This window comes from Hordeum vulgare, chromosome 4H (assembly GCF_904849725.1).
Source record: "Hordeum vulgare subsp. vulgare chromosome 4H, MorexV3_pseudomolecules_assembly, whole genome shotgun sequence".
In the NCBI taxonomy this organism is placed as follows: domain Eukaryota; kingdom Viridiplantae; phylum Streptophyta; class Magnoliopsida; order Poales; family Poaceae; genus Hordeum; species Hordeum vulgare.
The window spans coordinates 434,261,187-434,333,275 of NC_058521.1; positions in this window are offsets into that span (position 1 = coordinate 434,261,187).

Sequence of the window (72,089 nt, forward strand, 5' to 3'; positions counted from 1 at the left end):
ATATATTTATATGTGAACCTCTCTTTCTTTATTACTTCCATTTAATTGCAACAATGCCCAATAGTTTTGTTTGTCAACGCACAACAAATTTCAGTCAACATACTTTGTATATGTGAAGTCATCATTCCACATAAGATCATTATGCATGTTCTTTTGCTTTTATTCTATACTTCTTTCTATTTCTTATTCTCTAGATCATAGCAAGCAAGCAAATCTCTCAATTAAAAACTACTCTTTATTATATAACTCTCGGACTTCCTTACATAGGGGGAACAAAAAGAAAATTCAAAACATGATCACACTAAAAGTTTATTCTACTATATCAATATATAACTAAAAGGATCGAACAAAGAAAAACAAAAAAGTGAAAAGGTGTGATGGTGATATGATACCGGGGCACCTCCCCCAAGCTTGGCACATGCCAAGGGGAGTGCCCATACCCATGTGTTCAGTGGTCTTTCTTTGGAGGTGGTGATGTTTGAGTTGTTGGTGAGGTTGGAAGTTTGCCCTCTGTCTTCCAAGGCATGAGCTCACGATCGTGAAAAGATGAACTAGTCTCCGGAATCCTCAAGCATGCAGCCAAACTCATTTTCTTAAATCTGTATTCATACTCACAGTTTTAGTTTTGCACGTCATAGATCTGGGCTTGGAGGAGCTCGATTTTCTCGTAAATCTTGAAGACGTGATCCAGAGGTTCTTGGCATCCAGCTTGTGCTTATGGGTAAAATCTGCAATCATCAGGTGATTGGCATTAAGTCCTCGTTCCACCATCACTTGGCACTTGAAGACTTGTTGCTCCATTGCTTCGAGCTTTCCCTCCACGTTTCTGGTCTTCTTTGGTCCCTCAACATCACGAATGTGCAGCACCCCTCAAGCATCTCAATGGTTTGAGGGTGTTGCATCACCTCCGCAAGGTAGGGGTTGATGACCCTCTGAAAGAACTTGTCCTTCAGAGCACTTGAAGACATAATGTTGATCTAAATCTGTTACACAAACAGCTCAAAATGAAAACATGAGATATTGTTGAGATACGAAGGTCAAAACCTTCGGAAGATTGTATAATGAATTTTTGTTGACCCAAAGGAGTCTTCCACAAGAAAACGGAGTCCGGAGGGTGCACTGGGCAACCACAAGCCTGCACGGCGCGACCACGGGGGTAGGCCGCGCCCTGGCTTATCGCCTCCTCGTGCATGCTACGGACTCCTTCAAATTTTCCTAATTTTATAAATATTCCAAAATTGGTAAAAATTGCCATTGAAAACGTTCTAGAGTCGGGTTGCTTACCGTAGCACAAACCTATTCCTTTTCGAGGTCCGAGACGTTCTGATAGGTCTCCCTAATGTACTCTTGCGGAGTTATGGTATTGATAATATTAGTTTCAACATTTATGGGAGTACTTGAGATATAATGTTTGATTCTTTGCCCATTTACCACCTCGGATTTGTGCCTTCGACGTTGTTGATCTTGATGGCACCGGAACGATATACTTCCTCGATAATGTAAGGACGTTCCCATTTAGAGACAAGTTTTCCTGTAAAAAATACTAAACGAGAGTTGTATAGCAATACAAGATCACCTACATTGAATTCACGATTTTGTATCCTTCTATCGTGCCATCTTTTAACCTTTTGTTTAAACAACTTAGCATTCTCATAGGCCTGGGTTCTCCATTCATCAAGTATCTAATGTCAAATAACCTCTTCTCACCGACAAGTTTGAAACCATAGTTAAGCTCTTTAATTGCCCAATAAGCTTTATGTTCTAGCTCTATAGGTAAGTGACATGCTTTACCATAAACCATTTTGTAAGGAGACATACCCATAGGGTTCTTGTAAGCGGTTCTATAAGCCCATAATACATCGTCAAGTTTCTTAGACCAATTCTTTCTAGATCTTTTAACTGTCTTTTGCAAGATCAACTTAATTTCTCTATTGCTCAATTCTACTTGCCCACTAGATTGAGGACGATAATGAGATGCAACTCTATGATTAACATCATACCTAGCAAGAAATTTACGGAAAGCACCATCAGGAAAGTGTGAACCACCATTTGTCACTAAATATCTAGGGACTCCAAATCTAGGGAAAATAACTTCTTTCAGAATTTTAATAGAAGTGTTATGATCAACACTACTAGTTGGAATAGCTTCTACCAACTTAGTAACATAATAAATAACACCTGGAATATGAGTATACCCGTTAGATTTTGGAAAAGGTCCCATATAATCAAAACCCCAAACATCAAATGGTTCAATAACTAGAGAATAATTCACAGGCATTTCCCGATGTCTACTAATATTACCAATTTATTGATATTCATCACAAGACAATGCAAACTTACAAGCATCCTTGAAGAGAGTAGGCCAATAAAAACTAGATTGTAATACCTTGTATGCAGTTCTATCTCCAGCATGATGTCCCCCGTAGGCCTCGGAGTGACACTTGTATAGGATTTGTCCATTTTCGTGCTCATGTATAATAATACCATCTACTCCTCTACAAAGGTGTTTATCGTCCCAAAAGTAATGTCTTAAATCATAGAAGAACTTTTTCTTTTGTTGGTATGTGAATCTAGGCGATATAAATTTAGGAACGATGTAATTAGCATAATCAACATACCAAGGAGCATTGCGTGAAGTATTTATGACAACTAATTGTTCATCAGGAAAGCTATCATCAATAGGTAGTGGGTCATCAAGAACTTCTCTAACCTAGACAAGTTATCTGCTACGGGGTTATCACCGCCCTTTCTATCATTAATATGCAAATCAAATTCTTGTAGCAGAAGAACCCATTTGATAAGTCTAGGTTTAGCATCTTTCTTTTCCATAAGGTACTTAATAGCAGTGTGATCAGTGTGAATAGTTACTTTGGAATCAACAATATAAGGTCTAAACTTATCGCAAGCAAACACAACTGCTAAAAATTCCTTTTCAGTGATAGTGTAGTTTCTTTGAGCATTGTCTAGAGCTTTACTAGCGTAATGGATGAAATTTATTTTCTTATCAACTCTTTGTCCTAGAATAGCACCAACAACATAATCACTAGCATCACACATAATTTCAAAGGGTAGGTTCCAATCAGGTCGTTGAACAATAGGTGCAGTTATCAAGGCTTTCTTAAGAATTTCAAATGCTTCTACACAATCATCATAAAAAATGAATAGAACATCCTTTTGCAAAATATTAGTGAGAGGCTTAGAAATTTTAGAGAAGTCTTTAATAAATCTCCTATAAAAATCAGCATGACCAAGGAAATTTCTTATACCTTTAATATCTGCTGGACACGACATTTTTTCAACAACATCAACTTTAGCTTTATCAACTTCAATACCTCTTTTGGACATTTGTGTCCCATGGCAATGCCTTCATTAACCATAAAGTGACACTTCTCCCAATTCAAGACAAGATTAGTTTGTTCGCATCTCTGCAAAACTCGATTAAGGTTGCTCAAGCAATCATCAAAAGAGGTTCCGTAAATGGAAAAATCATCCATGAAAACCTCAATAATCTTTCCCCAAAGTCAGAGAATATAGCAATCATACATCTTTGAAAGGTAGCAGGTGCATTGCATAAACCAAAAGGCATACGTCTATAAGCAAAGGTACCGAAAGGGCAAGTAAAAGTGGTCTTCTCTTGATCCTCTTTTGATACAGGTATTTGAGAGAAGCGAGAATAACCATCTAGAAAGCAAAAATGTGTATGTTTGGATAGTCTTTCTAGTATTTGATCAATAAAGGTAGCGGGTGATGATCTTTCCTAGTAGCTTTAATTATTTCCTGAAATCAATTACCATTCTATATCCTCTAACAATTCTATGCGGGATCAATTCATTTCTATCATTAGGAAAAACGGTAATACGTCCCTTTTTAGGGACACAATGAACGGGACTAACCCATCCACTATCAGCAATAGGATAAATTATATTTGCCTCCAGAAGCTTTAGTATTTCATTTCTTTCCACTTCCTTCATTTTAGGATTTAATCGTCGTTGGCGATCTACAACTGGTTTACCATCAAGCTCCATATTGTTTTTGTGCTGGCATAGAGTGGGACTAATGCCCTTAAGATCATCAAGAGTATATCCAATAGCGGCACGATGCTTCCTTAGAATTTTCAATAATCTCTTTTCTTCATGCTCTGAAAGTTTAGCACTAATAATAACATGATATATCGCTTTTTCATCAAGATAAGCATACTTCAGAGTATCAGGTAATTATTTAAGCTCAAACATGGGATCACCCTTGGGTGGAGGAGGATCCCCAAGTATTTCAATAGGTAGGTTGTGTTTCAGAATAGGATGTTGATCAAATAAAATCTTACCAATTTCATTCCTTTCATTCATATGCATATAATTTTCATGGTCTAGCAAATATTGTTCTAATGGATAAGGTGGAGGCATAGAGATAGAAGCGAGACCAATAATTTCATCTTTACTAGGCAATTCTTTGTCATCGGGTTCTCCACGACATTTAGAGGAATTTAACTCATGAGATGCATCCCCAAAACTTACAGTAACCGTTTCTTTTTCACAAACAATCTTAGCATTAAGAGTTTTCAAAAAGGGTCTACCGTATATAATGGGACAAAAATCATCTTGTGGGGAACCAAGAACAAGAAAATTAGTAGGATACTTTATTTTCTCACACAAGACTTCAACATCTCTAACAATCCCAATTGGTGAAATATTATCTCTATTAGCAAGCTTGCTGGTAACATCAATTTCCACTAATTCGGCTCGTGCAATATCATTCATAATTCTTGGTATAAGGTAAAGGGAATTGCACTTACACTAGCACCCACATCACATAAGACATGATAACAATGATCTCCTATTTTAACAAAAACAACATGCACGCCAACAATAGGTCTATGTTTACCCTTAGTATCAGGTCTAGCAGTTCTAGCGGCTTCATCACAGAACTGAATGACATGCCCATCAATATTATCAACCAGGAGATACTTAACCATAGCAATGTTAGGTTCTACTTTAATTTGTTCAGGAGCTATAGGTGTTCTAGCACAACTCTTACGAACCACAGTTGAAGTTTTAGCATGTTCCTTTATCGTAACAGGAAATGGTGGTTTCTCGATATAAGCATTAGGAATAACAAGATCAACATTATAGATAGTAGTTTCTACTTTACCTTTAATAGGTTCTACCACTTTAACTTCAATGAGAGGATGATATTTAAACAACTTCTCCTTGGGGAGATCAACATGAGTAGCAAAAGATTCACAAAATTAAGCTACTACCTTAGAGTCAAGTCCATATTTAGTGCTAAAATCACGAAAAGCATCGGTGTCTATAAAGGATTTAATACAATCAAACTTAATGCTTATACCAGACTCGTTACCTTTGTCGAGTTCTCAATCTTCAGAGTTGCATTTAATTCTTTCCTATAAGTCCTCTTTGAATTCAATATCTTTCTTCATAAAGGAACCAGCACAAGAAGTGCACTACAAGAAATATGCTAACTTATGACCTTCAATATTTGTCACCGAATGGTCATTGGTTTTCATTTGCGACCTTTTTACGACCAAAAACAGAAGGTCAAACGCTGAGGATCTCTAATGAACTATAACGACCTTTCTGCTGGAATCGTCGTAGAATTTTACGACCAAACAAAATGTGGTTGGTTCTACGACTAATCATTTTGGTCGTTGTTTGTTTGCGCAGGCCACGTCGGATCCAACGTGGCAATCTGACGTGGCAAAATTTTGACCAAATGAATTGGTCGTAGATTAGAATCGGCCGAGTCCAGTTTGGTGTTTTAGATGGGCCGAGCCCATTAATTTAGCCTTTTCAGCCATTTTATTTTATAGGCATTTGGCCTTTTTACAGTCCATTTCTTCTTTGGGCCTGAGCCATTTTACATACCATATTGGAGTAGGTCCCGCTATTCAGGTCATCCAATTAGGTCCCACTTCTCAAAAAAAATTTGTTTCCACATGTCCATTCTCTATTTGAAATGAGTACCAAGTGATGTTTAGGTCCCACACGTGAGTTCGCTATTTGTTGAATAACCAATAACTTGATTCAAACAGAGCCAATGATACATAGTATTTCAGATGACAGCCTAAAAAGTATTTTACAATTATGGCAATACAAATCAGGTATTCAACTATAAAACATAGCTAAATATTAACTTGACCGACTCCAGTGAGCTAAAACACATCACACATCACTGGGTGCGAGTTTTCTTCAGGATTCTTCTCCTGGAGCTCTTATACATCAAATTTTGACGAATGAAGGCCAACACCTGCAAGTTATAAGTTAGAAAAGTTAGGAACATAATCAAGTGTAGTCGTGCATATAACATTCTCCTAGCAATGAAAAATAGCTGCAGAATTTGAGATCTAATAAGAAAAAATGCATATAACATTCTCATAAGAACAAAACTGGGGTATATTTGTAAAAGGGAAAATTATAAGTAGCAACCCAGTGTATTTTGTGAGAATATACCACCAGATTAAGAGCATATTGTTCAACATCACACAAATGGTAGCACAAACATGCAACTATTGGCATAAAGTAGAGATTTTATAGTACGTAGTTAGACATGAAGGACCAAACAAACTATTCAAAAATAGATAAATTACAGAACAAGCATGTATTGACCATCCTACTCATATCAACGACATAAAGATAATCACTTAACAAGCAGCACGAGCATGAATGAATCACATAACTAAGTGCAATCCAATATCCGAGCTGAAATTGAACATGTATTCGACATTTCTGGCATTCAATACATGCACGACAAAGAGCAAGGCTCTGTTCTTACCACAACACAAGCTACAGACGTCCCCCGATGATGTCCTGCATCTCCAGGTCGCACTCAAGCCCCAACCAACTCCATCTGTCTTGAATCTTCTTCAGAATGGAGCTCCTTCAATCCTGATCTAGCAATCACAAACTTTTCTGCTCCTCTCAAACTACTTTTGTATGGAGCTCATGTGAGAGGAAATAAACATTGTTAGTACTACTATCAATAAAAGAACAAAACACAGAACAAGTATACAAACAATTGGGTATAGATCACTTTGGAAAGCACAAAAGCTCATTTGATGGGCATGAAAAACATATTATTAACCATATTAACAGTCTTCTACCACAGGGTTACCAATGACATAGAAGCGTAGTTAAGAACTCTAAATCCAGAATTATAATTAATAGTCCATGAAAGGCACAGGTAATTGACAACAAGCACTGAAGCAACATATACATCCAACTATGCTGTTCTTCTAGAGACATGGTTGAATAATGGAAAAAACTGGCAGCAAAGTGCAGCCGTCAAAGGACCAACAACCTTCATTTTGTTACATTACACAAGTTTAAAGCCATGGTTCTCCATGGAAATATATTAAGAACATTATCAAATCAGAGTATTGTGTATTTATATCAACAAACAGGTTCACTTCACTTAATTAAGTAATGGAAAGATACAAAACTTCATCTTTTGTTTAATCACAAAACAAATAGACAGTTTGTTATCTACTTCATGTGAGCTCATATAGAAACATGAGGGGACCATTGGGGTATAGAAAAGATCTCTAAAAAATCAGTTTGTAGTTTTATGACATGAACAAATAGACAGTTTCAGTCAGAACACAAATAGCCAATTTTTTTAGGGATCACAACTTCCTAGATGTGAGCTTCATCTTCCTAGAGTAGTTCAGTCTCAGATACAAGATACTAAATTTTTTTTCAAATTCCTTATAAGCCCAATTGGGCATTGAGAACTTGCCCAAAAGAATCCTCCTGTGCTTTAGAATAATATGTATCGAGTGCTTCATAAATTTTCAATGTTCATTGTATTAAAACATATAAGTCTGTAGTTGCTATGTAGAAGATGAGTCAACTAGTTTCGGAGGGTAATTCTATTTTTCAGAGGATCGCCACATGATTTTCATTCTTTTAAAAATTTCTGCTCTGCGTGCCTAAACACATATCATCATTTATCGGAACATAAGCAAAGCATGATAGTAAGTAACACCCACCAGAACAACCATAATGAATCACCCCTCCATCTAGGATGAGAGCACACATGCCTGGCGAAAGTGAGACAACAAGCTTGTAGAACATATGCTACAAAGCAAGGTAAGTTCGTTGTGCTCGTCACTCAACCACCACCCACTAATATAAATATAGAAATCAAAGCTACCACTCTAACCAAACATCCAACGACAAAATAGCCTAACAACCACATTTAGGAGAATCATTCTACCCGATAATCAGATCTAGCAGGAAGGAATATTTATCAGAGCAATGTGCACTTAATGCTACTACTAAACAAATCCAGGACCGAGCAAGCGACACTACGACGAGTGCAGAATCTGAAAGAGGGACAGTAAACTATTCCGAACTGGAGCATCGACCATGTGCGGACCATGGAGCAGAGAGAGAGAAGGTATGAAGTGACGAGATTACCCCGGCCCCGCCGGCGAGACGACGGTGCCCTCAGAGATGAGCAGGCATCCCTGGGTGGCTCGCTGCGCGTAGTACTCCACCAACGTCGGCCCTGTCAGCCCGTCGATGGCCCTGCACCTCGTCATTGGCGCAAAAAGGTGGCACACATGCCTTGCTAGGGCTTCGGGGTGGCAGGTCAGGACGTCCCTTGTCGCTGGGCTCTAGACACTCTATGGCACCGAGGCAGAGGAGGAAGTTGCCATCGCATCCGATGCTCAAGCGAGTATGATATCCTAGATCTGGGAGGGAGAGACGACGCCTGGAAGAAGTTAGGAAAGGATGTGACGCGTAGACGTAGTAGAGGGACGCACCTGAGTCGCCGGAGCCACGCCGACCGAAACACTTGCGACGAGAGACGGTGGTGGATGACGCTGGAGGACGCGCGCGATGGATAGGAGGGAGGAGCGGAGCAAGAGGATCCCTATGATGTGCTTGGCATCGTCGATTCCCGCCGGAGGTCGTCGGGGTCGGGCGCCATTGGTGGTGGCGGCAGCAAGGAGTCATCGACGGGGAACGCTGGCCTTCCCAAGCTCCGCGTGCTCGATCTAGAGGGAGTGGGGGTGGCGGCGGAGGCACCTAATCGATCCAGAGGGAGGGAGTGGGGGTGGCGGCGGAGTGATGACCCACAAGTGTAGGGGATCTATCTTAGTCCTTTCAATAAGTAAGAGTGTGGACCCAACGAGGAGCAGAATGAACTGACAAGTGGTTTTCAGCAAGGTATTCTCTGCAAGCACTGAAATTGTCGGTAACAGATAGTTGTGTGATAAGATAATTCGTAGCGAGTAGCAAGTATTAATAGTAAGAAAGGTGTAGCAAGATGGCTCAATCCCTTTTGTAGCAAGGGACAAGCATGGACAGACTCTTATACGAGGTAAAGCAATCCCGAGGACACATCGGAATTTCTGTCAAGCTAGTTTTCATCATGTTCATATGATTCGCGTTCGCTACTTTGATAGTTTGATATGTGGGTGTGATATGTCTCCATAGTATCTACTTTTCCAAACTCTTTTGCCCTTGTTTTGGACTCTAATTTGCATGATTTGAATGGAAGTAACCCGGACTGACGCTGTTTTCAGCAGAATTGCCATGGTGTTGTTTTTGTGCAGAAATGAAACTTCTTGGAACGTCCTGAAAATTTACGGAGAATTTTTTTGGAAAATATGAAAAATACCTGCGCAAAGATCCACCGGAGGGGATGGGCCAGTGGGCCACAAGGCCTGTTCCCGCGGCCACCCCCCTGGCCGCGGCATCCAAGCTTGTGGGGCCCACGTGGCTCTGCCGCCCCCAAACTCAGCTCTATAAATTCACTTTCGCCCAGAAAAAGATCAGAAGAGAAGATTTCATCGCGTTTGCAATACGGAGGTGCCGCCACATCCTGTTCTTCATCTGGAGGACAGATCGGGAGTCCGTTTTGGGCTCCGGAGAGGGGAAATCGTCGCCATCTTCATCATCAACCTTCTTCCCTCTCCAATTCCATGAAGCTCTTCATCGTTCGTGAGTAATCTATTCGTAGGCTCGCTGGGCGGTGATGAGTAGGATGAGATCTATCATGTAATCGAGTTAGTTTTGACGGGGATTGATCCCTAGTATCCACTATGTTCTGAGATTGATGTTGCTACTACTTTGCCATGCTTAATGCTTGTCACTAGGGCCCGAGTGCCATGATTTCAGATCTGAAATTATTATGTTGTCACCAATATATGTGTGTCTTAGATCCGATCTTGCAAGTTGTAGTTACCTACTATGTGTTATGACCCGGCAACCCCGGAGTGACAATAACCGGAACCACTCCCAGTGATGACCGTAGTTTGAGGAGTTCATGTGTTCACCAAGTGCTAATGCGTTGTTCCGGTTCTTTATTAAAAGGAGAACCTTAATATTCCGTAGTATCCTTTTGGACCCCGCTGCCACGGGAGGGATGGACAATAGATGTCATGCAAGTTCTTTCCCTAAGCACGTATGACTACACATGGAATGCATGCCTACATCACATTGACGAACGAGAGCTACCCACATATCTCTCCGTGTTATAATGGTTGCATGATGAATGCCATCCAAACGAATCACCGACCCATTGCCTACGAGTTTGTCCCACTTCTGCTGTCACCTGTTTTGCTCTGCTGCTACTGCTGTTACTATGGTTGCTACTTGCTATTGCTGTTACTTGCTATTGTTGCTTGCTACTGTTGCTACTTGCTACTGCTGTCACTACTGCTGTTCCTTGCCACTGCTGTTACTCGTTACACTGCTGCTACCTGCTACAATACTGGTTCGCTCGGCGTTGACGGGAAAAGACTATTTCGGTCTACGGGCAACTTCTGGCGCCATTGATACGACAGTTAGGAATAGTATGCCGTCAACAGATCGTTTCTGACACTGTTGTTATCCTCCTACGTTGATGCTGATACTTTGCTTGCAAATACTAATCTTTCTGGTGTGGTTGAATCTGACACATTCAGCAGCTAATACTCGAGAGTATCCTCTCACTTCCTGTCTGGCGAATCAACAAATTTGGGTCGAATACTCTACCCTCGAAAACTACCGCGAACCCACGCGTTTGTGGGCCATTGCAAGACAATTGCTAATTGTTGAGCAACTGAGAGCAGTTCTGGCTCTGTTGTTGCGAAGGCATCAAGTCACGGACACGTCAACAACATTCTTCTAGTGTCGTTGCCGGGGACTATCGTTAGTAGCATTTTTCTAGCGCCGTTGCCGGGGAGGTATTGCTATATTCTCTTAGTCACTTGGGATTTATATCTGCTGATCACTATGAAGAATCTAAAAGATCCAAAAACCAAAGTCTTGCCCTCAACCACGAGGGGAGGTAAGGAACTGCCATCTAGCTCTGCACTTGATTCACCTTCAGTAATGAGTAAGTTTGCGACATCACCTCGTGCTAGAAATCTTGATATGTCGCCTGTGCTTGATGATGCTTATGATGCTACTATGCTTGATGCTATGCCTAATACTGCTTTCCCTGATACTGGTAGAGATGCTATGCCTGATACTGGTAGAGATGCTATGCCTGATACTGGTAGAGATGCTATGCCTGATACTGCGTTTCCTGATGATGCTAGAGATGCTATTTTGCCTGTTGATGCTATGCTTGATACTGCTAGAGATACTACTTTGCCTGATGTGCCACTAGGGGTGTTCCTTGATGCTCATATTGCTAGAGTTATGGCCAATGCTCGTGATGCTTTTGAAACTGCCGATACTATTGAGATAGAACCTGCTTTTGCTCCTACTAGATATAGCTCTCCTAGATATGAATTGCCTGATATACCTAACGGTTACGTTATGGAGGGAGAGATAGCTGAGGATTTTCTTGCGTGTAAGGATGCATATGACGCTGAGAAATTACTTCTCAAGTGGAAGGAAAAATCTCTGAAAGCTAGGATGAAATACGACCCGAAGTTTGCCACTTCACCTATCTTTATCACCGATAAGGATTATGAATTCTTTGTCGATCCTGAGATAATCTCTCTAGTCGAATCTGATCCTTTCCATGGTTATGAATCTGAGAAGGTCGTAGCCCATCTTACCAAACTACTTGATATAGCCACCCTCTTCACGAGTGAGGAGAAGATCCGCCACTACTATATCCCTAAGCTGTTTCCTTTCTTTCTGAAGGATGACGTTAAGCCTGGTTCACTTCTCTTGCTCCTGGATGTGTGAGTAGTCCCAAGGATATGGTCTATTACTTGTGTGAGAAATATTTCCCAGCCCATAAGAAGCAAGCTGCCTTGCAGGAAATATACAAATTTGCTCAACTCAAAGAAGAGAGTCTCCCACAAGCTTGGGGGAGGCTCGTCCAGCTACAGAATGCTTTGCCTGATCACCCTCTGAAGAAGAACGAGATACTTGATATCTTCTATAACGGACTTACCGATGCCTCTAAAGACCACCTAGATAGTTGTGTCGGTTGTGTTTTTAGGGAACGAACTATAGAACAAGCTGAGACTCTACTGAATAACATCTTGATCAATGATAATGCTTGGACTATTCTCGAACCACCTCCTAAGCCAACTCCGAAAAAAAGAGGTATTCCATTCCTCAGTCCCAAAGATATGCAAGAAGCCAAGAAATCTATGCAAGAGAAATGCATTAGATCTGAAGATGTCAAAAATCTACCACCTATCGAAGAGATCCATGGTCTCGGTAACCCGACACAGGTAGTAGAAGTAAATTCTCTGCGTAGGTTTGATGAGAGTGATATTCCTTTTGATAAACCTGCTAGCCTATGCTTTGATGAATTTGACAACTTTGTTGCCAAACAACAGAGTTTCAATGATTATGTTAGCAGACATTTGGAAAAAAGTACTTGTATGCTTAGTCATTTAATTGCTTGTGTAGACAAAAATGTCAATGATTACTACTCAGGTAGAACAAGTACTTAAAGCTCAGAATGACTTGCTCAATGAATTAAATGACAACTCTGTCTGAGTCGTTACTAGAGGGGGCAAAATGACTCAGGAACCTTTGTATCCTGAAGATCATCCAAAGAGAATTGATAAAGATTCTCAAGGAATTAATGCTGATACACCCGGTCATCCTAAGGAGAAGAAGAAGGATTATAGAAACATGCATGTTGGTTCACCAAATACTGTCACACCTAAAGAACCAAATGATATTTCTGCGTGTGATGCAAAAACACAATCTCGTGATGAACATGAACCTGGTGACAATATGGACAGTGATGTTCATAATGATGCTAGACCTAGCAATGATAAGTATGTGGAGATTGAACCTACGGTTAATCCTGATAACCCACAACTTAAGAGATACGATAAGAATGACTTCACTGCTAGGAAGCATGGTAAAGAAAGAGAGCCATGGGTTCAGAGACCTATGCCCTTTCCTCCTAAGCCATCCAAGAAAAAGGATGATGATGATTTTGAGCGCTTTATTGAAATTATAAGACCCGTCTTTCTGCACATGCGGTTAGTTGATATGCTCAAAATGTCTCCGTATGCCAATTACATGAAAGATATCGTGACCAATAAACGGAAGATACCAGATCTTGAGATCTCCACCATGCTTGCCAATTACACTTTCAAAGGTGGAACTCCTAAGAAACTTGGTGATCCCGGAGTGCCCACTATACCTTGCTCCATTAAAGGAAACTACGTAAGAACTGCCTTATGTGACCTTGGAGCCGGAGTTAGTGTTATGCCTCTCTCTCTTTATCATAGACTTGAACTGGATAAGTTGACACCCACTGAAATTTCTCTGCAAATGGCTGACAAATCAACTGCTTTCCCTGTTGGCATTTGCGAGGATGTGCCTGTTGTGGTTGCTAACACCACTATCTTAACAGACTTTGTTATCTTGGATATTCCTGAGGACGATGCTATGGCTGTCATCCTCGGAAGGCCCTTTTTAAACACTGCAGGGGCTGTTATAGGTTGCAACAATGGCAATGTCACTTTCCATGTCAACGGTAATGAGCATACCATGCACTTTCCGAAGAAACGATATCAAGTGCATTGCATCAATGCTATCGAAAAAAATTCATCGATTGTTATTGGGAGCTTTGAATGCCCTATTCCTCGTGTCAAGATGAAGTATGATTTGCTTGTTAGGGAGATTCATATCCCCATTGAGGTGACTTACTGGCTATTCGAAAATTCTCCGTTCTCCCTTGCGATTCGAGAAAGTTTTGTCATAAGGATTTGATCAACCCCCTTGACGGATTTCTTTCGATGACCATGAAATGGATGAATCAAAGAGTCACATACCTCTGTTTTAAGCTTTCACTTTCTGTTGCTTAGAAGAAAAATGATAGGTTTAGTTTAGTTCTTCCTGTTTTCTGTTTTAGCGTTCCGGAGAAAAATACCCCGAAAATAAAAGTTCTCCGATGGTCCTGAAAATCTAGTATGATTTTTTCTGGAATATTTGAAAAATACTGGGACTAAGAGCTGGCGTGGGGGCCACCCCAGTGGGCCACAAGCCGTGTCACCACGGCCACCCCCTTGCTGCAGCAAGCAAGCTTGTGGGGCACATAGGGGCCCCCTCCACTCACTCCAGCTCCCATCCTCTTCTTCTTCCTCCAGAAAAAATTGTTTGGCAGCTCAAACCTGTGTTCTTGCTCATTTGGCTGTGATTTTCAATCTCCTTGCTCAAAGCACCATTCTCCGAACCGTTTTGGGGAAATTACTCCTTGGTAAGTGACTCCTCCATTAGTCCAAATAGTTTTTACTCTAGTGCTTTATCCTTCGCGTATTCTTGCTACCTTGGTGACCCTATTCTTGAGCTTGAAATGTTGATTTTAGCTGGTCCCAAGTAGTTTTAGCGCGTGATACGATCTCTAGGCACTAGTAGGAGTAGTTGCTACAAGGTGTGGTTGGTCTTTATTCACTTTTCTCTTGAACTTCAAAATTTCAGCAAAGAGAAATTATGTTCAGGAGGAAGTTTCATGGTGGTTCCTCAAGTAAGAAGGGTCCCCGTATTTCTATTCGAGAGCCCGATCCTTACCAACTAAGGGACTCACCGGTACAACCATGTGAATGGCCTTCCGATGAGTTCATGATCGAAGCAGGCTTCAAGGATGAGTTTGATACACTTGTCCGCAATGCCGGGTTAGAAGAATTACTCTCAGATAAATGTGAACAGTATGCTATGCTCACTGCCTCTTTCGTGCGTAGATTTAAATTTTCAGTTGGCCGTGACTCATCCATACTATTTGATTTGTATGATAAATCCTATGCCATGGATTTGTAGGATTTCAATAGGATTTGCAAAATACCCGATGGGGGTAATCTTAAAGATCCTGCTAAATCTTCGGTTAGAGATTTTTTTTCTCTAGTATATCTGTTGGAGAAACTAGAGACATCACACAAGATACCATAGGAAGCATTCATTTCCCTGCCTTGCACTACTTTGCCCTCTTCATAGGTAGATGCATTAACGCTAAGGTTGAACATTGTCACCTATGCGCATCCGACCTTAGTATCCTTAAGAGCACAGTTACGGGTGACAAAAGCTTCAACATGGGAGCTATTATAACAAGGAGGCTGAATAAGAACGCTATTGAGGGAGATTTCTTTAGCAGCATCTATGCCACTCGCATAGCAAATTTTCTTGGAGTACCCATCCGCGCAGGAGATCCCCCGCTCCATACAGCTTTCCTTGACCGCGTCGCTTTGACACGCTCCCAGCTTCTTGAGAGGGATGATGAATCCCTCCTATACCGATTGATATTTAACCAGCAGCGTGTCTTCCATATTACCCTTCCTCCTCCTGCTTTCTTTGAATTTCAGCTAAAACGGGGATACTACATAACCTTAGGAGAGGCAGAGGAGTATGAGAGGGAGGCGACGACTCCTCGTCTGCGTGAGGCAGCTATTCAGGCAGTGGCTGCAGCGCTCCTGTATAACCCCGATTATGATTTTGGATTTCGCCAGGACCGTCCTTGGGAGTAGACCAAGCTAGGCCAAAATCCTAAGCTTGGGGGGGTACGTGTTCTCACCGACCTTACATTCATGCTTATGCTTTTACTTTGTTCGTCGGTGTTCACACTTTGCCATTGTATTATCCATGCTAGTTTATTTTCGTTTTCTTGTTTTGTGTCCTTTTGAGAAAACCCTAAAAGATTTTCCTTTCTTCTTTTTGCTTGTTGGGAGCTTTCCCGTGTAAATAGTTTTCTTTTTCTTTGGGTCAAGGTAGAAGATATTGGTTACAATGTTTAGTGGCTCTTGCATGCATACCTGTTTAGCTTTCAAGGAGCCATATTACTTTGTCTTCTCCTTTGTGTTTGCCTGCAGATTCAGCTTAGTCCAATGCACGAGCACTCTTATTATTGTTCACATCGTTCGATCGTGCAAATGAAAGGCAATAATGATGATATATGATGAAGTGACTCAGATTGGAAAAGCTGGTATGAACTCTATCTATTTTGTTTTTGTAAATATGACTAGCTTGTCGTTCCAGATTCAGCTTTGTTGTGAGAGAACCATGTTTGCAATGACAACTTAGAGATCATAGTTTCTGATGCCATGCTTATTTAGCTAGGAGCTTATAATGGTTTGTCTTGAATGCCAACATAGATTTTGAGATGACTATGATGTAGTATGATAGGATGGTATCCTCCTTTGAATGATTCAAGTGGCTTGACTTGGCGCATGTTCATGCATGTAGTTGAAACAAAATCAACATAGCCTCTATGACGTTCGTGTTCATGGTGATTTATATCCTGTTCATGCTTGCATTCCATGTTAGTCAAAATCATTGCATCTTGATGACTGTTGTCGCTCTCTAGTTGGTCGCTTCCCAGTCTTTTGCTAGCCTTCACTTGTACTAAGCGGAATACTGCTTGTGCATCCACTTCCATAAACCCAAAACTTTTTCCATGAGAGTCCACCATACCTACCTATGTGCGGTATTTACCTGCCGTTCCAAGTAAATTTGCATGTGCCATTCTCTAAACCTTCAAGAAATAATCTGTTTTGCATGCCCGAACCGCTCATGTGGTGACAGGGGGCTATTGGTATATTCCATGTTAGGCGTGTTATCCTCGACATGTGTTTATTCACTGTCATTCATGAGAAAGGGGCCAGTAATTGGAATGCCCAGTTCCACGCTTAAATCGATAACATAATTGTAAAACAAGACTCCCCCCGGATTGATATTAGTATGGACGGTACCCGAGGATTCGGCTAGCCGTGGAGTGTGATTGATTGGTGGTGGGGGAGTTAAAACTTTACTTTCTGTTTGGGAAATGCCTATAGCATGAGTAGCGTGGAAGATATTGAGAACTCTTGGTCATTGCGTTGACAATGAAAGCATGCCACCCAAAATTATTATCCCTGTTTTCAAAGCTTGAGCTCTGGCACCTCTGCAAATCAATGCTTCCCTCTGCGAAGGGCATGTCTATTTATTTTCCTGTTGAGTCATCCTCTTCTTATATAAGAACCAATTAGAGAGCACCTCTGTCATTTTTATGCTTTGCTTTTGATTTATATTAAGTATGACTATGACTGGATCTTCGTTGCTATGAATTACAATGTTTAGTCAGCCCTTGATCTTTGAAAGTGCTCTGCATTTATGTTTTGCGGTCTCAGAAAGAGCTAGCGAGATACCACCTACTCATATTGCTTCATGCTTGTTTTGATTGAATTATTGGTATCTGAAAATCATTATTATTTGCTCGCTAGCTGATTATGCCATTGATATTAGTTTACCGTGAGACCTTTGTGTCACTTGCTTATGTGGTTAACTTGTGATCTTGCTGAAATTCTGGTTATGAGTTAGACATAGTTGCAACAACAAGATCAAACAGAGTTTGTCAAAGTATTTATTTCTCTTTCAGTTTGTCAACTCAGTTGCTTAAGGACAAGCAAGGTTTTAAGCTTGGGGACTTTGATACGTCTCCATCGTATCTACTTTTCCAAACTCTTTTGCCCTTGTTTTGGACTCTAATTTGCATTACTTGAATGGAACTAACCCGGACTGACGCTGTTTTCACCAAAATACCTGCGCAAAGATCCTCCAGAGGGGATGGGCCAGTGGGCCACAAGCCATGTTGCCGCGGCCACCCCCCTCGCCACGGCAACCAAGCTTGTGGGTCCCACATGGCTCTGCCGCCCCCAAACTCAGCTCTATAAATTCACTTTCGCCTAGAAAAAAATCAGAAGAGAATATTTCGTCGGTTTGCGATACGGAGGCGCCGCCACATCTTGTTCTTCATCTGGAGGACAGATCTGGAGTCTGTGTTGGGCTTCGGAGAGGGGAAATCATCGCCATCGTCATCATCAACCTTCTTCCCTCTCCAATTCCATGAAGCTCTTCATCGTTCGTGAGTAATCTATTCGTAGGCTCGCTGGGCGGTGATGAGTAGGATGAGATCTACCATGTAATCGAGTTAGTTTTGACGGGGATTGATCCCTAGTATCCACTATGTTCTGAGATTGATGTTTCTATTACTTTGCCGTGCTTAATGCTTGTCACTAGGACCCAAGTGCCATGATTTCAAATCTGAAATTATTATGTTGTCACCAATATATGTGTGTTTTAGATCTGATCTTGCAAGTTGTAGTTACCTACTATGTGTTATGACCACGCAACCCCGGAGTGACAATAACCGGAACCACTCCCGGTGATGACCATAGTTTGAGGAGTTCATGTGTTCACCAAGTGCTAATGCGTTGTTCCGGTTCTTTATTAAATGGAGAACCTTAATATCCCATAGTAACCTTTTGGACCCCGCTGCCATGGGAGGGATGGACAATAGATGTCATGCAAGTTCTTTTCCCTAAGCATGTATGACTACACACGGAATGCATGCCTACATCACATTGACGAATTGGAGCTAGCCACATATCTCTCCGTGTTATAACTGTTGCATGATGAATGTCATCCAAACGAATCACCGACCCATTGCCTACGAGTTTGTCCCACTGCTGCTGTCACTTGTTTTGCTCTGTTGCTACTGTTGTTACTACTGTTGCTAGTTGCTACTGTTGTTACTTGCTACTGTTGCTTGCTATTGTTGCTACTTGCTACTGATGTCACTATTGTTGTTCCTTGCCACGGCTGTTACACGTTACACTGCTGCTACCTGCTACAATACTGGTTCGCTCGGCGTTGACGAGAAAAGACTATTTCCGTCTACGGGCAACTTCTGGCGCCATTGATACGACAGTTAGGAATAGTCTGCCGTCAACTGATCGTTTTTGACACCATTGTTATCATCCTACTTTGCTGCTGATACTTTGCTTGCAGATACTAATCTTTTAGGTGTGGTTGAATCTGACACATTCAGATACTAACCATAGCATAAAACTAGTGGATCCAAATCAGCCCCTTATGAAGCAACGCATAAACTAGGGTTTAAGCTTCTGTCACTCTAGCAACCCATCATCTACTTATTACTTCCCAATGCCTTCCTCTAGGCCCAAATAATGGTGAATTGTTATGTAGTTGACGTTCACATAACACCATTAGAGGAAAGACAACATACAACGCGTCAAAATATCGAACGAATACCAAATTCACATGACTACTTATAGCAAGACTTATCACATGTCCTCGGGAACAAAAGTGACTACTCACAATGCATAATTATGTCCATGATCAGAGAGGTATTGAATAGCATTAAGGATCTGAACATATGATTGATACATCCATTTTGCATCATGCTTTCATTTTGATATTTATTGCTTTATGGGCTGTTATATTACTTTGTGGTACCATATTTATTCCTTTTCTCTCTTATTTTGCAAGGTTTATTTGAAGAGAGAGAATTCAGGCAGCTGGAATTCTGGATTGGAAAGGAGCAAATCTTAGTCCACTATTCTGCACAACTCCAAATGCCCTGAAAATTTACATGGAATTTTTTGGGATTATATAAAAAATACTGGGCGAAAGAAGTACCAGAGGGGAGCTACCAGGGCGCCACAAGCCGTGCCACCGCCACCCCCTGGTGGCGGTTGGCAAGCTTGTGGGCTCCCTGACGGCCCGCTAGCCCCCCTCTTTTTCTATATGAAGGGTTTCGTTCCAAAAAATCAATCGGGAGCTTTTTCGTGGTTTCGCCGCCGCCACGAGGCAGAACTTGAGCAGATCCAATCTAGAGCTCCGGCAGGACGATCCTGCCGGGGAAACTTCCCTCCCGGAGGGGGAAATCGTCGCCATCGTCATCACCAACACACCTATAGTCGGAGGGGAGGCGTGTTCATCAACATCTTCATCAGCACCATCTCCTCTCCAATCCCTAGTTCATCTCTTGTAACCAATCTCCGTCTCACGGCTCGATTGGTACTTGTAAGGTTACTAGTAGTGTTGATTACTCTTTGTAGTTGATGCTAGTTGGATTACTTGGTGGAAGAGTTTATGTTCAGATCCTTGATGCTATTCATTATACCTCTGATCATGATTATTATTATACTTTGTGAGTAGTTACTTTTGTTCCTGAGGACATGGGATAAGTCATGTTAATAATAGTCATGTGAATTTGGTATTCGTTCGGTGTTTTGATATGTTGTATGTTGTTTTTCCTCTAGTGGTGTTATGTGAACGTCGACTACGTAACACTTCACCATATTTGGGCCTAGAGGAAGGCATTGGGGAGTAGTAAGTAGATGATGGGTTGCTAGAGTGACAGAAGCTTAAACCCCAGTCTATGCGTTGCTTCGTAAGGGGCTGATTTGGATCCACTAGTTTAATGTTATGGTTAGACGTTGTCTTAATTCTTCTTTCGTAGTTGCGGATGCTTGCGAGAGGGGTTAATCATAAGTGAGATGCTTGTCCAAGTAAGGGCAGTACCCAAGCGCCGGTCCACCCACATATCAAACTATCAAAGTAACGAACGCGAATCATATGAACATGATGAAACTGGCATGACAGAAATTCCCGTGTGTCCTCGGGAGCGTTTTTCCTCCTATAAGACTTTGTTCGGGCTTGTCCCTTGCTACAAAATGGATTGGGCCACTTGCTGCACCATTGCTACTACTTGTTACTTGTTACTTTTCGCTTGCTACGTTTCACCTCACTACACCATCACTTGGTACCCCGCTACTTTCAGTGGTTGCAGTTATTACCTTGCTGAAAATTGGTTACCAGAGCCTTCTACTCCTCGTCGGGTTCGACACTCTTACTTATTGAAAGGACTACGATTGATCCCCTATACTTGTGGGTCATCAAGACTCTTTTCTGGCGCCGTTGCCAGGGAGTGAAGCGCCTTTGGTAAGTGGAAATTGGTAAGGAAACATTTATATACTGTGCTGAAATTTATTGTCACTTGTCACTATGGAAACTGTTCCTTTGAGGAGTTTGTTCGGCGTATCTTCACCACGAACGGAAGCACGAGGAGTTGTCCCTCAACCTAAGGTACCTACTGAAAATATCTTTTATGAAATTCCTTCGGGTATGCTTGAGAAACTGTCGGCTAATCCTTTTACAGGAGATGGATCTTCACATCGAGACTTGCATCTCATCTATGTAGATGAAGTTTGTGGTTTATTTAAGCTTGCAGGTTTGCCCGAGGATGAGGTAAAGAAGAAAGTCTTTCCTTTATCTTTGAAGCATAAGGCGTTGACATGGTATAGGCTATGTGATGATACTGGATCATGGGACTACAATGGGTTGAAATTGGAATTTCATCAAAAGTTTTATCCTATGCATTTAGTACATCGTGATCGGAACTTTATTTATAACTTTTGGCCTCGTGACAGGGAAAGCATAGATCAATCTTGGGGGAGGCTTAAATCAATGCTATATTCATGCCCCAATCATGAGCTCTTGAGAGAAATTATCACTCAAAACTTTTATGCTCGGCTTTCTCATGAAGATCGTACCATGCTTGACACTTCTTGTACCGGTTCTTTTATGAAGAAGGATATTGACCACAAGTGGAATTTATTGGAAAGAATCAAACGTAACTCTGAAGATTGGGAGCTGGAGGAAGGTAAGGAGTTAGGTATGAATTTCCAGTTTGATTTTGTTAAATCTTTTGTTGAGACAAACACTTCTAGAGATTTTAGCGCTAAGTATGGACTTGACTCTCAGATAGTAGCTTCTCTATGTGAATCATTTGCTGCTCATGTTGATCTTCCCAAAGAGAAGTGTTTAAGTATCATCCTCCAGTAGAAAGCATCATAGTCAAAACCAATCTAGTTGAGGAGAAAGTCATTGCTTTTAGTGATCCTGGTGTTCCTTGTGCCTACGCTGAGAAACCACCATACCTTTCTAGGATAAAGGATTATTCTAAAGCTCCAACTCTGATACGTAGGGGTTACATTAGACCACTTGCACCCCCTGAGGAGATTAGAGTTTAACCTAGTGTTGCTATTATCAAAGATCTCTTAACCGAAGACGTAGACGGGCATGTTATAAAATTCTGTGAGGACTCCGCTAGAATTGCTAAACCTCACGCTAAAGACAAACACGGACCTGTAGTTGGTCTGCCCGTTGTTTCTGTCAAGATAGGAGACCACTGTTACCATGGTTTATGTGATATGGGAGCTAGTGTTAGTGCAATACCCCGTTCCTTATATGATGAAATCAAAGATGAGATTGCACCTGCTGAGCTAGAACCCATTGATGTCACTATTACGCTCGCTAATAGAGACACTATCTGCCCTCTGGGAATTGTGAGAGACGTAGAAGTCTTGTGTGGTAAGACGAAGTATCCTACTGATTTCCTCGTCCTTGGTACTGCACAAGATAGCTTTTGTCCCATCATATTTGGTAGACCCTTTCTCAACACTGTCAATGCTCACATTGATTGCATTAAGCAGACCGTCACTGTTAGTTTCGAGGGTGTGTCTCATGATTTTAACTTCGCCAAGTTTGGAAGACAACCCCATGAAAAAGAGTCGTCTGGTAGAGATGAAATCGTTGCTCTTGCCATACCTCCTACGGATCCTTCAGAGCAATATCTCCTTGAGGATGAAAATGATATGCATATGGAGGAAAGAGATGAGATAGATAAAATTGTCTTAGAACAATATCCTATTCTCAAGAATAATTTGCATGTTGAACTACTTGGGGATCCTCCCCCACCAAAGGGTGATCCTATGTTCGAGCTTAAAGAGTTGCCTGATACTCTTAAGTATTCCTATCTTGATGAGAAGGTGATATATCCTATTATTATTAGTGCTCTCCTCTCAGAGCACGAAGAGAAGAAGTTACTAAAAACTCTGAGGAAGCACCGTGCTGCTATTGGATATACTCTTGATGATCTTAAGGGTATTAGTCCCACTCTATGTCAGCACAAGATTAAAACCGATCCTGATTTTAAACCAGTTGTTGATCATCAAAGGGGATTAAATCCTAATATGAAAGAGGTCGTTAGAAAAGAAATATTAAAGCTTCTGGAAGCAGGAATCATTTATCCTGTTGCTCATAGGGATTGGGTAAGTCCAGTACATTGTGTACCTAAGAAGGGAGGTATCACCGTCGTTCCTAATGATAAGGATGAATTAATCCCACAAAGGATTATTACTGGCTATAGGATGGTGATAGAATTCCGGAAACTGAACAAGGCAACCAGGAAAGATCATTATCCTTTGTCGTTTATCGACCAAATGATAGAAAGGCTATCAAAACACACACACTTCTGCTTTCTAGACGGTTATCCAGGTTTCTCGCAAATACCTGTTGCACAATCTGATCAGGAGAAAACCACTTTCACCTGCCCCTTCGGTACCTTTGCTTATAGACGTACGTATGCCTTTTGGCTTATGCAATGCACCTGCCACCTTTCAAAGAGGTATGATGGCTATATTCTCTGACTTCTGTGAAAAGATTGTCGAGGTTTTCATGGATGACTTCTCCGTTTACGGGTCTTCCTTTGATGATTGCCTCAGCAACCTTGATCGAGTCTTACAGAGATGCGAAGATACCAACCTCATCTTGAATAGGGAGAAGTGCCACTTTATGGTTAACGAAGGTATCATCTTAGGACAGAAAATTTCTGAAAGAGGCATTGAAGTTAATAAGGCTAAGGTTGATGCAATTGAGAAAATGCCTTGCCCCACAGATACCAGAGATATACGAAGTTTCCTAGGTCATGCTGGTTTCTATAGAAGGTTCATTAAAGACTTCTCTAAGATTTCTAGGCCTCTTACCAACCTCTTGCAGAAAGATGTTCCTTTTGTTTTTGATGAGGATTGTGAGGAAGCTTTCGAAATACTTAAGAAGGCTTTGATTACCGCACCTATTATTCAACCACCTGACTGGAACTTGCCCTTTGAAATCATGTGCGACGCTAGTGATGTCCGCTATGCTAATGCACAAAAGTCCTTCCAATGGCGCCAGAAACAGGTGTGTCGACGGCACCACGAATCCTTCAGCTGCGGCTACACCTTAAGGGACTTCCTAGGCAAGTATGAAAAGGATTTACCCCGTGGCCTTGGAGCCTTACGTTGGTGTTCCCTTGACGCGGAAAGGGTGATGTAGCACAGCGACGGTAAGTATTTCCCTAAGTTTGAGAACCAAGGTATCAATCCAGTGGAGGAGTATCTCAAGATCCTGCACAAACACAAAAGCTTGCTCCCAACGCTATGAAGGGGTTGACAATCCCTTATAGATTGTTTGCCAAGTGAGAACCGAAAACAACAAAGTAACAAAGAAAAGTAAAAACGGAGGTGTAAACGATGGATGTGAATAGACCCGGGGGCCGTAGTGTTTACTAGTGGCTTCTCTCATGAAAGCAAGTAGACGGTGGGTGAACAAATTACTGTCGAGAAATTGATAGAACCGCGCAAAGTCGTGACGATATCCATGCAATGATTATATCTATAGGCATCACGTCCAAAACAAGTAGACCGATACTTTCTGCATCTGCTACCATTACTCCACACGTCGACCGCTATCCTGCATGCATCTAGTGTATTAAGTCCATAAGAACAGAGTAACGCCTTAAGCTAGATGACATGATGTAGAGGGATAATCTCAAACCAATGATAAAACCCCCCATCTTTTTACCCTTGATGGCAACTACTTGATGTGTGCCTTGCTGCCCCTACTGTCACTGGGAAAGTTCACCACATGGTAGAACCCAAAACCAAGCACTTCTCCCATTGCAAGAATCATAGATCTAGTTGGCCAAACAAAACGCAAGACTCGGAGAGACTTACAAGGATATCAAATCATGCATATAAGAAATCAACAAAGACTCAAATATATATCATAGATAATCTGATCACAAATCCACAATTCATCGGATCTCGACAAACACACCGCCAAAGAAGATTACATCGGATAGATCTCCGTGAAGATCATGGAGAACTTTGTATTGAAGATCCAAGAGAGAGAAGAAGCCATCTAGCTACAACTACGGACCCGTAGGTCTGAAGTGAACTACTCATGAGTCATTGGAGGGGCGATGATGATGATGAAGAAGCCCTCCAACTCCAAAGTCCCCTCCGGCAGGGTGCCGGGAAGGGTCTCCAGATGAGATCTCGCGGAAACGGAAGCTTGGGGCGGCGGAAAGTATTTTCGAGGCTCCCCTTATTTTTTGCAGAATATTTGGAAATATATAGGCCAAGGATCTAGGTCAGGGGGCGGCCAGGGAGGCCATAGGTCCTGCCACCGCCGCCTCCCCCTGGTGGCGGAGTGGGGGCTTGTGGCCTCCCTGGAGCCCACCTGGCTTGGCCCAAAGGCCCCCTGATCATCTTCCGTTCGGGAAAAAATCATTTCGGGGTTTTTCTTCCGTTTGGACTCCGTTCCAAAATCAGATCTGAGAAGAGTCAAAAACACGGAAAAAACAGGAACTGACACTTGGCACTGAATTAATAAGTTAGTCCCAAAAAAGATATAAAAGGTACATAAAACAACCAAAGAAGACAAGATAACAGCGTGAAACCATCAAAAATTATAGATACGTTTGAGACGTATCAAGCATCCCCAAGCTTAACTCCTCCTCGTCCTCGAGTAGGGAAGTGATAAAGAATGAATTTTTGATGCTTTAATTCTACCTCGCATAGGTGTCCTTTGTAATTCCTCTTATGTGACGTGAATGTTCAGATCCATTAGATTCAAAACAATAGTTTGCTATTGACGTGGAAACAATAATAATTCAAGCAAACTAGCAAGGTAATCATGAACTTTCAAAATAACAAGTCCAAAAGAAAGTTATCCCTACAAAAGCATATAGTCTGGCTATGCTCTATCATCATTGCACAACGAATTTAAATCATGCACAACCCCGGTATTGGCCAAGTAATTGTTTCACACCTTTACTTTCTCAAACCTTTTCAACTCTCACGCAATACATGAGCGTGAGCCATAGTTATAGCACTATATATGGTGTGGAATGTGGTGGAGGTTGCGAGACCAAAATGAGAAGATAGTCACATTAGCTAGGCATATTAATGAGCTGTGGAGATGCTCATCAATAGATATCAATGTGAATGAGTAGGGATTGCCATACAAATGATGCACTAGAGCTATGAGTATGTGAAAGCTCTTAAAGAAAACTAGTGGGTGTGCATCCAACTTGCTTGCTCACGAAGACCTAGGGCAATTTTGAGGAAGCCTATCATTGGAATATACAAGCCAAGTTATATAATGAAAATTTCCCACTAGCTATATGGTGGTGACAAAACGAGATACTCTCAATCATGAAGATCATGGTGCTTAATATGCACAAGTGTGGAAAAAGTGGTAGCATTGTTCCTTCTCTCTTTTTCTCTCATTTTTTTTACATTTTATTTGTTTGGTGGGCTCTTTGGCCTCTTTTTTTAATTTTGGTGGGCTTATTTGGCCTCTTTTATTTCCTCACATGGGACAATGCTCCATTAATGATGATCATCACAATTTCAACTCAAAACTTAGAGCAACTATGACTCTATATGGAATGCCTTCGGTAGTGTACCATGGCAGTGATCTAGCATGGCATAGACATCAATGGAAACATCATGCTAGTTATCTTATGATCATGCACTGGCAATGTAGACGTGGTGGCACATGTCATGGTGGTAGTTGCATGGAAATATATCTCGGAATGACTTTGAAAAAGCCATAGTAGGTAGGTATGGTGGCTGTTTTGAGGGAGGCTAATTGTGGGTTTTGAGCACCGGCGAAAGTTGCACGGCACTGAGAAGATGGTGATGGTGGAAGGTGAAAGTACATCTAAACCATGGAGTCAACATTAGTCATGAAGAACTCATATACTTGTTGCAAAAGTTTTATTAGTAATCGAAACAAAGCATTCAACGCATGGTAGGTATAAACCATCGCGCGATCCCGAACGCCACGCAAAGGGTGACAACCAATATACTAATCATGCTCAGATTTCATCACATATAGGTTCACCATACGTGCATGCTACGGGAATCACTAACTTCAACACAAGTATTTCTAGATCCACAACACCTTACTAGCATGACTTCAATATTACCATAACCACAACTCAAAACTAATTGAGAAGAATCCAATTTCTCTAACTATTCAATGCACATGAAGGTGGAAGTTTTCGTATCCCTTTGGATAACTACCCCTTTTGAGACTAGTTTCAAAGCATAGATCAACTACCAAGCCACGCACCGCTGTGCTCTAAAAGATATAAGTGAAGCACATAGAGCAAAAGTATCTAGCTCAAAAGATATAAGTGAAGCACATGTGAGCTGAATTGTCTACCAAAAGATATAAGTGAAGCTCAACAAAATCACGGTGTGTGCATGTATCTCTCTCTAGTTGTGCAGAAAGGATGATTGTGACACAACAAAAATAAAAGACTCCTACGATACAAGACGCTCCAAGCAAAAACACATAACATGTGGTGAATAAAAATATAGCCCCAAGTAACGTTACCGATGGATTGAAGACGAGAGAGGGGATGCCTTCCCGGGGCATCCCCAAGCTTAGGCTTTTACGGCATCCTTGAATCTCTTGGGGTGCCTTGGGCATACCCATGCTTGAGCTCTTGCCACTCTTTATCTCTTTGTCCATAAGAACTTCACCCAAAACATGAAAACTTAACAACACGAAACTTAAACAGAAACTCGTGATAACATTAGTATGAGAAAGCAAACCACCACTTCCTTAGGTACTGTATAAAACTTAAATTCTACTTGTGCTGATGTTGGGTTACTGTACTTTCAATCTTCCATGGCTAATAGCCCCCGATACTATCCATAGTTTCATCAAAATAAGCATCCAACACAACAAAAACAGAATATGTTAACAGCAGACCAGTCTGAAGCAATCTATATATTTCGTATACCTATGTACTTCAAAACTTCTGAAAAATTACGAAAGTTTGAAGAATTTGTGTAGCAATCATCAGCAAAAAGAATCAACTCAAAAGCTCTTACAGAAAAAAAATGAAAATTTGTTTCCTGAGCAGAAAGTTTCTGTCTTTTCCAGCATGACCAAACGATCATCCCCAAGACTAATCATAACGGTTTTGCTTGGCACAAACGCAAAAAGAAACACAAAAAACACAATCATAACAGAATTATGAAAGTGTGGGAAACACAAAACAGAAAGAAAAACGATAGATTCGTTGGGTTGCCTCCCAACAAGCGCTTTTGTTTAACGCCCTTAGCTAGGCGAAAGGTGATGAAATCACGTATAGTCTTCTTTGGTGCTCAAACCATAGGTAGCCCTCATCATAGATTCATAAGGCAATCTTATTTTATTTCTAGGAAAGTGCTCCATGCCCTTCTTTAAAGGAAACTGAAATCTAATATTCCCTTCCTTCATATCGATGATAGCACCAATAGTCCTTAGGAAAGGTCTACCAAGAATAATGGGACATGAAGGATTGCAATCTATGTCAAGTACAATGAAATCCACGGGTGCATAGTTCTTATTGGCAACAATAAGAACATCATCGATCCTCCCCATGGGTTTCTTGACAGTAGAATCCGCAAGATGCAAATTAAGAGAACACTCTTCAATCTCATGAAAACCAAGAATATCACATAAAGATTTTGGAATCGCGGAAACACTAGCACCCAAATCACACAAAGCATTGCACTCATAGTTCTTGATCTTGATTTTGATAGTAGGTTCCCACTCATTATGAAGTTTTCTAGGTATAGAGACTTCTAGTTCGAGCTTCTCTTCAAAAGATTTCATCATAGCATCTACGATATGCGTGGTAAAGGCTTTGCTTTGGCTATAAGCATGTGGAGAGTTTGCAATGGATTGCATCAAAGAAATGCATTCAAATAAGGAGCAATTATCTTAATTGAATTCCTTGAAATCCAAAGTGGGAGTTTCATTACTACCCAAAATTTTGACTTCTTCTACTCCACTCTCCACACCTTTATCATCAAGATAGGTGGACTCCGAATCATTGGGGCGTTTTTCAACCAAAGTGGATTCATATCCAGCCCCTCCATAAGTAGGTTTGACACGCGAAAACAAATATTCAAGAGGAGACAACCCAAGCACTTTAAGATCTTCGTGATTTGCATCACTAGAACGCACCCTTTTAAACCATTCATGTCTAGCGCGAATTTGGGCGGTTCTTTCTTTGCTCTCATTCATGGAGATACGCATAGCTTTCAAAGTTTCATCCAAGCTGACCTTGGGAGGAGCGCATCTAACTTTCAAAGCATCAATATCACAAGACATCCTATCAACGCTCTTAGCCAAATCGTCTATTTTGAGTAGTTTTTCCTCTATGGACGCATGGAAAATCTTTTGAAAGTTGATGAACTCTTTGATATTACTCTCTAAATCAGAGGGTAATTTGTTGTGATTTCCATAAGTGTTGTTGTAGGAATTGCCATAATTATTAGAGGAGTTACTAGGAAAAGGCCTAGGAACATAGTTTCCTCTAAAAGCATTGTTGTTGCCAAAATTGTTCCTACCAACAAAATTCACGTCCAAACTAGCGTTGCTACTCTCAATCAAAGAACATAGTGGCATGTCATTAGGATCTACGGTAGCATTTCTACTAGCAACCAAATTCATCAACTCGTCCATCTTAGCACTAAGCGAGTTAATCTCTTCTATAGCGTGCACCTTTTTGCTACCAGGCCACCTTTCAGTGTGCCACTGAGAGTAGTTGGTCATGATATTGTCTAGGAGTTTTGTAGCGTCTCCTAACGTGATTTCCATGAATGTTCCACCTGAGGCGGAGTCCAAGATATGGCGAGAAGTGAAATTCAAGCCAACATAAAAGATTTGTATAATCATCCACAAACTCAAGCCATGAACGGGACGATTTCTAATCATAAGCTTCATCCTCTCCCAAGATTGTGCAACATGTTCATGATCAAGTTGCTTGAAATTCATGATATCGTTACGTAAGGAGATGATCTTAGCCGGCGGAAAATACTTGGATATGTAAGCATCTTTGCACTTATCCCAAGAATCGATACTATTTTTAGGCAAAGAAGGAAAAAGTTTCAACTTAATCACGTCATTATCCACATCTCTTTTCTTTTGCATATCACAAAGCTCAATGAAGGTATTGAGATGGGATGCGACATCTTCACTAGGAAGGCCAAAGAATTGCTCTTTCATAACAAGATTCAGCAAAGCTGTGTTGATTTCATACGATTCCGCACTAGTAGCGGGAGCAATCAGAGTACTAATAAAATCATTATTATTAGTGCTCGAGAAGTCGCAAAGTTTGGTGTTTTCAGCCATGATGACTTCAACAAACAAACAAGCACACAATCAAGCAAGAGAACCGGCAAAGGAAAACGGCAAAGGCAAAAGAAAATGGTGAAGGAGAAAGGCAAATGAAAACGGCAAATGTGAAGTGGGGGAGAGGAAAACGAGAGGCAACTGGCAACAAAAGTAAATGCAAGAGAAGAGTTTGTGAGACCTACTTGGATAGATCTTGATTTCTCCTCCCTGGCAACGGCACCAGAAATGCTTCTGATGTCAGCTATTCTAATGCACAAAAGTCCTTCCAATGGCGCCAGAAACAGGTGTGTTTACGGCACCAGGAATCCTTCAGCTGCGGCTACGCCTTAAGGGACTTCCTAGGAAAGTATGCAAAGGATTTCCCCCATGGCCATGGAGCCTTGCGTTGGTGTTCCCTTGAAGCGGAAAGGGTGATGTAGCACAGCGACGGTAAGTATTTCCCTCAGTTTGAGAACCAAGGTATCAATCCAGTGGAGGAGTATCTCAAGATCCTGCACAAACACAAAAGCTTGCTCGCAACGCTATGAAGGGGTTGTCAATCCCTTATAGATTGCTTGCCAAGTGAGAACTGAAAGCAAGTAACAAAGCAAAGTAAAAGCGGAGGTGTTAACGATGGATGTGAATAGACCCGGGGGCCGTAGTGTTTACTAGTGGCTTCTCTCATGAAAGCAAGTAGACGGTGGGTGAACAAATTACTGTCGAGCAATTGATAGAACCGCGCAAAGTCGTGACGATATCCATGCAATGATTATATCTATAGGCATCACGTCCAAAACAAGTAGACCGATACTTTCTGCATCTACTACTATTACTCCACACGTCGACCGCTATCCAGCATGCATCTAGTGTATTAAGTCCATAAGAACAGAGTAACGCCTTAAGCAAGATGACATGATGTAGAGGGATAATCTCAAACCAATGATAAAAACCCCATCTTTTTACCCTTGATGGCAACTACTTGATGTGTGCCTTGCTGCCCCTACTGTCACTAGGAAAGGTCACCACATGGTAGAACCCAAAACCAAGCACTTCTCCCATTGCAAGAATCATAGATCTAGTTGGCCAAACAAAACCCAAGACTCAGAGAGACTTACAAGGATATCAAATCATGCATGTAAGAAATCAGCAAAGACTCAAATATATATCATAGATAATTTGATCACAAATCCACCATTCATCGGATCTCGACAAACACACCACCAAAGAAGATTACATCGGATAGATCTTCATGAAGATCATGGAGAACTTTGTATTGAAGATCCAAGAGAGAGAAGAACCCATCTAGCTACTAATTACGGACCCGTAGGTCTGAAGTGAACTACTCACGAGTCATTGCAGGGGCGATGATGATGATGAAGAAGCCCTCCAACTCCAAAGTCCCCTCCGGCAGGGTGCCGGGAAGGGTCCCCAGATGAGATCTCGCGGAAACGGAAGCTTGCGGCGGCGGAAAAGTATTTTCGAGGCTCCACTTATTTTTTTGCGGAATATCTGGGAATATATAGGCCAAGGATCTAGGTGAGGTGGCGGCCAGGGAGGCCACAAGCCCTTCCACCGCCGCCTCCCCCTGGTGGCGGAGTGGGGGCTTGTGGGCTCCCTGGAGCCCACCTTGCTTGGCCCAAAGGCCCCCTGATCTTCTTCCGTTCAGGAAAAAATCATTTCGGGGTTTTTCTTCCGTTTGGACTCCGTTCCAAAATCAGATCTGAAAAGAGTCAAAAACACGGAAAAAACAGGAACTAGCACTTGGCACTGAATTAATAAGTCCCAAAAAAGATATAAAAGGTATGTAAAACAACCAAAGAAGACAAGATAACAGCGTGAAACCATAAAAATTATAGATACGTTTGAGACGTATCAGCTAGTGATTATGCTGTTGGTGTTGTTCTAGGACAAAGAGTCGACAAGAAGTTGAATGTTATTCACTACGCTAGTAAAACTCTAGACAGTGCCCAAAGAAACTATGCCACTACGGAAAAGGAGTTTTTAGAAGTCGTGTTTGCATGTGAAAAGTTCAGATCTTATATAGTTGACTCCAAAGTCACTATTCACTCTGATCATGCTGCTATTAAGTACCTTATGGAGAAGAAGGACGCTAAGCCTAGGCTGATCAGATGGGTTCTCCTGCTACAGGAATTTGATTTGCACGTCGTTGATCGAAAGGGTGCTGATAACCCTGTGGCATATAACTTGTCCAGGCTAGAGAATGTCCTTGATGACCCACGACCTATTGATGACAGCTTTCCCGATGAACAATTAAATGTCATCCGCACTTCACATAGTGCACCGTGGTATGCCGATTACGCAAATTATATCGTAGCCGAATACATACCACCCAGTTTCCCCTATCAGCAAAAGAAGAAATTCCAGACACTACTTTTGGGATGATCCTCACCTTTATAAGGAAGGAGTAGATGGTGTTATTAGACATTGTGTGTCTGAACATGAACAGGGACAGATCTTGCAGAAGTGTCATTCCGAAGCCTACGGAGGACACCACGCTAGAGATAGAACTGCCCATAAGATATTGCAATCAGGTTTCTATTGGCCCACTCTCTTCAAGGATGTCCGTAAGTTTGTCTTGTCTTGTGACGAATGCCAAAGAATAGGGAACATAAGTAAGCATCAGGAAATGCCTATGAACTATTCACTTGTCATTGAACCATTCGATGTCTCGGGCTTTGATTATATGGGACCTTTCCCGAGTTCCAAAGGGTATACTTAGTTGCTTTGGATTACGTCACTAAGTGGGTAGAAGTTATCCCCACTAAAAATGCTGATCACCACACCTCTATTAAGATGCTTAAAGAAGTCATTTTCCCAATATTTGGAGTCCCTAGATATTTCATGACTGATGGCGGTTCACACTTCATTCATGGTGTTTTCCGCAAGATGCTCGCTAAGTATGATGTCAACCATAGAGTTGCATCTCCTTATCATCCTCAGTCTAGTGGTCAAGTGGAGTTGAGGAATAGGGAGATCAAATTGATCCTACAAAAGACCGTAAATAGATCTCGAAACAATTGGTCTAGCAAACTTGACGATGCACTATGGGCTTATAGGACTGCTTATAAGAATCCCATGGGTATGTCACCGTATAAAATGGTTTACGGTAAGGCCTGTCATTTACCTCTTGAGCTGGAACACAAAGCTTATTGGGAAATCAAAGAGCTCAACTTTGATTTGAAACTTGCCGGTGAGAAGCGGTTGTTTGATATCAGCTCGTTAGATGAATGGAGGGGCCAGGCATATTAGAATGCCAAGTTGTTCAAGGAAAAGGTTAAGAGATGGCACGATAAACGAATACAGAAACGAGAGTTCAATGTAGGTCATTATGTCCTGCTATACAATTCTCGTTTAAGATTCTTCGCAGGCAAGCTTCTCTCTAAATGGGAAGGTCCTTATGTTATCGAGGAAGTATATCGTTCCGGTGCCATCAAATTCAATAACACGGAAGGAAATTTTCCTAGAGTGGTAAATGGGCAAAGAATCAAGCATTACATCTCTAGTACTCCCATAAATGTTGAGAGCAATATCATCAATGTCATAACTCCAGAGGAGTACATAAGGGATGTTTATCAGCCTCTTTCAGACCCTGAAAACAAGGATGTATCTGTTTCGGTAAGAAATTGGACTCTGATGCTTTTCCAATAGGAAATTTCCTCTGTTTTGGAATTTTTGGAAAATTAGAAAAATAAAAAGCAGTCCGGAGAGCGCACGAGGTGGCCAAAAGCTTGGAAGCCGCCACCTACCCCCCTGGTGGCGGATGGAGGTCTTGTGGGCACCTCGTGTGCCTCCTCGACTCTGTTTTCTTGCGGAGCACTCCTTCTGGTCCAGAAAAATCAATATATATTTGCCCAAAGGTTTTGGTCTCCGTATCGCGCAGTTTTTCTCTGTTTCGTTTCGAGCTTGTTTCTGTGGCAGATCTAGATCATCATGACTTCCCAAACGCTCCTAAGGACAAGATCTTTGAGAAGGTCATCAATCCCTACCTCACGGAAGTGCTGAAACACCCTCAATCTATCAAGATGAGCGAGGGGATGTTGCAGATCCGTGATGTTGAGGGGCCTAAGAAGACCGGAAGCATGGAGACAAGGCTCGAAGCAATGGAGCAACAAGTCTTCAAGTGCCAAGGGATGGTGGTGCGAGGGCTCAACGCCAACCACATGATGATCACGGAATTCACTAGCAATCACAAGATGGATGCCATTGACATTGGGAAACATCTCTCCAGGCTCTATGACAGGGTTGATCAACTTCACGGCCAGATCTATGACCTGCAGAACCAAAAATGTGAGTATGAGTACAGATTTAAATCAATAAGGTTGGCTGCAGATTTGAGGACTCTGGCAACTCGTTCATCCTGCCATGACGGACCACCTATGCCTTAGAAGACGGAGGATCATACTACTTCAACAACTCCACCACCATCACCACCAAAGGAAGACAACTAAGCATTGGTATGGGCAATCCCCTTGGCTTCTTCCTTTGTTTTAGTTCTTTCCTTGGTATCATATCACCTTTATATCTTTTGCTTGTACCTTTGTTTTAGTTCTTTCCTTTTCAGTTTTTATTTCTCCTCTTAAAGGAATAAGTCTTTAGTGTTTAGTTTGAGTCTTTTGCTCTTGTGTCTCCCTAGATGTATTCGAGCTTGCGAGCTATATAATAAAGAGTATCTTAGTCAAGGGCTTTGCTTTGTGCCATGATCAAAAGTATGAAAAGAACGATAGCATGAAAGATCATGAGACGATCTTATGGAAAGTGATAACTTCACATATGACACGTATGATGATTGCAACTTGTTGAGAATAAATCAACATAGACCTCAGTCATTGTTGCAATTAATAAGAAGTAATAAGGAAAGTGAGGTTCACATATAAATATATCATCTTAGACACTTTTTACAATTGTGAGCACTCACCAAACTATTACATGCTTAGGAGTAGATGTTGGACAAGGAAGACAACATAATGAATTGTGTTTGCTTGGTTCCAAACAATGTTATATGATTAGAGATCCCTTAGCATGTGACGATTGCTTCCACCTCATATTAGCCAAAACTCCCGCACCAAGTAGAGATACTACTTGTGCATCCATAAACCATCAACCCAGTTTTGCCATGAGAGTCCACCATACCTGCCTATGGATTGAATAAGATCCTTCAAGTAAGTTGTCATCGGTGCAATCAATAAAAATTGCTCTCTAATATGTATGATCTATTAGTGTGTGGAAAATAAGCTTTGTACAAACCTGTGATGAGGAAGACATAAAAGCAACAGACTGCATAATAAAGTTTTTTATCACAGGAGGGAATATAAAGTGACGTTCCTCCTCACTAAGAGGACACGCATTCAAACCTCAAAAGCGCATGACAACCTATGCTTCCCTCTGCGAAGGGCCTATCTTGTACCTTTACTTTTTGCCCTTGTAAGAGTCATGGTGATCTTCACCAATTCCCTATTTTTGCCTTTGTCTTGGCTGCCATCACATGCTTGGGAAAGATCTATATTCATATATCAACTTGGTGTTGAGTACTTATGCTTTATTATTGTTGACTTTACCCTTGAGGTAAATAGTTAGGAGGCAAAACTATAAACCCCTATCTTCCTCTGTGTCCAGCTGAAACTTTGACACCATGAGTAGCACATGAGTTGTAATAATTGTGGAAAACAAAAGAGATGATTGAGTATGTGGGTTTGCCTTACAAGCTCTTATTTGACTCTTTCTGTTGTTCTGATAAATTGCAATTGCTTCAATGACTTTGGACTGTTGTTGGTTACTTCTCGGTAAGGTTTTTGCTTCATGCTTTGCTTTGTGAAGGAATTGTTACTTTCCCATAAGAATATTTATGATTTATTGTTGTTCTATGTGTGATCATGATGCCCTCATGTCCGTATTATGTTTTATCGACACCTTCGTCCCTCAACATGAGGACAAGTGAGGTCTAAGCTTGGGGGAGTTGATACGTCCATTTTGCATCATGCTTTCATGTTGATATATATTTCTTTATGGGCTGTTATATTACTTTGTGGTATCATATTTATGCCTTTTCTCTCTTATTTTGCAAGGTTTATTTGAAGAGGGAGAATTCAGGCAGCTGGAATTCTGGACTGGAAAAGGAGCAAATCTTAGTCCACTATTCTGCACAACTCCAAATGCCATGAAAATTTACATGGAATTTTTTGGGATTATAAAAAAAATACTGGGCGAAAGAAGTACCAGAGGGGAGCTACCAGGGTGCCACAAGCCCTGCCACCGCCACCCCCTAGTGGCGGTTGGCAAGCTTGTGGGCTCCCTGACGGCCCACTAGCCCCCCCTCTTTTGCTATATGAAGGGTTTCGTTCCAAAAAAATTCAATCGGGAGCTTTTTCGTGGTTTCTCCGCCGCCACGAGGCGGAACTTGAGCAGATCCAATCTAGAGCTCCGGCAGGACGATCCTGACGGGGAAACTTCCCTCCCGGAGGGGGAAATCGTCGCCATCGTCATCACCAAGACTCCTCTCGTTGGAGGGGAGGCATCTTCATCAACATATTCATCAGCACCATCTCCAATCCAATCCCTAGTTCATCTCTTGTAACCAATCTCCGTCTCACGATTCCGATTGGTACTTGTAACGTTACTAGTAGTGTTGATTACTCTTTGTAGTTGATGCTAGTTGGATTACTTGGTGGAAGAATTTATGTTCAGATCCTTGATGCTATTCATTACACCTCTGATCATGATTATGATTATGCTTTGTGAGTAGTTACTTTTGTTCCTGAGGACATGGGATAAGTCATGTTAATAATAGTCATGTGAATTTGGTATTCGTTCGGTATTTTGATATGATGTATGTTGTTTTTCCTCTTGTGGTGTTATGTAAATGTCGACTACATAACACTTCACCATATTTGGGCCTAGAGGGAGGAATTGGGGAGTAGTAAGTAGATGACGGATTGCTGGAGTGACAGAAGCTTAAACCCCAGTCTATGCGTTGCTTCGTAAGGGGCTGATTTGGATCCACTAGTTTAATGCTATGGTTAGACGTTGTCTTAATTCTTCTTTCATAGTTGTGGATGCTTGCGAGAGGGGTTAATCATAAGTGGGATGCTTGTCCAAGTAAGGGCAGTACCCAAGCACCGGTTCACCCACATGTCAAACTATCAAAGTAACGAACGTGAATCATATTAACATGATGAAACTGGCATGACAGAAATTCTCGTGTGTCCTCGGGAGCGTTTTTACTCCTATAAGACTTTGTTCAGGCTTGTCCCTTGCTACAAAAGGTATTGGGCCACTTGCTGCACCATTGCTACTACTTGTTACTTGTTACATTTCGGTTGCTACGTTTCACCTCACTACACCATCACTTGTTACCGCTACTTTCAGTGCTTGCTTATCGAAAGGACTACGATTGATCCCCTATACTTGTGTGTCATCAATGATCTTCCACCGAGTAATCCAACTAGCATCAACTACAAAGAGTAATTAACACTACTAGCAACCTTACAAGTACCAATCGGAGTCGCGAGACGGAGATTAGTTACAAGAGATGAACTAGGATTTGGAGGTGAGATGGTGCTGATGAAGATGTTTATGGAGATGAGTCTCCTCCGATGAGAGGAGTGTTGGTGATGACGATGGTGACGATTTCCCCCTCCGGGAGGGAAGTTTCCCCAGCAGGACGGCCCTATCGGAGCTCTAGATTGGTTCTGCTCAAGTTCCGCCTTGTCGCGGCGGCGATCCTTCCCGAAAGCCTTCTCCTAATTTTTTCTGGGACGAAACCCTCCTAATAGCAGAAGATGGAAGCCGGAGGGGTAATAGGGGGCTCACAAGCCACCCAGGCGCGGCCAGGGGGGTAGGGCGCGCCTGGCAGGCTTGTGGCCTCCTGGTGGCTCCCCTCCAGTACTTCTTCCGCCCAGTATTTTTTATAAATTCCAAAATAATTCCTTGTTGATTTTCATGGCTATTGGAGTCCTGCAGAATAGGTATATCAAACTTGCTCCTTTTCCAGCCTAGAATTCTAGCTGCCGGCATTCTCCCTCTTCATGCAAACCTTATAATATAAGAGAGAAAAGGCATAAGTATTGTACCGTAATGTGTAAAAACAGCCCATAATGCGATAAATATCAACATAAAAGCATGATGCAAAATGGACGTATCAACTCCCCCAAGCTTAGACCTCACTTGTCCTCAAGCGAAAGCCGAGATCAATAAATATGCCCACATATTTAGAGATATAGGTGTCGATAAAACAAAATACGGACATGCAGGCATCATGATCAAATTTAGAACAACAATATCGTCATATAATCTCTTATGCTAAAGTGACAATTCTATCACAATGTAAAGTATGGATCAAGAGCCTTATTGCGAATTAACAACCAATAGTATTTAGTCATTGAAGCAATTGCAATTCATCATAACATCAGAAAGAGTCAAATAAGAGCTTGTAAAGCGAATCCACATACTCAATCATCGTTTCGTCTTCTACAATTGCTAAAACTCATGTGGTACTCATGAGATCAAAGTTTCAGTTGGACACAGAGAAAGATAGGGGCTTAGAGTTTCGCCTCCCAACTATTTACCTCAAGGGTAATATCAACAATAATACTTCATGAGTACTTACTTCCAAGTTGAAATATTAATATAGATCTTTCCCTAGCACATGACATTAGCCAAGATAATGGCGAAATAAGGAATTGGTGTCGACCACCATGACTCTTTTAAAGATAAAAAGTAAAGGTACAAGATAGGCCCTTCGCAGAGGGAAGCAGAGGTTGTCATGCGCTTTGAGGTTTGTATGTGTGACCTCTTACTGTGAAGGAACGTCACTTTATATTGCCTCCTGTGATAAAGAACTTTGTTATGCAGTCTGTCGCTTTTATGTCTTCCTCATCACATGTTCGTACAAAGCCTATTTTCCACACACTAATAGATCATACATATTTACGGAGCAATTTTTCTTGCTTGCACCGATGACAACTTACTTGAGGGATCTTATTCAATCCATAGGTAGGTATGGTGCACTCTCATGGCAAAACTGGGTTGATGGTTTATAGATGCACAAGTAGTATCTTTACTTAGTGCGGAAGTTTTGGCTGATATGTGGTGGAAGCAAGCGTCACATGCTAAGGGATCTCTAGTCATATAACATTGTTCGGAACCAAGCAAACATAATTCATTATGTTGTCTTCCTTGTCCAACATCTACTTCTAAGCATGTAATAGTTTAATGAGTGTTCACAATCATAGACAGTGCCAAAGATGATATATTTATATGTGAACCTCTCTTTCTTTATTACTTCCTATTAATTGAAACAATGACCAAGGTCTACGTTTGTCCACCCACAACAAGTTTCAATCAACATTATTTTTAGATGTGAATCCATCACTTCCCATAAGATAATTACCTGATCTTTCATGCTTTTGTTCTTTTATTATTCTTTTCTTTAGATCATGGCATGAGGCAAGGCCCTTAACTATAACACTCATTATTATATGACTCACGAACTCGAATACATTGGGGGAGACACAAAGCAAAACTCAAGCCAAGATCATACTAAGAACTTTATTCTACTAGAGAAAGATAAAACCAAAAAGGATTGAACTAAGAAAAAGTTAAAGGCAAAAGATGTGATGGTGATACGATATCGGAGCATCTCCCCCAAGCTTGGCACAAGCCAAGGGGAGTGCCCATACTCGTGCGTTTAATTGTCTTCCTTCGGGGGTGATGGTGTTGGAGTAGTCCTGTCTTTTAATTCCAAGAGGGCCATCAATCTTCGATCTATACTTTGGAGCTCTGTGATTTGTTTCTCCAGCAAAACAACTTCACGGGTGAGATAAGTATTACGAACACAAGTTATTTCAAATAACCTCAAGAGTTCGATCATGGATGGAGATAGTACGTGGAGATAGGGTTGAAGAAAATCCTCTTCCTCAGCTTCTTCCTTGTTGAGCACAGATTGCCCTTCTTCCGACGCCGGATTCTCCTCCTTAGTTTTGCCCTTAGTTTGTTCCAGCAGCCCTTTCTTGGCCTCCATGACCTCCATTCTTTCCAGATCAAGTTTTACTTCTTCATAGACTTGAGGGAAATCGTTCTCCCCGACAGATTCCTGAGACGACATCCTTGCCCTAAATCTGCGGCAGAAACAGCTCAAAACGAAAACAGAGGATATTTGCGTAATACGAGGGTCAGACCTTTCGGGAGAATATATAATGAATTTTCCCCGACCAAATGAGTATTCCACTAGAAAGCGGAGTCCGGGAGACACACGAGGTGCTCACAAGCCACCCAGGCGCGGTCAGGGGGGTAGGGCACGCCTGGCAGGCTTGTCGCCTCCTCGTGGGCTTTCCGGACTACTTTAAATTTTTCTATTTTTCTAAATATTCCAAAACGGAGAAAAATTGCTACTAGAAAAGTTTTGGAGTCGGTTTACTTACCGAATCACATACCTCTTAGTTTTTGGAGTCTGAAACAGGCTGATAAATATCCCTTATGTACTCCTCCGGAGTTATGGTATTAATAATATTGCTTTCAACATTTATGGGAGTACCTGAGATATAATGCTTGATTCTTTGCCCATTTACAACTCTCGGAAAATTCCCTTCCGTGTTGTTGATTTTGATGGCACCGAAACGATACACTTCTTCGACAATCTAAGGACCTTCCCATTTAGAGAGAAGCTTGCCTGCAAAAAATCTTAAACGCGAATTGTATAGCAAGACATAATCACCTACATTGAACTCATGCTTTTGTATCCTTTTATCATGCCACCTCTTAACTTTTTATTTAAACAAATTGGAATTTTCATATGCCCGAGTTCTCGATTCATCAAGTGAGCTAATATCAAGTAACCTCTTCTCACCAGCAAGTTTGAAATCAAAGTTGAGCTCTTTGATTGCCCAATAAGCCTTATGCTCTAGCTCAAGAGGTAAAAGACATGCTTTACCGTAAACCATTTTGTACGGAGAAATGCCCATGGGATTCTTATAAGCAGTTCTATAAGCCCATAGTGCATCATCAAGCTTCTTAGACCAATTCTTTCTAGACCTATTAACAGTCTTTTGCAGAATTAGTTTAATCTCTCTATTACTTAACTCTACTTGACCACTGGACTGAGGGTGATAGGGAGATGCAATTCTATGGTTGACATCATACTTAGCAAGCGTTTTACGGAAAGCACCATGAATAAAATGTGAACCACCATCAGTCATTAAATATCTAGGGACTCCAAATCTAGGGAAAATAACTTCTTTAAGCATCCTAATAGAGGTGTTATGATCAGCACTACTAGTTGGGATAACTTCTACCCACTTAGTAACGTAATCAACAACAACTAGAATATGAGTATACCCGTTAGACTTTGGAAAAGGTCCCATATAATCAAAACCCCAAACATCAAATGGTTCAATAACAAGTGAATAATTCATAGGCATTTCCTGACGTTTACTGATATTACCTATTCTTTGACATTCATCACAAGACAAGACAAACTTACGAGCATCCTGGAAGAGAGTTGGCCAATAAAATCCGGATTGCAATACCTTATGTGCAATTCTATCTCCCGCATGGTGTCCTCCGTAAGCCTCGGAGTGACACTTCTATAGGATCTGTCTCTGTTCATGCTCAGGTACACAACGTCTAATAATACCGTCTACTCCTTTATAAAGGTGAGGATCATCCCAAAAGTAATGTCTCAAATCAAAGAAGAATTTCTTCTTTTGTTGGTATGTGAAACTAGGTGGTAAATATTTAGCAACAATATAATTTGCATAATCAGCATACCATGGTGTACTACGTGAAGCATTGATGACATTCAATTGTTCATCAGGAAAACTCTCATCAATAGGTTGTGGGTCATCAAGAACATTCTCCAACCTAGACAAGTTATCTCCTACGGGGTTCTCAGCACCCTTCCAATCAACAACATGCAAATCAAATTCTTGTAGCAAGAGAACCCATCTGATAAGTCTAGGTTTAGCATCTTTCTTTTCCATGAGATACTTAATAGCAGCATGATCAGTGCGAATAGTAACCTTGGAATCAACAATATAAGATTTGAACTTTTCACATGCAAACACGACTGCTAAAAATTCCTTTTTAGTAGTAGCATACTTTCTTTGGGCACTGTCTAGAGTTCTACTAGCATAATGAATAACATTCAATTTCTTATCAATTCTTTGTCCTAGAACAGCACCAACAGCATAATCACTAGCATCACACGTAATTTCAAAAGGTAGGTTCCGATCAGGTGGTTGAACAATAGGTGCAATTATCAAGGCCTTCTTAAGTATTTCAAATGCTTCTTCACAATCATCAAAAAAACAAATGGAATATCCTTTTGCAAGAGATTGGTAAGAGGCCTAGAAATCTTAGAGAAGTCTTTAATGAACCTTCTATAGAAATCAGCATGACCAAGGAAAATTCGTATACCTTTAATGTCCGTAGGGCATGGCATTTTCTCGATCGCATCAACTTTAGCCTTATCGACTCCAATACCTCTTTCAGAAAGTTTATGTCCTAAGACGATGCCTTCATTAACCGTAAAGTGACACTTCTCCCAATTCAAGACAAGGTTGGTATCTTTACATCTCTGCAAAATTCGATCAAGGTTGCTTAGGCAATCATCAAAAGAAGACCCGTAAACGGAGAAATCATCCATGAAAACCTCAACAATCTTTTCACAAAAGTAAGAGAATATAGCCATCATACATCTTTGAAAGGTAGCAGGTGCATTACATAAGCCAAAAGGCATACGTCTATAAGCAAAGGTACCGAAAGGGCAGGTAAAAGTGGTTTTCTCCTGATCAGATTGTGCAACTGGTATTTGGGAGAAACCAGAATAACCATCTAGAAAGCAAAAGTGTGCGTGTTTAGACAATCTTTCTAGCATTTGGTCAATAAAATGCAAAGGGTAATGATCTTTCCTAGTGGCTTTATTAAATTTCCTAAAATCAATTACCATCCTATAACCAGTAACAATTCTTTGTGGGGTCAATTCATCTTTATCATTAGGGACAACGGTAATACCTCCCTTCCTAGGGACGCAATGCACCAGACTTACCCAATCACTATGAGCAACAGGATAGATAATACCTGCTTCCAGGAGCTCTAGTATTTCTTTTCTTACTACCTCTTTCATCTTAGGATTTAATCTTCGTTGATGATCGACAACTAGTTTGGAATCAGGATCAATTTTAATTTTATGTTCGCATAGAGTGGGACTAATGCCCTTAAGATTATCAAGAGTATATCCAATAGCAGCACGGTGCTTCCTCAGAATTTTCAATAATTTCTTTTCTTCATGCTCTGAAAGGCTAGCACTAATAATAAGAGGATATATCTCTTTTTCATCGAGATAAGCATACTTAAGAGTATGAGGTAACTGTTTAAGCTCAAACACAGGATCACCCTTTTGTGGAGGTGGATCTCCAAGTAATTCAAGAGGCAAATTATTCTTAAGGATAGGATGTTGTTCAAAGATAACTCTATCTGTCTCATTCCTTTCATCCATATGCATATCATTTTCATGCTCAAGAAAGTATTGCTCTAAAGGATCAGTAGGAGGCACAACAATAGAAGCTAGGGCAATAATTTCATCCTTACTAGACAATTCTTTTTCATGAGGTTGTCTACCAAACTTGGAGAAATTGAATTCATGTGACACACCTTCAAAGCCAACAGTGATAGTTTGTTTCTCACAATCAATCTAAGCATTAACAGTATTGAGGAAAGGTCTGCCAAATATGATGGGACAAAAGCTATCTTGTGTGGTAGCAAGAACGAGAAAATCAGTAGGATACTTACTTTTACTTCACAAGACATCAACATCTCTAACAATTCCCAAAGGGCAGATAGTATCTCTATTGGGAAGCTGAATAGTAACATCAATAGATTCCATCTCGACAGGTGCAATCTCGTCTTTAATTTCATCATATAAAGATCGAGGTATTGCACTAACACTAGCACCCATGTCACATAAACCATGATAACAATGATATCCAATCTTAACAGAAACAACAGGCATGCCGGCAACAGGCTTATGTTTGTCTCTACCATGAGGTTTAGGAATTCTAGCAGCATCTTCACAGAAGTGAATAACATGCCCATCAACATTGTCGGACAAGAGATCTTTGATAATAGCAATGCTAGGTTCAACTTTAATTTGCTCAGGGGGTGTAGGTGTTCTAATGTATCCCTTACCTATTATAGTTGAAGCTTTAGCATGATCCTTTATTCTAACACGGAAAGGTGGTTTCTCAATGTAAGCACCAGGAACAATAGGATCATTATAAGCAATGACTTTCTCTTCAACTGGATTGGGTTTAACTACATTGACTTCTATGGTAGGATGATATTCAAACCACTTCTCTTTAGGGAGATTAATATGAGCAGCAAATGATTCACATAATGAAGCTACTATCTCAGAGTCAAGTCCATGTTTAGCGCTAAAATCACAAAAAGTATTTGTTTCAACGAAGGATTTAACGCAATCGAACTTAAGATTCATACCTGACTCCTTACCTTCATGAAACTCCCAATCTTCACAATTGCGTTTAATTCTTTCCAATAAATTCCATTTGAAGTCAATATGCCTCTTCATAAAAGAACCGGTACAAGAAGTGTCAAGCATGGTGCGATTATCATGAGAAAGCCGAGCATAAAAGTTCTGAATAATAATTTCTCTCGAGAGATCATGGTTGGGGCATGAATATAACATTGACTTAAGCCTCCCCCAAGCTTGAGCGATACTTTCTCTATCACGAGGCCAAAAATTATAGATATAATTCCGAGCACGATGTACCAAATGCATAGGATAAAACTTTTGATGAAATTCCAATTTCAATCGGTTGTAGTTCCATGATCCAGTATCATCGCATAGCCTATACCATGTCAATGCTTTATCCCTCAAATATAAGGGGAAGAACTTCTTCTTGACTTCATCCTCGGGCAAACCTGCAAGCTTAAATAAACCACAAACTTCATCTACATAGATTAGATGCAAGTCGGGATGTGATGTTCCATCTCCTGTAAAAGGATTAGCCAACAGTTTCTCTAGCATACCTGAAGGAATTTCATAATAAATATTTTCAGTAGGTGTCGTAGGTTGAGGAGCAACTCCTTGTGATTCGGTTCGAGGTGAAGATACCCAAAACAAGCTCCTCAAAGGATTAGTTTCCATAGGGACGAGTGACAATAAATTTCAGCACACTATATAAATGTTTCCTTACCAAATTCCGTTTACCAAAGCGCTTCACTCCCCGGCAATGGCGCCAGAAAAGAGTGTTGATGTCCCAAAAGTGTAGGGGATCTATCGTAGTCCTTTTGATAAGTAAGAGTGTCGAACCCAACAAGGAGCAGAAGGAACTGACAAGTGGTTTTCAGCAAGGTACTCTCTACAAGCACTGAAATTGTCGTCAACAAATAGTTGTGTGATAAGATAATTCGTAGCGAGTAGCAAGTAACAATAGTAACAAAGTTGCAGAAAGATGGACCAATCCCTTTTGTAGCAAGGTACAAGCGTGGATGAACTCTTATATGAGGTAAAGTGCTCCCGAGGACACATGGGAATTTCTGTCAAGCTAGTTTTCATCATGTTCATATGATTCGCGTTTGCTACTTTGATAGTTTGATATGTGGGCGGACTGGTGCTTGGGTGCTGCCCTTACTTGGACAAACATCCGACTTGTTATTAACACCTCTCACAAGCATCCGCAACTACGAAAGAAGAATTAAGACTAAGTCTAACAATAGCATTAAACTAGTGGATCCAAATCAGCCCCTTACGAAGCAACACATAAACTAGGGTTTAAGATTTTGTCACTCTAGCAACCCATCATCTACTTATTACTTCCCAATGACTTCCTCTAGGACCAAATAATGGTGAAGTGTTATGTAGTCGACGTTCACATAACACCACTAGAGGAAAGACAAAATACAACGCATCAAAATATCGAACGAATACCAAATTCACATGACTACTTATAGCAAGACTTATCCCATGTCCTCAGGAACAAAAGTGACTACTCACAAATCATAATTATGTTCATGATCAGAGAGTTATTGAATAGCATTAAGGATCTGAACATATGATCTTCCACCGAGTAATCCAACTAGCATCAACTACAAAGAGTAATTAACACTACTAGCAACCTTACAAGTATCAATCGGAGTCGCGAGACGGAGATTGGTTACAAGAGATGAACTAGGGTTTGGAGATGAGATGGTGCTGATGAAGATGTTGATGGAGATGAGTCCCCTCCGATGAGAGGAGTTTTGGTGATGACGATGGCGACGATTTCCCCCTCCGGAAGGGAAGTTTCCCTGGCAGGACGGCCCTGCCGGAGCTCTAGATTGGTTCTGCTCAAGTTCCGCCTCATGGTGGCGGCGATCCTTCCTGAAAGCCTTCTCCTAACTTTTTCTGGGACAAAACCCTCCTTATAGCAGAAGATGGGAGCCGAATGGGTAATAGGGGGCCCACAAGCCACCTAGGCGCGGCCACGGTGGTAGGGCGCGCCTGGCAGGCTTGTGGCCTCCTGGTGGCTCCCCTCCAGTACTTCTTCCGCCCAGTATTTTTTATAAATTCCAAAATAATTCCTCTTTGATTTTCACGGCTTTTGGAGTTGTGCAGAATAGGTCTCTCAAACTTGCTCCTTTTCTAGCCCAGAATTCCAGCTGCCGGCATTCTCCCTCTTCATGTAAACCTTACAAAATAAGAGAGAAAAGGCATAAGTATTGTATAGTAATGTGTAATAACAACCCATAATGCGATAAATATCAACATAAAAGCATGATGCAAAATGGACGTATCACGGAGGCACCTAATCGATCCAGAGGGAGGGAGTGGGGTGGGGCCACGACGCCTCCTTGATCCAGAGGGAGGGAGTGGGGGTGGGGCGGCGACACCTGCTCGATTCGAAGGGAGGGAGTGGGTCTGATGCGAGGGGGGGAGACAGGTCGGCAGCGGCGATGTGGGTGGGGCGAGATCTGAGGGAGTCTGTCGAGGAGATGGGTGCGATGAGGTGGGTGGCGGCGCGATGGGAGGACGAGTGGAGCGGGGCGCAAGCTAGGGTTTTTGGGGTGGGGAGAGGGGATAATGATGGATCACAACGGGGTGAGGGCAGCCATTGGATCCGCTAGCATCCAATGGTATACGACGCATGATCCGCGTGACATGGCTATGGTCCAATCAAAATGCAGTATGCGTGTACGACGTTATGACCATTTAAAATAGGTTGTAATCGATTAAAAACAATATTTAGAATTTTGATGTCTGGATTGATCCATGGTCAATCGCTAATTACTAAAGTTTCTATTTCTAGATTGATCCATGGTCAATCAATGTGTTCCGTGATAGTTCAGCAGTGCACCACTACAGGATTTGAATTTTACTAAAACGAGGCTAGAGAAGAAAATGTATTTCTCTTTTGTCAAGCGAGATGATCAATCTTATGGCCACATCCAGGGTATAGTTTTTTTCAGATGATCCCATATTGTGCACAAGGGTGCATATTGGAATGACAAACAATGTTGCCGAAGGAAGTTTTCATTTTCTTTGGACGGGAAATTCATTTTCCATTTTTTGAGTGCCCAAAATGGAGTTTTTTGTGAAGGACCTACCATATATTTGTTACAAAATTGGACCAAATCATTTTTCTAACATACTAGGCCACATTTAATTTACTATTCACCAAATGGTTGGGTGTCAAAAGCTTTGATCCACCTCTCGTGAAAAAGACAAATTTTCGTCGAATCAGCTGGAAGCGGGTCAAATTTGAACTGCAACTGCATTATTGTTTGCTCTTTATTTTTCCCAAAAATCATCTATAGGTACAAAAGTATCTATTTCACCATAGAAACACCAAAATTTTTCCAAGATTCAACCACTAGCTAAGAACGGTCATACCCGTCGTTTTAACCGTATTTTGAAATGGCCCTGAAAAAATCAAGAAAAAATCAAAAAATGGAAAACCTTTTCATTGTGTCATTATAGTGACAAATTTACGAGGAAAAATAATAAACTTGTAATACGGCAATTATTTTTAAAAAGTGTTCTGAGAAATGGGTTATCATGTGTGAAGATTCATGGTTTTCAAGCGAGATGATCAATCTTATGGCCACATTCATGACACAGTTTGTTCAAATTATCTCATATTTTGCAGAAGGGTGCATGTTGGAATGACAAACAATGTAAATTAAGGAAGTTTTCATTTTCCTTGTATGGAAAATTCATTTTCCATTTTTCAAGTGCCCAAAATGAGTTTTTTTGTAAAGGACCTACCATATATTTGTTGCCAAATTGAACCAAATCATTTTTCTAAAATACTATGCCATATTCAATGTACAATTGACAAAATAGTTGGGTGTTAAAAGCTTTTATCCGCTTCTCGTGAAAAAGACGAATTTTCATCGAATCAGCTCGAAGTGGGTCAAATTAGAACTCTAGTTGCATTATACTTTGCTCTTTATTTTTCCCAAAAATCATTTATAGGTACATAAGTATCCATTTAATGAGAGAAACATTAAAAGTTTTCCAAGGTTCAACCACTAACTAGGAACGGTCATTCCTGTCGTTTTAACCGCATTTCGAAAGGGGCATAAAAAATAAAAAAAATCAAAAAATTGTAAAACCTTCATATTGTATCATTATATGTGACCAAGTTATTAGGAAAAATAATAAACTTGTAATACGAAAATTATTTTTAAAAAAGTGTTCTAAAAAATGAGCTATCATGTGTGAAGGTTGATGATTTTCAAGCCAAATGATCAATCTCATGGCCACATTCATGGCATAGTTTGTTCAAATTATCTCATATTTTGTAGGAGGGTGCATGTAGGAATGACAAAAAATGTTGATTAAGGAAGTTTTCATTTTCCTTGTATGGAAAATTCATTTTCCATTTTTCAAGTGCCCAAAATGATTTTTTTGTGAAGGACCTACCACATATTTGTTGCCACATTGAACCAAATCATTTTTCTAATATACTATGCCATATTCAATGTACAATTGATGATGGGGTTATAGTCCTAGGGTAGGGTCATAGGCCTGCCCTATAGGTCCTACCCAAGGACTACCCTTCATAAGGGACAAGGCCCTTAGTCAGTTTCGACTGAATTAAGGACTTCCCATCATCCAGTCGGTGACGATTCCTCCATCATCCAGTCGGAGATGAGCATTCGGAGCGTATCAAACTTACCGACTGGATTCCACTCTGTACATCGTAACCCCCCTGGAAGGCAACGGTCATACGTTTTCATGTACCTTTATTAGCATTTAAGGCATACGTTACCTGTAACGTAGACATTTAATTGCCACTACTCCACCCCTGTGCACCGAACCGTTGTGAATGGCAGCGCACTCTATATAAGTTGCCCTTCCCCACTGGTGTAGGGGTTAGAAATTCACTGTAATCCATATTCCACTCGACATCAAGCTCCCAAGAGCACTGAGACGTAGGGCTTTTACCTCCACCATAGAGGGGCCTGAACTCATACAACCTCACCGTAGCTAAGGCTCTGTCCATACTTTCGTACCCCATACATCTACTGTCAGACTTATAACCACGACAGTTGGCGCCCACCATGGGGCAGGCGTCTAAGCCACATCCGGCGAGTTTGCGACTACATCTTTTCATCATGTCATCCGGTGAAGATTTGTGCATGGGTCATGAGATCCTCTTCGGCGCTCTCTCCTTCATCGTCGATGATTTGGCATGGCTTCGGGATGCCCCTCTCGACGTCGAGGCACTCCCCAGTCGCGGGGCTACGCAATTCCGTGCCGGCGCCCGCGGCATCCTTCTTCTCAAGCAGTCGGCTCCGGTGTCGATCTACGCTCCTATCGCGTGCCGCAACAAGCGGTCCCGCCATCCGCGGCTCCAGCGTTGGGTGCAACACGCCCAGGCGCGCCAGAACGCGTATTCACAAGTGGTGGTCCTCGAGTCAGTTGTAGTTGCGCCGCCGTCCCAGTGCTCGGACTCAGTTCTGACTGAGTTTCCTTCCGAGTACTTGGGTCGCGAGCCTGCAGCCGAAGTGCACATGGCCAACTCCCATGAAAGTCCCCGCCAAACCGGTCGGAACGAGCACGAGGTCGGCGAAACATCCGGTCCTCGCCGTCAGCCCCGCCGTTCTGCCAGTCGGCGCACTCGTCAGAGCAACGTGGAGGTGTTCCGCACACCCGTCCTCAACCTGGCTGCCGCTGCCAAGATAGCCAATTCCCTCCAACCGACTGATTCAGAGACTGGATGAGGGATCGAGATGATCCGTGCCCTGCTGCACACGGCGCAGCAACAAAATCCGGCGGTCTCCGAGTCGCACAACAGGATCCACAATAGTTCTGTTCGCACGAACACGCATCGGTCAGTTCACAGCCCCGGTTCTCATCAGCGACACAGGGGAGGCAGCCGTTCCATGAATCCCAAAGATCGTCGCCGTTCACGCACCCCTCCGCGGGGTGGGCCCTACGGGCCCCGACATCATGATGATCGGCGTTCGGTCGGTGACACTTATGATCCAAGGCCTGACGAAAGAGGATATATCGCCCAGAGGAGCGTCGACAGGGGTCGGGCCCACCGCGATGGTCACGATATAGACCGTCAGAGTGGAAGCAGGACCATCGTCTTTGGCCCCGAGTGTTTCAGTCGAGCCATCCGTTCGGCTGACATCCCTCCCAACTTCCGATTGGCGACGGGGAACAGCAAGTTTACAGGAGAATCCAAGCCAGAAACGTGGCTGGAGGACTACCGAGTGGCAGTCCAGATCGGCGGTGGAGACGACCAGGTCGCCATGAAACATCTCCCCCTGATGCTCGACGGCTCGGCACGATCGTGGCTGAACCAGTTGGCTCCTTCAAGCATCTACAACTGGGCAGATCTGGCCCGAGTCTTCATCAGGACCTTCAAGAGGACGTGCAAACGCCCTGCTGGTCTCGTGGAGCTCCAGCACTGTGTCCAGAAGCAGAATGAGCCCCTACGCAATTTCGTCTAGCGTTGGACAACCCTCTACCACACGGTGGAGAACGTCACAGAGCACGAAGCAGTCTGCGCCTTCAAGGCAGGCGTGCGGTACAGAGATCTGTACCTGAAGTTCGGTCGAACAGGCGACATCTCCATGAGCAAGATGATGGAGATAGCGGCACGCTATGCAAATGGCGAAGAAGAGGACCGCATTCGTAGCGACAAGCACAAGGCAGCCGCAAATGTAGATGGGAACGACACTCGGAAGCATAAGTAGAAAGCTCCGTCCACTCCGCAGGCAGAGGCCGCAGCCGTTACCAATGCCAAGTTCAAGGGCAAGGGGAAGGCTCAGTTCACCCCCCAAGAAGAAGCAGTTCGGAAACCACATCCTGGACCAGCCATGTCCAATCCACACGAAGATGGATGAAGAGGGCAACGCCATATTTCCGAAGCATACCACTCGGCAATGTCGCCTCCCGATCCAGGGTTTCGGCGAAGGGCAGCCGAGTGAAAAGGACAATGAACAGGATGAGGAGGACAAGGAGGATCCGTTCCCCCAAGTCCATGCAACACTGATGATTTTTGCTGACGTTGAAAGCAAGAGTCGACTGAAGCTAGTGAACAGGGAGGTGAACATGGCCACCCCGACCAACCCCACGTTCCTCAAATGGTCTCATACTGCGATTACTTTTGACCAGTCGGATCATCCAGCACACGTACCCACACAAGGGAGGCAGGCCCTGGTCGTCGACCCGGTGGTGGAAGGAGTCCGACTGCGCAAAGTCCTCATGGACAGCGGCAGCGGCTTGAACATCATGTACGCTCACACTCTCAAGGGGATGGGCATTCCGATGTCCAAACTTAACGAGAGCAGCATGCAGCTCCATGGAGTCGTCCCCGGACAAAAGGCCAAGTCACTCGGCCAGATCGTGTTGGACGTCGTCTTCGGCTCCGACAAGAACTTCCGCAAGGAAAAACTGACGTTCGAGGTGGTGTACTTCCAGAGTGCGTACCACGTGATTCTGGTCCGCCCGGTGTATGCGCGTTTCATGGCCCGTCCATATTACGTGTACCTGAAGCTGAAGATGCCAGGTCCAAAAGGTTTGATCACTATCACAGGCAATCGGCAGCGGGCCAAGGAGTGTCTGCAGCAGGGATCGAGGATCGTCAATCAGCAGATGGCTGTCCTCGAGCTTGACGAGTACAAGAAGACAGTCGACCCCGCTGACTTGATGCGTTCGAAGAAGCCAGCTTTGGAATCCGCATTCCAGTCGGCGGGAGAAAAGAAGAAGGTCAGCATCCACCCGACAGACGACGCCGCTACCCCGACGAACATCTCCACCACCCTCGATCCTAAATAGGAAGCCGAGCTCATCCAATTCCTCCGTGAGAATTGGGACATTTTCGCATGGAAGCCCGCTGACATGCCAGGTGTACCCAGGGAGTTGGCTGAGCACCGACTGCATGTGGATCCTGCTGCTTGGCCTGTCCGAGAACGCTTGCGTCGGTCCGCCACGCCCAAGAGGAAGGCAATCGGAGAAGAGGTGGCTAAGCTTTTGGCAGCCAACTTCATTCGCGAGGTACACCACTCCGAGTGGCTCGCCAATGTTGTCATGGTACCCAAGAAGGACAAGTCTCTCCGAATGTGCATCGACTTCAAGCATCTCACTAAGGTCTGCCCGAAAAACCATTTCCCGCTCCCCGCATTGATCAAATTGTCGATTCGATTGTGGGTTGCGAGCGTTTTTCATTCCTTGATGCCTACTCGGGCTATCATCAGATCCGTCTGTATGCCCCCGATGAATTAAAAACAGCCTTCATCACCCCATTCGGGTGCTTCTGCTACATCACTATGCCATTTGGTTTGAAGAATGCAGGAGCAACCTTTACGCGCATGATCCAAAAATGCCTCCTCGACCAGATCGGTCGTAATGTGGAGGCGTATATGGATGATATCTTAGTCAAGTCACGCAAAGGTTCCGACCTACTGACTGACTTGGCAGAAACATTCGCCAACCTTCGTAGGTACGATATCAAGCTCAACCCAGCCAAGTGTTCATTCGGTGTTCCCAGCGGAAAGTTACTCGGTTTCTTCGTTTCCGAACGAGGGATCGATGTCAACCCCGAAAAGATCGGGACCATTGTCCGAATGGAGCGGCCGATCAGAATACACGATGTTCAAAGGCTCACAGGTTGCCTAGCGGCTTTGAGCAGGTTTATCAGTCGACTCGGCGAGAAGGCACTTTCTTTGTACCGACTCATGAAGAAATCAGACACTTTCGAGTGGACAGACGAAGCCCAAATCGCATTCGACGACCTCAAAGTCCTACTTTCCACCCAGCCGGTTCTTACTGCTCCGCTCAGTAAAGAACCCCTTCTTCTGTACATCGCGGCTACAAATCAAGTCGCCAGCACTGTTCTCACAGTCGAACGCGAAGAAGAAGGCAAACCATACAAGGTTCAGCGGCTAGTGTATTATGTCTCCGAAGTCCTGACTCCTTCCAAGCAAAGGTATCCCCACTATCAAAAACTTATCTACGGGATTTACATGACTGCGAAGAAGGTGGCTCATTATTTCCAAGACCACTCGGTGTCTGTCGTTTCTGATGCTCCGTTGTCGAAAATCCTCCACAATCGGGACGTATCGGGCCGAGTGGCGAAGTGGGCGATGGAGATGTTATACTCCGACATCAAGTACGAGGCCAAGAAAGCTATAAAGTCCCAAGCTCTGGCTGACTTCATAGCAGAATGGGTAGAACAACAGCAACCGAGCCACATCTACTCGGCTCATTGGACAATGTTCTTCGATGGGTCCAAGATGTTGAATGGCTCCGGCGCTGGCGTTGTGATCATATCGCCAAAGGGTGACAAACTCAAGTATGTGTTGCAGGTACACTTCGATTCCTCCAACAATGAGGCAGAGTATGAGGCTCTCCTTTATGGATTGCGCATGGCCATCGCACTCGGCGTCCGTCGCCTGATGGTCTACGGCGATTCAGATTTGGTAGTTAATCAAGTGATGAAGGAGTGGGACGTAAGGAACCCCACCATGAGCACATACTGCAATGCGGTGAGGAAGCTCGAGAAAAAGTTTGAAGGTATCGAACTCCACCATGTTCCGCGACTGAAAAACCAAGCAGCTGATGAATTGGCAAAACTTGGATCCACTCGGAGACCAGTCCCGAGTGACGTCTGCCTCGAGCACCTTCACCTTTCCTCAGTTAAAGAAGATCCTTTCACAGAGGAACCAGTACAACCAAAGAGCTCGACAGATCCGACTGAAGTCGAAGTCCCTGTTGTGGTAGATTTGATCATGGAGATTCTTGCTATCATCCCCGATTGGACTGTGCCGTTCATTGCATACATCCTGAGGCAAGAATTACCAGAAGACGAAGTCCAAGCCAGACAGATCGTCCGCAGGTCAAAGTCGTTCACTGTCATTGATGGCAGTTGTACAAGGAAAGCGTTTCAGGCGTCCTTCAACGATGCATCTCCCCTGAGGAGGGACAGTTAATCCTGGAAGAAATTCACTCGGGAACCTGCGGTCATCACGCCTCCTCAAGGGCAATCGTCGCCAAAGCATTCGAGCCGGTTTCTTCTGGTTGCAGGCGAATGAAATGGCAAAGGATATGGTCGACCGATGCGAAGGCTGTCAGTTCTACTCTAACAAGTCCCACAAGCCAACATCAGCGTTAAAGACAATCCCTCTTGTTTGGCCGTTTGCAGTGTGGGGATTAGATACAGTCGGTCCATTCAAGACATGCCAAGGGGGATTCACACATCTATTGGTGGCAGTCGACAAGTTCACAAAGTGGATTGAAGCCAAGCCCATCAAGAAGCTCGACGCCCGTACAGCCATCAAGTTTGTCAGGGATATCATTTCCAGATTCAGGATACCGCACAGCATAATCACTGACAATGGCACAAACTTTGACTCGGACAGATTCAAAGGTTTCTGTACAGGCCAATGTATCCGAGTGGAGTTTGCATCTGTGGCGCATCCCCAAACAAACGGGCAAGCAGAGTGGGCAAATGTACTTATTCTACAAGGTTTGAAGCCTCGACTCCTGTGAGAAGTGGGACATGCTGCCGGCGCATGGGTCACCGAACTGCCTTCGGTGCTGTGGGGTCCCCGCACAACCCCAAATAGATCTATAGGGCGATCCCCGTTCTTCCTCGTTTAAGGAGCAGAGGCAGTCATTTCGAGTGATTTGCTTCACAACGCTCCACGAGTTGAACTCTTCTCCGAAGCCGAAGCAGAGCAAGCAAGGCAAGACGGAGTGGATCTTCTAGAGGAGGAGCGCGAGATGGCATTGACTCGCTCAACCATTTATCAACAAGATCTGCGGAGTTTTCATGCGCGACACGTCAGGAGTCGTACATTCCAAGCAGGCGACCTGGTGCTCCGAGTGGATCAGCAGAGACCTCACAACTTAGCTCCCGCCTGGGAAGGACCCTTCATCATCTCCAAGGTGCTGAACAACGAGGCATATCGACTCTACAACCTCGACAGGGAAACGGACGAGCCGCGAGCATGGAACAGAGATCTCCTGAAGCGCTTCTACACGTGACCGTCGACTGAAGCAATGTAAAGAGAAAGTATCGTTGAAGTAATACAAAGCAGATTGAGTTTTTGCAGATTCAAAATTCTTCCGCATTCGCACACTCCGGTCTCAAAAAAAAACTTAGCAGCGATCCAGAATCGCCTAAGTACTAACTTTCTCTGAGTGTGTACTAAACGTCGCACTCGGGGACTTAGCTGCGATCCAGAATCGGCTAAGTACAATCTTTCTCCGAGTGTGCACTAAACGTAACACTCGTGGACTTAGCTGCATCCAGAATCGCCTAAGTACAAACTTTATCCGAGTGTGCACTAAACGTCGCACTTGGGGACTTAGCTGCGATCCAGACTCACCTAAGTACTAACTTTCTCCAAGTGTGCACTAAACGTCGCACTCAGGGACTTAGCTGCGATCCAGAACCGCCTAAGTACAATCTTTCTCTGAGTGTGCACTAAACGTCGCACTCGGGGACTTAGCTGCGATCCAGAATGGCCTAAGTACAAACTTTCTCCGAGTGTGCAATAAACGTCGCACTCGGGGACTTAGCTGCGATCCAGAATCGCCTAAGTACTAATTTTCTCCGAGTGTGCACTAAACGTCGCACTCGTGGACTTAGCTGCGATCAAGAATCACCTAAGTACAAACTTTCTCCGAGTGTGCACTAAATGTCGCACTCGGGGACTTAGCTGCGATCAAGGATCGCCTAAGTACTAATTTTCTCCGGCTATGCACTAAACGTCGCACTTGGGGACTTAGCTGCGATCAAGAATCGCCTAAGTACAAACTTTCTCCGAGTGTGCACTAAACGTCACACTCGGGGACTTAGCCGCGATCAAGAATCGCCTGAGTACTAATTTTCTAAACGTCGCACTCGGGGACTTAGCAGCCATCAAGAATCGCCTAAGTACAAACTTTTCCCGAGTGTGCACTAAAACGTCTCACTGGGCGACTTAGCTGCGATCCAGAATCGCCTAAGCAACAACTTTCTCCGAGTGTGCTCTAAACGTTGCACTCAGAGACTTGTCTGCGATCAAGAATCGCCTAAGTAAAAAAGCTTCCTTCGAGTGTATCTTAGAGATCCACTCGGAGGCTTAGCAGACCCTCATTGAGGCTCATGTAGATGTCAAAACAACTGACAATTACATGAGTAGCAGACCCTCGTTGAGGCTCATGTAGATGTCAAGACAACTGACAATTACATGAGTAGCAACTCGTTCCGAGTGCGACCTTATGGTCGCGCTTTAAGACTTAGCTGCGATAACGAATCGCCTAAGTAAAGAACTCCCTTCGAGTGTATCCTAGAGATCCACTCGGAGGATTAGCACACCCTCATTGAGGCTCATGGAGATGTCACGACAACGGACAATTACATGCTCCACATGTTTGCCATTGGCTTCACCAAGAAATGCCAAACAAAAACCACGAGCCAAAATCGTGTCAACAATTCTTTGGCAAAGGAAGAGCAAAATATTCGGTTCCAATTCAAAGTTGGTTTAAAGATAGTCGGTTCGGTGTAGATCAACCTTATCCACACCGAACCACGAATGTGACGGCCAACAGCAGTGGCCAAAGTTTCATACAAGTAACACTCGGCATACCGACTTAAAAGTTTTCTCAAGCGTCGCCAGGACTGGCAGGCTCCACGAAAGTGTCGAGGTCGATCTCGTCTACGATGCGAGTGGCGCTCTCAAGGAAGTTCTCCATGAAATCTTCGAATCGAAGCTTCTTGGTGTTGGCGACCTGCAGCGCCTTCAGTTTCTCTTCGCGAGCCTCCTTGCAGTGCACTCGGACCAGCGACAGCGCCATGTCCGCACCACAGCGAGCAGCAGACTTCTTCCATGCCTGCACTCGATTCGGGACGTCCTCCATCCGAGTCATCAACCCTTCCATCTCTTGCTGGGACTCGTCTTCGGGCCACAGCTACTCGTCGATTCGGCCGACGACCTCTCTCAGTCGACCGATGAAAGGTCCCACTTTGCCCAGGCGAATGTGCGCTCGGAGCATGTCTCGATTGGCGTCGTCGCCGAGTGGAACGTTCGGAATAACCGACCGCTCAACGTCAGCTACTTCAGCCTTAGCGTCCATACAAAAATCTGCAAAGACAAGACGACCAGAAAGTAAGCGCAGAATGAAATACACAGTCAAGAAGCATTCGGAAAAACAGAACTTACCACCGAGAAGCGCAATCATCTTCCTTGCGCAGTCACTGACGTACTTCTCCTGTGATATGCACTTCCTGTTCATCACCTTCATCTGTCCCATCAGCTCGGTTCTTTGTTTCCTCATTTTCTCCATTTCGGCCACCAATGCATTGTTTGCCTCACGGGACTCCTACAAAGACTTCTCTTGTTCAGCCAGAGCGCCCTTCACACCAGCCAAGTCATGAACAGCTGCTTCCAGTTCCGCAGCAAGCTGAATCTTTTCAGCCTTCAGAGCGTTGTACGCTGATCCCATCTTGCAAGTCTTCTGCAAATCAGCGCGAAAAGAAGATCAGACAAATTCAACAAGGAAAACGATAAAAGCTCGAAGTTCTTCAGACCCCTGCCGACGCAAGCAGTCGATAGCGGCCTCGGGGACTACACCCAGTGGGTTCACTAAGAGTGACCCCACTGCCATGAAGCTCAAACAGGTCCGCCCTATTGAGTTAAATAACAAAAACAAGCCTATGAGGCTACTACTACCCGACCTGAGTAAAATTACTCTCGGGGACTACTTCCAGTAGGTGCACTCGGAGTGCCCCCACCGGTAACATTCGAACAGATTAGTTTTCATCTAATCAAGTTAAAGAAAATGTATATAAAGACACCTGCCGGTGCAAGCACTCGACAGAAGTCTCAGGGACTACACCCACTGGGTTCACTAAGAGTGAACCCACTTCAAAATAATCATACTGCATCCGAGTATATTGCTTAAACACCCACTGGGTTACAAGAGGAAACTAAATACTTACTAGCCCACTTACTCGGATATCGTCCCGGAGTTCCAAGCTTCGCTTGTACACAGACGCGATGGAGTCGTATGCTCTCTTGGCATCACCCGCCATCAACTCCGCCTGCACCATGGCCCCCTTGGCAGCTCCCACCTAATCTTCCAGGAGGCGTTGAGCGTCGTACTGGACGGTCGACGGACCTGGCACCACAAGAGACTCCTTGGGCATCCCAAGTCCTGCTCCAGTTGGTTCAGCAGCAATGAGCGCCGTTTCAGTCAACGGCATCGTCTCGGATGGCGGCGCGTCCAAGGCAGGAGTAGTAGCAGATGGAACAGCCTCAAGGACAGGCATCGCAGCTTGCTTGGACCTCTTCTGGTCGTCCTCCTCCACATGAATCACCTCTGAAGGAAGCCCGACCGAACGACGTGAGACCACAAGATCAAAGACAGAATTCGTGAAACAATAATGTAAGCTCTCGGAGTCGCCACGACGTACCTTGCTGGGATGTGGCAACGTTGTCCGTATCCATGGGATCGTCTTCCTGGCGTGGCAGAGAAGTGGCGGAGGTGGCAGCTCTGTCGAGTAAAATTCACTTGACCAATAAGCATGAGTTCAATCAAATACTAGAAGAAGATAGGAGAACAATACACTCACATTGAGGCAACGGGAACGGCGATCCTCATCCGCGGCAAAGCCTTCCGAGGTTTGGATCCACTCGGTTTGGCCACCTTGGAAGGTTGGCCCGCAGGCTCAGCAGCAGCGTCCCTGGTCCTCTTTGTGCTCCGAGCACTCGGAGCCACGGGAGTAGCTGGCAAGGCGCTCGGAACCACGGGAGGAGCTGACGGGGCACTCTGGGCTGCTAGAGGAGCCGACGGAGTCACGGGAGCTGACGGGGCACTCTGGGCCGCTGGAGGAGCCGACGGAGTCACGGCTTCGTGATGATGCTTAGTTTGAGGCTTTGGTGGTGGGGGTGGCGAGCTCAGCTCCTCATCCTCCCCCTCCTCTTCTTCGGAGTCCTCCTCCGTCTCCCCGCCGTCTGAGACATACTCGGCGCTCTCCATGCTGCCTTCCTGGCTGCCTTCCTCTTCCTCAGCCAGATTCCGGTTCGAGACGGGGGAATACCAGTTGGTCCACGCCTGCACAAGATACAGTCGACAACATCAGACGTCAGATAGTGATGCAAGAAAAAGCGGGAAATCTAAGGGAATTGTAAGCACTCGGCAAGGTATTCTCACCTCATTCGGAGGAGGGTTGTCCGCACGGAAGGGTTTCACTCGCCGGGCTCCTCTGGTGTTATCGCAGGCGCATGTGATGCCGGGGACCCACGCCGTCACAACCTCCCCGGTCACGCACTCGGGGTGAGTCCGAGTGGAGTCCTCAGGCCCCGTGTAGTGCCACATGGCGTGATGTCGAGCTTGCAAAGGCTGGATACGCCGACCCAGAAAAACCTCCAGCAAATATATGCCGGTGACTCCCTTGCGGACGACATCTACCAGCGCGTCGACCAGAGGCTGAATCTGGATCTTTTCCATCTTCGTAAGCGCAAGCTGCCTAGGAGGAGCCGGTCGGTCTAGGCTAAAAGGTGGCAGTCCAGTTGCGGCATTCGGACAAGCGACGTCCTGGCAGTAGAACCAAGTCGACTGCGAGTTCCTAATGGATTCAGACAACTGAAGAGCGGGATAGCTACTGTTGCTTTTCTTCTGGAAGCCTAAGCCTCCGCAGAGCTAGAGGAGATGAGTTTTGTCGTCCGATTGGCTAAGTCTTTTGATGGTTTGGGATCTAGCGGAGAAGATGTGCTTAAAGAGCCCCCAATGAGGAGGACAACCGATAAAACACTCGCAAAGCACGACGAAGGCAGAGAGATGAGCTATTGCATTGGGAGGAAAATGGTGGAGCTGCGCCCCGAAGTAGTTCATGATACCTCTCAAGAAGGGATGAGGAGGCAGAGAGAAGCCTCGGTACACGTGACTGAGCAGCAAGACGTGCTCCCCCTCCTGGGGCGCCGGCTCCGTCTCGCCCTCCGCCGGCAGCCTCCACGTCTTGTTCTCGATTAGGCCTTGCTCCACCAGCTCCAGCATTTCGCTCTTCATCACCGTGGAGGGGAGGAAATCCCCCTAGATCCAACCCGCCGGCAGTGCCCGCTGTTGCCATTCAGCGGGAGCCGCCGTCTTCTTATTCTTCCGCGCCTCGAGCTTGCTCGTCTGCCCCTTCGTCATGGTGGAGGCTGCAGATCCGCGCAGGAGGAGGAGAAGGAGGGAGCTTGGGGTGCGCAGGAAGCCACGGGAGCGGCGATACGAGTGCGAGTTATCAGGCGAGTGCAACGAGAAACCCTCGCTGGAGAGGTTTAAATAAGGTTCCGACTCGGCCACTAGCAGGTGGCCCCGAAATCTTATCCCCCGACCGGTTGCTGCGATATTAGTGGAGGAGATGAAGGCGCGGAAATCGAGGCGGCAGATACTACTCGATGACAATGTCGTCATCCCCGCTAAGCGCGCGGCAACCGAAATTTGAGGATCCCAGAAAATCCGCCGCTGTCAGTTGACCGGTCACGTCAAAAGATTCCGCAGAAGCACTCGGTCTCTGACGGTTCGTTTCACAGATATATCCACTCGGATCACTGGTCAAGAGGATAAAATGGATCGAGGCAAACAACGCCAAAGTCGCATCCATACCAGTCGGATCTGTACTCCAAGCATCGCTTCGTCGTTCCAACCCCGATCCATTCGGGACTAATGATGGGGTTATAGTCCTAGGGTAGGGTCATAGGCCTACCCTATAGGTCCTACCCAAGGACTACCCTTCATAAGGGACAAGGCCCTTAGTCAGTTCCGACTGAATTAAGGACTTCCCATCATCCAGTCGGTGAAGATTCCTCCATCATCCAGTCGGAGATGAGCATTCGGAGCGTATCAAAATTACCGACTGGATTCCACTCTGTACATCGTAACCCCCGTGGAGGGCAACGGTCATACGTTTTCATGTATCTTTATTAGCATTTAAGGCATACGTTACGTGTAACGTAGACATTTAATCGCCACTACTCCACCCCTGTGCATCGAACCGTTTTGAAGGGCAGCGCACTCTATATAAGTCGCCCTTCCCCACTGGTGCAGGGGTTAGCAATTCACTGTAATCCATATTCCACTTGACATCAAGGTCCCAAGAGCACTGAGACGTAGGGCTTTTACCTCCACCGTAGAGGGGCCTGAACTCATACAACCTCACCGTAGCTAAGGCTCTGCCCATCCTTTCGTACCCCATACATCTACTGTCAGACTTATACCCACGACAATTGACAAAATAGTTTGGTGTTAAAAGCTTTTATCTGCTTCTCGTTAAAAATACAAATTTCTGCCGATTCAGTTGGAAGCGGGTCAAATTTGAACTGCATCTCCCTCATAGTTTGCTCAAGATTTTTTTCAAAAATAATTTCTAGGTAGATAGGTATCTACTTAATCATAGAAACACCAAAAGTTTTCCAAGATTCAACCACTAGGTAGGAACAGTCATACCCGCTGTTTTGACCGCATTTTGGAATGGCCATGAAAAATTCAAAAATAATCAAAAAATGGAAAAACTTTGCATTGTGTAATTATATGTGACTAAGTTACTAGGAAAAATAATAAACTTGCAATATGAAAATTATATTTAAAAAGTGTTCTTAGAAATGGGCTACAATGTGTGAAGATTAATGGCTTTCAAGCCAAATGGTCAGTCTTATGGCCACATTCATGACATAGTTTGTTGAAATGATATAATATTCTGCACAAGGGTGCATATTGGCATGACAAACAATGTTGATTAAGGCAGTTTTCATTTTCCTTCTATGTAAAAATCATTTTCCATTTTCAAGTGCCCAAAATGAATTTTTTTGTGAAGGACCTACCATATATTTGTTTCAAAATTGGACCAAATCATTTTTATAAAATACTAGGCCATATTTAATGTAAAATGGACAAAATGGTTGGGTGTTAAAAGCTTTTATCCACCTCTCGTGAAAAAGACAAATTTATGTCGATTCAGTTGGAAGCCTGTTAAATTTGAACTGCAGCTGCATTATAGTTTGCTCTTTATTTTTCTCAAAAATCATTTGTAGCAAATAAGTATCTATTTAATTAGAAATACATGGTGCGGTGGCTTGACGTCGAGGTTTGGATGGTGGTCGAGGGCACCAACTCCAGAGCGCGTGAACTTGCATGCTAGCCGCATGGTCACCGCCTACCTTTGCGTTGCCACGCGTTCTGGGTGCAATAGGCATGTCTGATGGGTTGTACAATCCCTCGGAAGGTGTTAGGAAGAAGAATCCAATAGAAGAATCTCACGAGGAGACTGAACTAAGCCCAAACATGAATTAGCAGCCAAGTGTTTGATTAGCGGTGCGGATAATGCACATAGACAATGGGCCTAAATTTTGCCTAAGTATGATCATCTACTAAGGAGACTCTCTTGGCAATTTTTTAGCTCAAATGGATGAACCTAGGTGGCACTCGCTTTGCAAAGTAACACACTGTGCAGAAATATGGATGTTGAAGCTGGGATCAAATGATTTAATGGATTGAGCTGAAATTTGGTGTATGATGTTAATTTGGGCATATGAAGGCACTGTAAAACAATTTATACCATTTGGACATGCCAAAGTGACACTTCCTTCACAATGTGCCAATCTGGACAGAAAATGGTAATTGAAACTGGGCTCACATAGATGATTGGATTGAGCTGAAATTTGGAGGAGGATTATAATTTGGGCACATTAAGGCACTGTAAAAATTTCATAAAATTTGGATAAACAAAAATTGTACTTCCTTCACAATGCTCTCTACTGAACGGAGTATTACGAAAATATTGAGGGAAATTGGATGAATTAAATGAGCTAAAATTTGGTGGAGTGAGGTGATATGGTCAGTTTCATTCCGTGGTAAATTTTCATCAACTATAAAGCAATATAAAATGTAGTTGCTTCACAAAGTGAAAATATTACCAGAAACAAAGATTGGATGATGAGAGCACATGGATTGTTAGATGGGGCTAAAATTTTGTGGAGAGCTTTGTTTTGGGAACATAGAAGATGTGCGAAAAATTCAACTCATCAGGATATTTCTATCTAGTACTTCCTTCACAAAGCTGTTAGCTGAACACAAACTTTGGAAATTTGCTGAGAAAGATTTTCTAGGCAAATGGTTAGGAAAGTTTTAATGAGGCAATGATTTGGATAGGAAAGAGTGCCCAAAAAATTTGAGGGTAATCAAAGAAATAGAAATAGCAATTCCTTCACAAAGTGCTATTCTGAACAGAATAGGAAAATGAATATTGCTGAATTATTTTCGAACTATGGAAGGAAGGATTTTCACATATTTGAGGAATATATGATCCAAAGTATTTATGACAATTTTTCGAGAATTTTTGGAATGACAGAATAGTAGGTTGCTTCACAAACTAGGCAAAAAATAACACATGGACATGACACGTAGGCAAAACTGATGGCACCTAGTCATAGCTATGACCATCTATATTGGTCGCAATTAGCTACAAATTAGGCAGCAAACCAGGGCTATCCTCTTTACGACCATTTCCAGTAAGGAAGTTACGACTTTTCTGATGAAAAAGGTCGTTAGTTTTTGGGGTTAAGACCCCTTTGGACAGCTTACAACCAATTGGTCTCAAATGGTCGTAGATTTACGACCAATTCTGTGAGTGTCACTATCAGAAGGTCGTTAGTTGACATATTTCTTGTAGTGGTGTCGAGCATGGATTGATCATTACGAGAGAGCCGAGCATAAAAATTCTGAATAATAATTTCTCTCGGGAGCTCATCATTGGGGCATGGATATAACATTGACTTAAGGCTTCCCCAAGCTTGAGCGATTCTTTCTCCTTCATGAGTGCAAAAGTAATAGATATAATTCCGATCACGATGAACCAGATGCATAGGATATTACTTATGATGAAATTCCAATTTCAATCGGTTGTAATTCCATGACCCAATATCATCACATAGCCTATACCATGTCACACCTTTTCCTTCAAAGATAAAGGAAATACCTTCTTATTGACATCATCCTCGGGTAGACCCGCAAGCTTAAATAATCCACAAACTTCATCCACATAGATTAGGTACAAATCAAGATGTAGTGTTCCATCTCCTGCATAAGGATTAGCTAGTAGTTTTTCTATCATACCCGAAGGAATTTCATAATTAATATTTTCAGTAGGTGTAGCAGGTTGAGGAGCATCTCTTTGTGCTTCCAGTCAGGGTGAAGATACCCCGAACAAGCCCCTCAAAGGATTATTTGCCATAGTGACAAGTGACTGTAAATTTCAACATAGTATATAAATTTTTCCTTACCAAGTTCCACTTACCAAAAGCGCTTCACTCCCCGGCAACGGCGCCAGAAAAGAGCCTTGATGACCCACAAGTGTAGGGGATCTATCGTTGTCCTTTCGATAAGTAAGAGTGTCGAACCCAACGAGGAGCAGAAGGAAATGACAAGCGGTTTTCACAAAGGTATTCTCTGCAAGTACTGAAATTATCGGTGACAGATAGTTTTGTGATGAGGTAATTCGTAGCGGGTAGCAAGTAACAAATGTGACAATGGTGCACCAAGGTGGCCAATCCTTTTTGTAGCAACGGACAAGCCTGGACAAACTCTTATATAGGTAAAAGCGCCCCTGAGACACATGGGAATTTATGTCAAGCTAGTTTTCATCATGTTCATATGATTCGCGTTCGTTACTTTGATAATTTGATATGTGGGTGGACCGGCGCTTGGGTGCTGCCCTTACTTGGACAAACCTCCCACTTGTGATTAACCTCTCTCGCAAGGATCTGCAACTACAAAAGAAGAATTAAGATAAACCTAACCATAGCGTTAAACATATGGATCCAATATAGGCCATTACGAAGCAACACATAAACTAGGGTTTAAGATTCTGTCACTCTAGCAACCCATCATCTACTTATTACTTCCCAATGCCTTCCCCTAGGCCCAAATAATGGTGCAGTGTCATGTAGTCGATGTTCATATGACACCACTAGAGGAGAGACAACATATATCTTATCAAAATATCGAACGAATACCAAATTCACATGATTATTTATAACAAGACTTATCCCATGTCTTCAGGAACAAAAGTAACTACTCACAAAGCATATTCATGTTCATAATCATAGGAGTAGTAGTAATCATAAAGGATCTGAACATATAATCTTCCACAAAATAAACCAACTAGCATCAACTACAAGGAGTAATTAACACTACTAGCAACCCACAGGTACCAATCTGAGGTTTTGAGATGAAGATTGGATACAAGAGATGGACTAGGGTTTGGAGAGGAGATGGCGCTAATGAAGATGTTGATTGAGACTGATCCCCTCTCGATGAGAGGATCGTTGGTGATGACGATGTCTTTGATTTCCCCCTCCGAGAGGGAAGTTTCCCCGGCGGAATAGCTCCACCAGAGATCTAGATTGGTCCTGTCGAAGTTCCGCCTCGAGACGGCGGCGCCTCGTCCCAAAAGGTCTGATATGATTTTTTCCAGGTCCAGAATTCCAGCTGTCGGCATTCTCCCTCTTCACGTAAATCTTGTAAAATAAGAGAGAAAAGGCATAAGTATTGTACCATAATGTGTATTAACAACCCTAATGCAATAAATATTGATATAAAAGCTTGATGCAAAATGGGCGTATCATGAGTCAACTAACATTACATCGTATTTGTGTGACCGTGCAATTCTTGCACCTACAAATGATGTCATTTCTAAAAAAAAGAATGATTTCTTGGCTAGCAACAAGTGATATGTCATATTATAGTTCAAATTCAATTGATGATAGCTATTCTAAGCATTCTACTCTAGAAGAATTATATCCAAGAGAGTTGCTAAACACCATTGACATACCTGGGCTTCCAAACCATATACTGCATTTGAAAATTGGTGTTCCTATAATGCTACTCCGTCATCTTGATCGGTCAACGGGACTTTGTAATGGCACTAGACTCATTTTACACCACTAACTGGTTGTGTCATAGAAGGAGAAATCATAACAGCGAAGGCTATAGGTTCAAGAGTGTATATTCCTTGAATTATCACTACATCAACTCAGTCTAAGTGGCCTTTCAAATTGAGGTGTCGCCAGTTTCCTCTTCGCATTTCATATGCTATGACGATAAACAAAAGTCTGGGGCAAACACTAAACCAAGTTGGTGTCTACTTGCCATCTAATGTCTTCTCACACGGTCAATTATATGAGGCATTTTCAAGAGTTACATCACCAGATGGCTTGCGAGTTTTGATTGAAAACAACCCAGTTTCTTATGAGCATTGCACACATAATGTAGTATATGACGAGGTATTCAGTCAAATTAATACACATCGAAGCTAAAACAGGTAGATATTTTATCCACTCAAATTTATGTTTATGCATGAAATTTGACAAGTATGTAATACAGTTTTTGGCATGCCATCAATTTTCCCTAAAATTCTTATTCATTCGGATTCATATCCCCTATGGAGTATTATTGTGGGATAGCAAAACTGTATGGTCTTTGCATGGTTAATAAGGCTTTGGGATGCTATAAATATGAATTCTGAATATGGAAATGCTATGATCAGCATTGATGGCATTCTCTTGGATGAAGATGTACGTCCATTTTATAGTTGCGTATTTAACTTTATACAATAACGTTGTTATTCCAAATGCTACTAGCTTTACATATCTCATTTTCTTACTTCAACTTTTGCAGGGATCCATAGCACAAATCAGTGTGCCTAAAAAATTGAAAATAAAATTCGTGGGTTCCTATGTGAAGGATCTATCTATATTATTTCAAATGTTGTAGTTATTGATATAAGAAGCAAATAATATGTCTATCTCCATCAAAATTATATGTTGCAATTCAAACAAGACACAAAGGTCCATCCTCTACATTCAAGAGGTGTAGATATACCTACACTTCCATTCGACTTTTGCCCATTTGATCAGTTGTCACAAAAAGCAATTTATTCCAAGCCACTCCTATGTAACATAATGTGCTTGACTTATCTGTCACTTAACCACTATACTTCAATGCATAAAGGCTTTCCATACATGCTTGAACCTTTTAGACATAATAGGAGTAATATGTGAAGTTGGTACATATGACTATGCTAGCCAAATATCTCAGCACAAACTTCGAAATATCTAAATACGCAACCTAGAGTATGTCTTCATTGCTACTCGTGTCATTTGTTTTTTTACCTTAATAACCTATTCCCCTCACAATGACTATAACTTAATTTTTTAGAGAACAAACACAAGAATTAGTTCTATGGGGCAAGCATGGAGAATCATTTGATGAAGAAACAATACCTAAAAAATATCAAGAAGGAATTGTCATAGCCATTTTTGCCGGTATAACTGCAACTCTACAAAGGTTTACACGTAACTTATAAAAAAAACTTGCCCTAAGAAATAATAAACATGTTTATTGAAACATCTTATTAACAACATAAGTTTATAGGTATGATACAAGGACCCTCAAGTTCTGCGACAGCAATATATCTTGACGTTGATATACCTGAAGTTCAAAAGTACTGCACCAGGTTCTCTCTTTCTCACACTTCCGCATACAGAATTTATGTTCAATACTACAACAAACTAATTTTTATATATTTTTTAACCTATCAATGGAAACACCTCACTATACAAAAGCATCTCCCACAAGTTAAACATTTATCTCCACTTGAAGCAACATGCAAAGTATAGACCATTGAAGAAATATCTAACCTTCCAGCGTCATCTTTTCAGGTTAACACTTTCTCATACAATTCACTTTTTTCTACCTCGCTATTTAAAATAAAATAGATTATTAATAATTCATCCTTGTTTTGTTTCATAAGGTAGGAGAAACCTTCAACACTATCGCAATAGTAGCATCGATTATACCGTCAATAAAATGGTACTACAAAGCATGCAAGCACTGTGGAAAACGATATAACAACATGATAGATACCCCAACATGTGGCTGCCAATTTCTAGTTTCATGCCCAATGTATAATATATTCTTAAAATCTAATACTTACATAATTACTTTTCTTTAGATCATGTCACTAACAACTATACCATGCTTCAGGTACAAACTTCCTCTTACAATAATAGATAACTCGGGAACTTTGGATGCAATTCCTTTCTCTAGAATAGCTGAAGACTTAGTTGAGCATCATGCTGATCATGTTTCAATGAGCGTGAAGATAGAAGCTATAGATCATGTGATTACGTTGGATAAGGCCATTGGTAAAGAAAAGTTACTCTACATAGGAATGAACAGCGATTCATCTGCCAAGTACCCTACAAATTATGTCCTCAAAAAGAATTTTCACTGTCCATAATACTAAATCAACACATGTGCTACATGCAACAAAGGTTAGCAACTTATTACAGATTCATTACCTTCATACATAATTGTTATTAACATAATGTGTGAAGCTTATCCAATCTGGCGAGGATACGACCACCAGTGACAATACTCTTGCAACTGATAAGCCAATGGCTATCAGCATAAAAGAAAGCGAAAATAGGTAATGCTTCATAAACTTACATAGTCATTAAACTCCCATGTCCTAATTATAACGTACTACCAACTTGGATTTTAAACATCTCTCTTATTGCTTCTCCATTATATGACTTATCACAATGATACTATTATGTGAAAGTCCAAATGAAATTCAATGTTAGTATTTTTCCCTTCTGCACTTAGTTCAGTAAATCAAAAGCTTGCTCTTTTCTATATGTTGCTACATGTAATCTTTCATAAACCTCCATCTTATTGCATTCATCTGATCAAGCGTACTTTACATCTACAATGTACATTAAAATAAGGATCGATCCAAAAAGAAGAATTTATTTTACCGAGGGTGATGCCGACAAATCTAATAGGTATGAAAACACTCAGAAAACCTTAGTGCACCATGGTTATTAGATAACTACATAACGTACATACAAACTTCCTGGTAGCAGTTAGAAGTAAACATTAACAACAACTAAAGTACACAGTAATACAAATCACATAAATCCTTTGGCAATACGTGAACCATCACATTTCCTAAACTGGTCTCTGGCTTCATTTAACTAACATTTACATATCACACTAATGGAGCTGTCAAGCTAAAGCCTAGGTCTGTCTTTTGAAATTTTTGGCTGCTTCAACACAAGTATTTTTTAAGTCTGCAAGATTACAAAGCTTTTACCAACTAAATGTTAATTTCACATAAACAGTTTGAGTCACAATTATTTGTAGTCTCTTTACATAAACATTACTCGTCATTCAAGTGGACGCTAACTTATACATATTATGTTTTGATCAATATTGGGAATATGATATATTCAGGATTACATCTCATCCATGGTATGTTTGCGAACTGATAACTTATTTGAAGTACAAGGAGGTTCTTGGGTTACATTTATATTCTCTTGCATTCATGCTTTATTACTTTCAATATCTGATATAATAAATGGAACCAATTTTCTAAATGTACCTCAAAGGAACCATAAGAAACTACTACGAAAAAGCACTAACATGAGCATGTCCTGTTTCTCACACCCTATATACAAATTTAGCCAACAATACGAGTTTCTTCCTGCATATATTTACAGTTCCAAAAAATTTCCTTCAAGAGGAATGTAGATACACTTCGGAAAAAATGCATCAACAGGAACAACCAAAGTAAGGGAACATTTGGACAATGTAAATACTTTACAATAACTATATATACTTTATTTTCTGATTTAAAAAGCAGTAATATATTGTGTTATTTTTTTCTAGACAACTCTGCGTTTTCCAATATAGGCAACACAACTTGAACTCCACTACAAAGAAGGAATAATGTACATCGCCTACAACGAGAAATAACATAGTCCTTATGTTCATACCACTTTGCTTACCTTCTATTGTAACCAAGGAACTTATCAATGGGTCCAGTTTATGTTCTTTGTTGCACTTATGATCTCAATACAAACCTACAGTGTCTGTTCAAATAAATTCATGAATGGATCCCATTTATGTTCTTTCATGCAATTATTATCTCGATAGAAACCTAGAGTGTGTATTAAAGTCAATTCATGGATGGATCAGTTTAAGCTATTCAAAGTGTGTATTAAAGTAAATTCATCAATGGATTAGTTTACATTCTTCGTGATGGAGCAAATAATATTCCAATTTCAACTATCATATTGTCTGTACAAACATTCATCATCTAAGAAAAAATATATCATCCAAATTATTGCATCCGATTCCCGCCACATCGTGCGGGGAATTATCTAGTGATGTAAATGCTTTATCACACGCCACACTATGGAACTGTAGAAGTTAATCATGTTGTTTCTTTAGGATTAGGAAAGAAAGCCAAACCGAGTCCTAGTAGTATTAGGATTCCTAGTCCTAGTCTATTTCCATAGTCCCTTATGGACGTGTATAAAAGACACCCTAGGGGTGTTGATTGTAACACCAAAAAAAAGAAAAGCAATACAAAGCAAAGGCACGACACGGGACTTTAGCCATCAAATCCATCGATCAGTTTTATTCGTGTCGCTAGTTAGGCAAGTTCCGTCAAGTAGCCGGCCGAAGCAAGAATCGCGTAGGCACGCCTGTACAGCTGCATCTGCACGTTCAAAATCCAACAATTGGTATCTAGAGCCTCGACGATCTACGATGATGGACAGCGACGCTGAGTCGGTCAAGTCCGGCAGCGGCGGTGCCAAGTCGAACAAGAACGGCAACAAGGTGAAGAAGGGCGTCAAGTCAGCAACCAGTGGTGGAGGAACGAGCGGCGCCAACGTTCAGGCACATCGCAACATCCGCATCCAGTACCCGATGCTCACCGACGCCAACTACGGCGTGTGGGCGGTGAAGATGAAGATTATTCTTTGATCCCTTCGAGTGTGGGAGGCCATCACGGACGACGACATCGACGAGGAGCACGACGAAGGTGCCATGGCCGCCATAGCCTTGTCTGTGCCGGATTCCGTGCTGATGACATTGGCGGAGGTCGATACGGCAAGAGAGGCGTGGAACGCACTCAGGGAGATGAGGATCGGAGAAGATCGCGTCACCAAGGCTCGGGCACAAGTACTGAAGCGCCAATTTCACAAGTTGCAGATGGAGGAAACTGAATCGGT